General features: G+C 36.6%; 2 protein-coding genes and 1 long non-coding RNA gene across 6 annotated transcripts in view; 2 read left to right on the forward strand and 1 right to left on the reverse strand.

Moving 5' to 3' along the window:
• The window catches only part of LOC145091908 (serine/arginine-rich splicing factor RSZ22A-like), a 2,107-nt gene extending 2,028 nt beyond the window's left edge, over positions 1 to 79 (forward strand). For both annotated transcript variants that reach the window (XM_079029734.1, XM_079029735.1), the window contains exon 6: positions 1 to 79. This exon is cut by the window's left edge and continues 198 nt beyond it. The gene's annotated coding sequence lies outside the window, so the exon portion shown is untranslated.
• An 11,519-nt stretch (positions 80 to 11,598) lies between these two features.
• LOC145091909 (endoglucanase 12-like) lies at positions 11,599 to 14,918 on the reverse strand. Its single transcript, XM_079029736.1, has 5 exons — positions 14,770 to 14,918; positions 14,133 to 14,594; positions 12,502 to 13,407; positions 12,223 to 12,395; positions 11,599 to 12,140 (listed from the first exon to the last, which is right to left on the reverse strand). Exons 2-5 carry the CDS (start codon positions 14,539 to 14,541, stop codon positions 11,739 to 11,741), a joined length of 1,890 nt encoding a protein of 629 aa, XP_078885862.1. The 5' UTR covers positions 14,542 to 14,594; positions 14,770 to 14,918; the 3' UTR covers positions 11,599 to 11,738.
• A 10,292-nt stretch (positions 14,919 to 25,210) lies between these two features.
• Positions 25,211 to 27,134, forward strand: LOC145091910 (uncharacterized). 3 transcript variants are annotated; one of them, XR_013702370.1, is made up of 4 exons: positions 25,211 to 25,743; positions 25,814 to 25,874; positions 25,958 to 26,186; positions 26,744 to 27,134. It is a non-coding gene; the product is annotated as an uncharacterized LOC145091910 (long non-coding RNA). The 3 variants fall into 3 exon arrangements; XR_013702371.1 differs by having other exon boundaries at positions 25,213 to 25,743; positions 25,958 to 26,035; XR_013702369.1 differs by having other exon boundaries at positions 25,213 to 25,743; positions 25,958 to 27,134.
• Positions 27,135 to 72,089: the final 44,955 nt, after the last annotated feature.

Raw genomic sequence — 72,089 nt, forward strand, 5'->3', positions numbered from 1 at the left:
TATTTGCTTCTTAATAGACACAGAATGTGTATGTCAGGGATAGAAAGAACAGTGCTAAAGTAATATGCTTGTTTTTGTGTGTCGAGGTGTTTATGCTTCTACTACTACTTCTACACTCTCCGCTTCTCTGCTCTGGGATCATCATTTGTGGGTCCCAGCTCACCAAATTAGTCCTGTTTTTGTTAACGGCATCATATAAAGGTACTTTGATCTGTTCTTGAAATATATTCATGACAAAAAGACAACAAATCTAGTCATCTTTCTTTAACCTTTTTTTTTTCTTCCAAAAAGTACCCAAATTTTAAGAAAACTACCCATTTCGCAGAATGGGCCATCTCTATATATGACGTTTTTTTTGCCTAATTGTAATTTTGGGTTTTGCAGTCTCTTGCCTTTATAATCTTTCTTCCTGCAACTGCTATATAGTTGTTGACAATGAAATAGTTCTTCAGCAAGGAGACTTCTCCTTGTAAGCCTCACATAGATCCAGTGAAAAGCCGCCACCTATATAGTTAACATGTGCATCATTGGCACATGAGACAGTTGTCAACCACTGATTAGTTTTGCCACGACAACTCTTTATTACAAATACATAAATTAGGTGTTAACGTGGCAAAATAAGGCACAATATTGTGCTGATATGCATTGTGCTTTGAAGCTGACATGCATGGTTCTTCATGATATTATTACCAGACTTAGTAAGAGGAATATCAAATAGCCTATAATTTATCTTCCTCCAAATCTATAATCTTGTGGAACTGGGTATTGTTGTATAGTTTATTAAAATAAATTATTTTGATATAAATATTACAAAAATAGTACATTTATAAAATAATAATTATTATGGCCGTTATATAGATACCATTGGTCGTGAGATTTATGTAAATTAATTTATCTAATATAATATAAGAGGCATGATTGAAACATGAGATGTGGGGAGAAAGTGGAGGGTAGGTACAAGAATATTAATTCTAGTAACATTATTGCAAATGAGTGGATTGTTGTATTAAATACCAATTCTAGAAAAAATTGTGCTGTAGTTGGTGAGTATTTTTTTTCTTTAAACAGCACCATACCCCAATGTTTGGGCAATTTCATTTTGAAATGTATAAATATTAAAAAGAAAGGTCATCTTGATTGTGGTTAAGTGGTTGCTCTTTTAATTTTTACAATTAATAAAGATGTTTAAAGTTCATGGAACAAAGTCGTTAATAAATAGTTTGTTTAACATATAAAATTTATAATTAATGGGCGTACAATATTTAAACTTTAGACATCCGTTATAGAATAATATACATCATTCTAATTACAACGTGTCATCTAAGATTGTAACAAAAAAGCCATGCATCCAGATACATGTTCAAACTTTAAGAACTGAATATGTATAAAAATGCTTTAATGATCAAAGTAAAATCTTATAGAACATTGATCGTTTTTTTTTAATACAAGAGAAGCTTAACCAAATGCATAATTTTGTGATTAGAGCTTTTCGTCGGTCATTTTTGCATAATTGGGTCGTGGTCATTGATGATTCCAAATTCAGTGGTCATTGATGGTTCCAAACTTGGTGACTACCGTATAGAGCCACTAATTAATAAAATGATTAATGATAAAATTAGTCATGAAAGTGTCGTTGTCTCTATTGGGCCAGTCATTATGAAATTGGGCCAATGTAAACCCTAACGTCCTAAAATTGTCACAATTCAACAACTAGAGTAGGTTCCATTCAATTTCCCGGTTGCAAGTTGCCATGTGGTCCAGATGTGGAAAATGAATCTCACTTTTTTCTGAATGGCTGAATAGAGTAGATTAATGATGTCGTTTTTGGGTTCTGTAATGTTCATGTGAAGCCTCAATTTGTTAGTGTGTTCAAGTAAATGTGTGCAATTGAATAATTTTTGGTGAAAACCTAGTTATTTGGTTCTTGAAAGCTTCTAATCATCTTAATTTAACAAAAATGAAGTTTTAAAGTAACATCAAAGGTGACTATGTAATGTATATCATCTACCATGGCGTTTTCATTCCTAATCATCTACAAGATTTAGAAGGTACGAGGGATAGAGTATATCATTTTAACTTTCAAGAGCTTGCCATCGAAGATTTGAAGGATGGTCTAAAAAAGTGATTAAGGATAAGTGTGATCCTATGTATTATTGTGTGCATGTGGAAACTTTATCAAAGGGGTTAAGATAATTGGAAGCCCAGGCCGATCTAGAGCAAAGGTAAAGTGGGCATTGGAACATGGCCATATTTTTAAGGGGCCCATTTTTTTAATAGCGTGTTAGTTTTAGCACATTCCAAATATAAAGCAGTCCAAAATCAGTCACGTACGGGAGAAGACACAAGGCAACATCAAATTGTAGTAGAAGCCAGAAGCGATCACGTTAAGAAAAAACAATCAGTGAGACAACAACAACTCGAAGACAACAACTTAGTAAGGTTCGATTACTCATTTACAGATTTACTCGACTGAATGCAGTGCACTCCTGCTAATCAGGTAATAGATTATGAGGAATTGAGGATTATCAGTTTATAATTGCTAACTGAATACTTGAATGAATAGAATAACAGATTATCAATTTAGTTTATCAGATTCATGGAAACCAGTTTAATAGTTTATCACAATATTAGATTAGTATTATAGTTATTAGTTAATGACTGAAATCTTAATGTTATTATGAAATCTGATTCAACCAGATTATAGAATGTTGAATGAATGATTCCGAAATAAATTATTAGAAATTGAAATTAAATTATGAGATTATGTTTATTGTGTAATTGTTTATCAGAACTCACAAATTAGAGTATTTAAAGAATCAATACCACCTTATCAAGTTATCGTTAATGTTGAAATTCTAAAATCTGATTGAATGTTGCATCATATTATAATAGATTATCAGAAACTAAAATCAGATTACTAGATGATGTTAATTGTATAATTGTTTATCAAAATTTAGGTTATCTAATTATCATATTTTCAGATTATCTTTATTGTAATTACTTGAATGTTGAAACTGGAACTAATGAACTTGTAGTGATGAAGTCTAAACAACTATCCGATAGTAAAAAATGTAAAAGGAGAAAACCAGATGAAGAAAAGAGAAAGGCTGACGTCAGTGCTCTAGATAAGTTTATCCATAGACAACTTGTTGAAGAGCATGTTGAAGATCACATTGAAGAGCAAGAGCATGTAGAAGTAGAAGAGATAGAAGAGCAAGAGCCCATTAAAGAACTTGTTGATATATGTGATCCAAGAAGGTGGGAAAAAATTAATTACGAGGAGATTAACTTTTGGTCGAGAAAGGTCCTAAAAGAGATAATAGTATTATGTATGGTCCCTACGATAAATTTGGTAGACGATTTTTTTTGCAGCTTTATATATAAGAACTTTATCAAATTTGGAGAAGTGTGATAGAATGGCTAGTATATTTGAAAGTGCTAGACATAGTATTTTGTTTCTGTTATAAAGTGTTTAGAAAGAGATTTCAAAAGGTAAATTAGATGGTGAAGGTTATGCAAATCGGCACCATGTTACCACTAGGGTTAAAGAACATGAAATTTCCTTGGATCATCTTACAAATAGGAATAAGCGGTTTTGCGATGATATCTATCGAGAACGAGTTCTTAGAGAGTATAAACTACGAAGAGTTGATCAACCAATTTGATATCAAGAATGCTAGGAGAGCTTCACGAGTCGTCGGTTAGCTGTTACGATATGTAATTAATCATTAAAATACTATAACTTTGCTATGTTTAGTGCTATAAAGTTTATCATCGTTTTAAGAAAAAGTTTATGTAATTTAATTCGTTACATGTTAAGGCTTAAGGGCCTTTTTTTCCGGCTCAGCCTGGACATTTGAATCTTTAGGGCTGGGCCTGGTAAATGTACTCCATTTTAGTAAAAAACATTCCTTTCGAGCATGTTCTAAAAGATGAGGTAAATCCAACTTTCAGCAACACAATGAATGATAAAGTTTTTAAGTAAACTTTGTCTAGGTGGTGAAGCTAAAGAAGATGTAACTGAATCTGATGTAGTTAGTGATCATGAAAATTCTAAAAAAACCAAAATTTCTTATTCATGATCTTAACCAACATTTGAAGCTAATGAAACCAGTCTTGTGAATGAGATTTGAATCTATATGTCAGTTGAAAGAATACTTACAAAACTATACCCCGAGTAATGGTTATAGACTTTGGTGGCAAAAAATTGAAAATTGTAGATTTTAGATGTGGTAAAAAGGAAGATAAATTTCATTGTCCATTTAAGTTGTGGAGTTCTTTGACTAGTGAAAATGAAAATGCATTTCAAATAAAATCCCTTCTCATCGTCCATTGTTGCTCTAGAAGTTTCGAAATAGTTACCATAATCACATATAAGTGGACTGGGAAATATTTTATAGGGAATTTCTAGCCAACCAAGACTTGCCACTAAGGCAACTTAAAGTCGTTATCACCAAGAAATTCCATATAAAACTTAGTTTATCTCAATGTCGTAGGGAAAATCAACACGCGGTGAAAGAGGCTAAAGGTTCATTGAAGAAACACTATGTTATGTTGTGGAGTTATGGGGAAGAAATAAGGACGTCTGAAGTACTTCTCACAGACCATGAACCACAACTCACCACATTGGCGTCAGGATGGTGTGCACAAGAGAAAGAAGACAAAAGAAGAGTGCTTGCAGAGAAAAAGAACGTCGTGGTCAAATGTGGTGGTGACCACAACTCTCTACGACAACGACAAAGAACAGAGGTACAAGATGATGTTCATGGTCGTTGTCTTTGCTAGCTTGTGCAACGGAACCCTCCATTGAGGATATACCGGAAGGCCTAAAGAGGTCAATCCATGGTTCCACTGTTAAATTTGATTTCATAGTCATTAATGTCGTAGTGGCAAACTAGTCACCACGCCTAAACTATTTTTCTTCTCAGTAAAAGTCTGTCTCTAAATAAAGATTCTTTTGTAAATGATTGAATGTAAATTTTAAAGTCTGTCTTTAAATAAAGATTCTTTTGTAAATGATTGAATGTAAATTTTTATTCTATCATATTGGTTATTATTTCTTTAATTGTGTCAAACAATTTAATTATGTGGTTTGACTACTATATACAAAGTGCAAGAAAAATAAAAACTAGTGCCCGTAATTCAAAAAATTACAAAAATACCTTAGTCACAAAGTTACATAAATGGTCCCTAAGAAATTGTTATAGAAATAGTCCCTATAATTAATGGTTATAGAAATGATCCCCATAACAAATAGTTATAGCAATAGTTCATATGAAATAACGATATTACAAAATGGTTCCTATATAATAAGGAGATTAATGAAATAGGCCCTATGTGATATCGAAATTGCTAAAATGGTCCATTTTTATTTTGTAAAACTGGAAAAAATAAAAAAGAAGTCCTCCATATTACAGAAATAGTCCCTTTATAAGAGCGACATTACATAAATAGTCCTACTCCTTAAATCCCAATTATGTCAACAACAAATCTAACATACTTCTTAAGAAAAATCAGTGGGAGTAATTTTTTTTTAATTTTTTTTTTGAATCGACAAATCTAACATACTTTTAAACTACTCTTTAAATCCCATCTATGTCCACGACAAAACTTGAACCCTCAACCTCAAGGAGGGAGCACAACACCAGATACTGCTAGAAACCATTTGATCGGTGGGAATACGTAGAGAAGAATAAGTTGAGATCAAATAGTCAAAGAGTGGAAGCAACAAAAAAAGAAGAAGAAATTTATTTAGCTTTTGTAGGTTTTATTTAATGTTATTGTTCCATCTATCCGATTCATTTTGAGGAAACTCTATTGAAGACGACAGATAATAGTGGTGAACTTTGAGCGGCGGCTGAAAGAGAGCCGATGATGTTTTTTGGGGAACGATTAAATGGGTGATGTAAGGTAGGGTGTTCACGGTCCGGTTTTTTCGGTTTTTAGGTCAAACCGAAGCCAAACCGTTATTAATGGTTTTTGTCAAGCAAAAATCAAAGCCGAACCGTTGAAATTTTAAAATCGAACCAAACCAAACCGTTACTAACGGTTGGCTCCGGTTTGGTTTCACGGTTTGGGCTTTTTAGGTCCATTTTAGTCGAGTCTATTAAACTAATTTAGTAAAAAAAACTGCACTATTAACCTATTAAAATTGCCGAAAGGGAAAGAAATTCGAGTTTCTGTCTTTCTGAGTTTGAGACGGTGCGTCTTTCGGGATTAAGGTAAGAGAAACACCTCTTGGACTTGGGATTGGGCTTCACAAAATAAATTAGGATTGGGCTAATTAAATGTCGTGGACTTGTGGGTTTTAAATTTTATTATTTATATATAAAAATTAATATATAATACAACAAAATACAATTACATATAAAAAAATTAATTAATATATAGATAAGGTCTGGTCCGGTTTTTATACGGTTTGAAATTGTAAAAACCATAAGCCAAACCGTTCTTTATGGTTTGAAAAGTTCGAAACCGCAAACCAAACCTTTAAGAAAAATACAAATCGTAAAACCAAACCGATGACCGGTTTCACGGTTTCAAATCGAACGACGATCACCCCTAATGTAGGGTTTTGTATATAAAATGAAGACAAGGATAATGAAAGGGACGAGTATGGTGGATCAAAGAGATACACTAAGTAAACATATTTATTTTGGTTTTTAATTGCAGATATTTAATTAAATGAACTTATTAATTGAAAGTGCAAATACCCGAAAATACCTTTACTGATTTAATAAATTATTTAATTTTATTAATTTGTGATTGGTGCATTCAGGAACACAATAATTGTTATATATATATATATATATATATATATATATATATATATATATATATATATATATATATTGTCATTTTTATGCATAGTCAATGACGAATTTCCAAAGATTTCCTAATGACGAATTTAATTAGTTTCCATAAAAATGAATTATAAGTATGAATATCATTTAATACAGATAAATTTTACTAAATTTTTATTGATGCATTCTAACATACAATATATCATTACTATATATAAAAACCTTTTTTTTTATCTCAGGCCTCCTAAATTAGATTTACAGGGTTTCTTTGGCGCCACGTAGCACATCTCCTGAACGACGCAACTTACAACATATCTCTTCTTTCCCTCTCCTGCAACGTTTCATATTCTACAGGTAAAGATGCACTCGCTTAACGATTCTCATTTTACTCTAACCGCAACTCTGGATTTTTTTAGAAAAACAGGGTGATTTTCATGACCTCGGGAACCGATGTGCTTCCCCTCGTCACTTATGCGTCTTTATGTCGCCCTCTTCCCGTCCATGCTTATTTTGAATTAGGAAATCTTTGGAGATTGGCTGGATAGTGCGACTTCAAGAGAAAGTATGTTGGCGTTTTAGAAACTCCCATACCTTCCGGCAATCCCCAAACAATCATCGCTCTTTTCTGATTTCTATTTATTTTAATCGGTTTTAAGTTTATCTTCATCCTCTCTCTTTCTACAATATCATCTTATCTTTTTTTACACAATTGATCTGATCGATGTCAGATATGAAGGCGATGTGGAGATTTTAGGGTTGATAAATATGTAGTTTCGTTCCCTCTTTCATTAATGTTTTGTTGATGACGTCTCTGATTTTGAAAATTTGGTAAATTCCTCTTTTTTAGTCCAATGATTTCTTGTTTTCAGTCATTATTTTTTTATATCATGTATGGCTTACCACAGTTATTGCCTTTGATTACTAGCATGAGAAATGCCTTTAAAAAGACTTACGAGTTAAAAGAAGGCAGGGAAAACAAATTATCATAAAAAATGAAAACCAAAGATCTGGATTTTTTGGGAGAGCACAAATGTTTGATTTTGTTACTTAATACGATGTGTTGGTACCAACTTATTATTTTGAATTTGCTTTCTAAACTTGAGGAGTTTTTGTTGTTAACGAATGGTCGTTAATATCATGTTCCTTTTCAAAGTTTTTTTTTTCCTTAGGGCTTTGATTGAAATTTATATGCTGAGTACGAATTATGTGTGGCTATGGAGTAAAGTTTCTTTAATGGCAATTCCCAGTTAGTTTGATCAAACTTCAACTTTAATCAGCTAGCTTTGCTTTCTCAGTCAGCGCCTTTCCTTCTATAACTATTGGTTGGTATATTTCTATCCCTCTCCATTTACGTGTGCTGGTTTGTATCTTTCTATCCCTCTCCATTTACGTGTGTGTATTTTCTCATGTTCAATTTCATTAGGGAGTTGTTTGAAGGTGCCTTTGTAAAACGGTATCCAAAAATTAAAAATATTTATCATTTGTTTACTATAATTATGTAATTTGCTGAAAAATATTTAGATACATGTTTCGGTTTCTCATTTTCTCCCCCTCTACAATTGAATCACATTACATTGATTGGTCTTATACGATGGCGATAAGTAAATGATATTTTACAACTTGATAATTGATGTTTGATGTGCCTAATAGGAGTTTGATGCAATGCCTATTATGATCCTTTTTTGTTATAGTCATCTCTTTGCGGAGTTTCTTGCCACTGATTTGGCCACAAACTATCATACATACTTATAAAACTAACATTTTTTCTTGAATCACATGCATTTGAAATCCTCTTTTTTAACTTCCTCAAACCACATTCATTTGAAACTCCATTTTTTAACTAATGTCACTTAAAAGTTTTCTTAATTATGATTTAACACTCAAAAGTTTTATAACTTATATTATGTTTAATTAGCATTTGGTGAAAAGTTTACTATAAAATGTCAATCTTTTGGGAAGACATGCATACAAATCATATACAAATTTCAGAAAGAAAACAAACTTAAAGGTTTTTGTGTTGGGTTGAGGTCTTATGACCACTTTTGGAGATATGCTATTATATTAGAGTTTTTAATTTGTAAGTTTGTTATACTAATTCCTTTTTATATTTTGTTCATTTTTGGATTATTGTAATACAGTCGTTGTATATTGTGATTTAATCGTTAATATATTGATCATATGTTATATAGGATGATGCCGAAAATATTTAATTAAATATTTTAAATATGTTTTTTTTTGTTTTGTAATTGTACCGTTTCAAAAAGATAATTAATTAAAACTCATATATATGTTATACTTTCCATCTTTCTCTCTCTCTCTCTCTCTCTCTATATATATATATATATATATATATATATATATATATATATATATATATATATATATATATATATATACACACACTTCAATCAATATTCATTTAAAATCTAATATTTCAAATGCTTTTTAATAATGACTGTAAAATTTTCAACATGTGTTACTTAATTGATTGATTAATAGAAATATTAATGTTTTGAAACTCCTAACACTTAAACTTATATGATTTAATTTGTTAGTTAACTAAAATATTTTTCCTACATAAAGATAACATTTTTATGTTTGGTTACTCATATTTGTTTATGTAATTAGAAACAAGGTGTACATAGAATGATTACTTCAATTTCACATAGGAATCGATACCACTAGAGATGTATGTTGTCTTTAACCGGTGGTAGGAGATCCACATATCCTTTTTAATTAATTATATTAATGCTTAGTAATATCTATTTTATATTCCTATTCATCTTAATTTTTAGGTACAAATTAAGGAAGAGAATTCTCGGCGCACCAACATAAAGTCAAACGTACGCCTTGCAAAATATGTAATTAAAATTAAATATTATATTTACTAATCGATTTATTTTAAAACTCTTGATGACATTTATGTATAATGATATATTTTGTATGACTTCATTCTTAATTTCAATGTTTAATATTCGAAAGTTCATATATGAAACATTGGATGTTTTGGTGTAGTATAAATAGTGTAATACAAAGTTTATTAGTTCAATATTGTTTATTAATAGTTCATTCAAAACAACTTATTTCTTATTTTATCCGAAAAATATTATCGGACATAAGAAAAGTAGATTATATTAATGTTATACAAAAAGTTATAATATATATTAGATATTATAAGAGTAAAATAAAGTTTATAAGGTATGGACTATATTAGATAGATCAAAATATAAAATGATTGATTCTTATCTTATTTGATAATTCGGTTAATGCCCAAAACATGACTAAAAACGTAAATTTCAACATATTTCTATTTTTTTCCCATAATTATTTTTACCACTTAAATACATTTTTGCGCAACGCGCGTGGTTACGCCTAATTAGATATATATGGTTGATAAATCACTGGTAGTTGCAATCAAAGTTGGATGTGTATCTCATTATGAAGGTAATTTATATCATAAAATGATGGTCTTTGATTTTCCATTTGTCACCATGCATACTAATTATAAATATATTTATTTATAAGGTGCTTTCTTTAGGTGCATCTTTATGGATAATAAAAAAGCATCACAAAAATAAACTTTGATATTCTAGATTCTAAAAAGTTAAAATCATGGTATTCTTCTAAAGGAAAAGAAAAGTCCATGGTAGCTGTTGGCTCCGGTTTGCGCCCCTCAATGAAAACTGGTGATTGGTTAATGTATCTTGACCAGGTTACATTGACCAAATAACCAACAACCCATCTTTGGTAGAGGAAAAGATAAGACATGTAACCATTTGTTAATATAAAAATTAATAGAATTTACACTTAATGTTCATAAATCTTACCCATTTGTTAGAAAATGAGTTTTATTTTTATTTTTCAGTCCTTGTTTATAGCTTCTATGACTTTGATTTAACCTGACCAAGCTATGTGGTATCGAGCCTGCAAGATTTGTAACAAGCGATTGAAGCAATCAAATCTTTTGGTGTGAGGAATCCCATAAGAATGAAAACGATTACATTTGAGATTTTGAGGTTTATTTGGTGGCAATGTTTTCCAACATGAAAGATTTATGTTTGATTATGGATTTTGTTATGGCATAGATGGACCCTAAATTCTTGAGGATCCATAGGTATGCAATTGGAAATGCTTAGATATCCTGTTGGACTTGGTTCATCCCGAGAAAATTGAGAATTTAAATACAACAAATTGCTTTCATGTATTACTAAATCGACATCTAATGTTGAGCAACGAACAGAATGTTGAGCAAAGAATAGAAGGACAAGGGTGCCATTGAGCTATGTTTAATCCCTCTTCTATATTGTCCATTTGTTAACATGCTACATTTAATTTGTATATGTATTGAAATATACCATTTCCAAGGTAGTTACCCTTCTCATACACTTGGTCCAAACATAATACACAAGAATTTATTGAAAATTCCATGCTTCTGACAGATTAGTCCATCCTTGCCAAAATTGTGAAATATCTATTTCTAAATTATTGTTAAGTTTTATCCAAATTTATTAGTTATTGGTCCTATATCATGTAAAAATGGGCTAACGGGTCGTGCTAGCACGGGCTCAAAATTTTACTAGTATATATATATATATATATATATATATATATATATATATATATATATATATATATATATATATATATATATATATATATATATATATATAAAAGACGAAGTTGCACTCATAGACCCCGAGTAATAGCGAAATTATATAAATAATCTGTATAATATAACATTACGAAAGTATAAGACTAATAAACGTATCGTAACACACGGGCAATCACGTTAAAGTTACGCAATTGAGATGGTTATTAGATTTTAATATGTAAAATGTAGTTGTGGAAAGAAAAATAAGTATTATACTGTAAATTATGAACTAACATATCAAATTAACTAAATTTAATTCAATTATTGAGTAATTACAAAGTCTCTCATGGTTTCCATGGCGGCGGTGGTGGTGGGGCGGTAGGGTAAAGCGGTGGAATTGCGGTAAATATGGAGTTCTTATCAATTCCATTGCCTCCGGTTGCCGTGAGGGAAACCAGTGCAGCAACCAGGCCTGCATTTCCGGCTAAAGTGGGTTCCGTGTAGCTGTAATTCCGACGCACATCTCTGTACTTGTCAAACCGGTCCGGACCTCCAACCATGGCGCCGGTGATGATGTTTGGATTAGCTTTACCAGAAGACAGCCATTGAAACCCACCTTTACATGAATATCTGACGTTGTTATCTGGTATCGATGCACCTCGATGATGAACGTGTGTTGGATATTTCTTCCCATAACCCACCACGTAGCTCATATTCATCGGGTTTTTCCCCAAAATGTAGTCCATCTGCAACCATAATTAATAACTAATAAGTTTGACATATAAGACGAAAAGAAAACATTGAAACGATGAAGTTTGAGTTTTGAACCTGAGAAGTGGCAAATTCACGAAGTTTATCCAAGGGGATAAACGCTGACCCACATTTCCAACCCGGGAGATCCGAAGCATCCAAATAATCTGCATAAACTGAAGCCAAAAAGACTGCATTCACGACATATTGTAGATTCTGTGCTTGTCCACGGCTGAGTTGAATCAATCCCCCTGCACACTCATGGATATTAATTTCATCTTTCTTCAATCTTCTTTGGCATTTAAGATCAAACACAGAGTTAATTAATCCTATAAAACAATAATCTATTGATCATACCTTTAGTCCAATTGAAATATTGATACTGATGAAGGTACGAACACATAGTAAGCGATGTGGCGTTATGATAGCTACTTAACATTGACTCATAAGGGTACCCAGGATTCAAGAACAATCGAATCCTTGTTAGCAATAGCATCGCCGCCGGCGACTTGTTATCCCAACTAAGAACCCGTTGACTTGGTATATCCATTAACGATTTTGCATGTCTCGGGATTCCTTGATTTGTAGCTAACGATAAGTAACTGATATTACCAGTGGCGTAATACATCCAAGCACCACCCCACATGTATTCATCGTAGTACCCTGTTGAGTTGTAGTAGGGTTCTATAAAAAGGTTGCCTCTACAGTATCTGCTACGCTTGCCGGAATCTCTCGCAAAGGTCCATACTGTAGCAGCACCTTGCACAAGCTTCTTGGAGTAGGCGACGTCGTTTCTGAAGACGATGGAAGCGGATGCTAATGCAGCTGCCATTTCTCCGGCGAGATCTGCTCCGGCGGTGATCAGTTGGGTTGGCCGCTTGTAATCCATGTCTTCGGGTCTTTGCCAACAAGTGTGATCATCTGGTGTCGCTGAACCGTTTTGAGATCCTCCGACCTGACCATACATGTGATCGATTTTGGAAGACGATGAGTTGAATGTACGCAGCAAGTAATCGGTTCCCCATTTGATGAGGTCTCGAGCATGATCGTATTCCTTGACGAATTTGTACTTGTGTTCGTATTCGATTACACTCCAGCTTAACATTGTCATGGCGAATGACATCGGGAAATTGAACTTGGTGTTGTCTCCGGCGTCGTAGTAGCCTCCTACCAAACCTCCCTTCACATCCGTTGCATCGCTTCCGTCCTTAAGGCCGGAATTCCCTCTCCACTTGATCCCGTTGTTCTTTGGCAACTTCCCCGCTACAACATATTTTAATAGTATTTTCTTATTAGTTGTCGGGTTGACTTCGAATATTTAAGTTTTTCTGGATCTTAAATTTATAAATTTATAATTGTGATCCATCTTCAATGAAAAAAATAAAACTCATAGTTAACAATGAAATTTTTCTGTATTCTTATCCAAACATTCTTCAGAAAATAGCTGATTTTCATATTTACTTTTATATTTATATAAAAATTAGTAATATAAAAGGCTTTAAAGAATTTCAAAACAATAAGTGAATTAGTTTTGTTAATAGTAAAAAAAATTAAAATATTTTTTTATGATGGCTTATTTTTTGGAAGTATTTTATTCCAATTTGTTTGATTTATTTTAGTAAACATATCATTTTAAGTTTGATGAATAAAAGTTATTTATTATTTAATAAATATTTAATATGTTTTAGACGAGCAATATTAATTAAATATAGTCATATGTGACTTTCTGTTAATTATAGATACACATACTTGATTTAAGTTATTTTTGAATAATATTTCCTGTATTTAATTAACAAAACATATCAAAATATCGCCACAATTTATCCATGACGGATTCAAAATACATTTTTTTTTTAAAATAAAAATATATTATTAATTGTAAAATAATATCTTATATTTTAATTTTATTAAGGTATTGCTGTTGCATACGATTCAAACAGATTGAATAGTCAAAGCGTTGAAAAATGGTTAGGGTTAAAAAATCGTACATTTCTGCGCGTTGAAGAAGAGGAGAGCCTTATTCAAAGCCTCTGCGTACTGATCCGGGGGTGGAGGCCGTGATTTATGCTTCGGTAGCGACTTTGTTATTATAATGGGAAGTCCGATCACCAGAAAAGCAACGAAGACGGCGATGAGGGTCCATTTCAAGGCTTTCCGTTTGACGACGATGCAGCCTAGATCCACATACCTGGTCTTGTTCTTCTTCCTGGAAGCATCATTTGGATCCAGAAGCCAACTCTGTTGAGTCTCATCTAGAGTTCCACTGTATTGACTTTGAGTATTATACAACGATGCTTTGTCCATGTCTTCCATGTTCTTGTTTCTTCTGTTTTGATCTTCATGATCATTTTCATTTGCTATTTCTAGTGACCCTCCCCAGTGATTTGCTGCGTACATTCTCTCTCCCTGTAAAATCTTGTGTTTCTAGAGAGAGAGAGGGGGAATTTCACCTGTTTGCGTTTGAACCACATGAAAAATCTATCAAGATCTATATGTAAGGCTATACAAGAAAACATTATAACATGCAACGAAATGCATGATGCACAAAATTGATCAAATTAATGTCTTTATTTTAAAAACATATACAAATGAAGAATGCATATCGAAAGGTGCTATGTGTGTTACCTTTGACTAAATGAAGACGGAAAGCTTCAAAGCTTGATTTCCATGGAGTTCTTGCATAAATACATACTTCTTTGTATTTGATATTGTAGTGGGGGTCGATCGGGTTATATCAATATAGTGTTTGAGAGGCCTTAGCTTGTTGACTTTTAGAAGGTTGACATGCATTCAACTTTCATTATTTTATTTATTTTATACTATTTTTTGATGACGAGACTAAAGCTGGAAGAAGCATGTTAGAGACATGTATTTAAATATGAATTACTTACATGAAAATGAAAGTTTAGCAACTAGGGTTAGGTAAAGCTTCACATATTTTCATTTTTAATTTATAAGGTTCGAGAGATGATATCAGTTATAATAATATGTGTATTTAGCGGTTTATTTATCTAAATAACGTGAAAAATTAATATACAAAAGAAAGATTTATATTACCAAATAAAAGTTCAATATCAAAAAGTCAAATAATATTAACCTGTTCAGTAGTATAATTACAGTCATATATTACAACTAATTAAGGTAAAGATTTGCATTACCATTCACACAATTTTGTAATTTGATTTCGGATTTTGAAACCTATAAACATTTGTAAACTTTATTCTGTCAAGTTTCATATAAAAAAAATATAAGAACAAAAGAATTGCAATTAATGGTTATTAAAATCATGATTCTGGTATCTTAGGATCGTACGAACCTACGACACCTACGTAAATCGATCATAATCTTAATTGGATCGTTTTTTTGATAGGATTGCAGTACGATCGTAGGATCATTAATATATATATTTTTTTTTATAAAAAAATCAAATATTTTTTTGGACTAACTATGTTAAATACCCTTCTGAATTGTTTATTGTTAAATAATGTTTTAAAAATATATTTTTTATGTTTTAAAGTATTTATTGCACACAATGTTGTAATTTGATTTCGGATTTTGAAACCTATAAACATTTGTCAAACTTTATTCTCTCAAGTTTCATATAAAAAAAAATATAAGAACAAAAGAATTGCAATTAATGGTTATTAAAATCATGATTCTGATATCTTAGGATCGTACGAACCTACGACACCTACATAAATCGATCATAATCTTAATTGGATCGTTTTTTGGTAGGATTGCAGTACGATCGTAGGATCATTAATATATATTTTTTTTTATAAAAAATCAAATATTTTTTTGGACTAACTATGTTAAACACCATTCTGAACTGTTTATTGTTAAATAATGTTTTTAAAATATATTTTTTATGTTTTAAAGTATTTATTGTTAACTGAATGGTTAATTAATTTATATGTATTTTGTATATTTTAAAATACTTTTGGTGGAATCTTAAGATCCGATTTGATCTTATAATCACGATCTTGAAAATAAAAAAACGATCATAAAATCCTGATCTTAAGAGTCTTATGCAATTTATATGAAAACTTAACAATCTTATGAAATTTATATCTAGTTAATAATTAATCATTTAAATTGTATACGAACCTGGAAAAAAGCAATCAATTTTTCCATTAAAATATAAATGATTAATTTTAAAGGATCAATGATTATAATGCGATTGTAAGCTTTATCAAGTAAACTAAACATATATTATGTGAGATACTGAGATATAGTATAATTTATACCAATTTTCCAATAAAAAATAACAAAGAATTACAGAATAAAAAACTGATTGGTGTTTTTCATGTAAGCTTATTGAATATAAGGGGGCGTTTAAATAATTTTTACTAACTTTAATGAGAAAGAATGCCGTTGATGCAGCCTTCATAGTTCCTTCCACTTTCACATGGTATTTGGCTATGTGCTGTTTAGATATTACAATGTCAATATTAGTGCTGCTAGCTGTCTCGTGTGTGTCTTATTATTACTGTATTATATATATATATATATATATATATATATATATATATATATATATATATATATATATATATATATATATATATATATATATATATATATAGAGTTAGGTTCAAATGTTTTCACTATCTATTGTGTGCCTGTATAACTGATTCTGGACCATTCATTTTAGTTATTTTAAGAAACTAATTAATGTTTATTAAATGCTGAAGATGTAATTAATACCTATTATATCTTCAACATGTAATATCCATTAATTACTTTCTTAAAATAACTAAAATGATTGCTCTAAAATCAGTCATACATGCACACAATAGATAGTGAAAACAAAATAACCTAACCCTATATATATATATATATATATATATATATATATATATATATATATATATATATATATAATATATATATATATATATACATATATATGCAAATGTTTCTCACATCTATTGTGTGTTATAATGCACCAATAGGAATTTAGTATTAATTATATGTATATTAAATACTATCCATACTTATAACTCATTTTTATGGAAACTAATTAAATTCATCATTAATGTTAACAATAATATTCTTTCAGAATGAATTCATATCTAGAAGAATTAAAGTGTATTCCAGCAGAATGAGAGTGTATTGTAGTAGAATACACTATCGTTTTTCATATTCAATGCAAATTTATTGTATTTTAAGTGAGAGAGTCCTGAAACAAAATACGAACTAATATATAAAAACCTAGATGCGAATTCATTCTGACAAAAATGTTATTGCTGACATTAATGACAGATTTAATTAGTTTCCATAAAAAGAGAATTATAATTATGGATATCATTTAATATACATATAATTATGGAAATAATCTAATATCTATATTTATTTAATTAAATAATTATCTAATTTACTCAAATCCTATTGGTGCATTTTTGCACACAATAAATGTAAGAAACAAAATAACCTAGCCCTATATATATATATATATATATATATATATATATATATATATATATATATATAGACATAGGTTCAAATATTTTCACTATCTATTGTGTGCATGTATGATTAATTCTGGACTAATCATTTTAGTTATTTTAAGAAAGTAATTAATGCATATTAAATGCTGAAGATGTAATTAATATCCATTATATCTTCAACATGTAATATGTATTAATTACTTTCTTAAAATAACTAAAATAATTGGTTCAGAATCAATCATACATGCACACAATAGATAGTGAAAACAAAATAATCTAACCCTATATATATATATATATATATATATATATATATATATATATATATATATATATATATATATATATATATATATAACGACCGAAAAATACAACCAATTTTAAATTTTTCAAAAACATCTCGATTCCATTAAATCTTTACAAAAAGGTTTTCAATTCAAAACATTTAACGTATTTCCAAAATCACATTACTACAAAATCATGAGGAGCGGTACGATCACGCCTTTGCCTTGCCACGGTCTCCTGAAGAACCTGAAAAACATAAAACCACAACTGTAAATACCCTTAATTACCACGGTCTCCTGAAGATCCCGCTGCTCCAAGCTCCGACACGAACTCCTCCACTGAACACCAACACACCCAACTCATTAAATACCCTTAATTACCAAAATACCCCTGGAAGACAACTGGTCAACCTTTGGACAAGGTCAACGTCAACCCCTGACTGACTCTACTCGCCGAGTCAACCCAATGACTCGCCGAGTCCCCATACTCAGAACTTCCCTCAATCCGCGACCTAACTCGCCGAGTCACCTCGAGACTCGTCGAGTCCAACAACTCTGAGTCCACTCGCCCACAAATCACCGAGCCATCCCTTGACTCGCTGATTCTCGACTCAACCAGAAAATATTGGGACTCTTCGACAAGACTCGTCGAGTCCAAGAACAGACTTGCCGAGTCTAAGGCTATCTTCAACCTACTCGCCGAGTTGTTCATACAACTCGCCGAGTTCCAGGCCATCTTCAAGCAACTCGTTGAGTCCACCCATGTGACTCGCCGAGTACCACCGGTCTGAATCCATACAGAAGCATTTCAGGCCATGCAATTGATCCAAAACATAGATCTAGCCTCCTTCAACCCATCCATCACGTAAAGTGGCAAACTTTACGTGAATCCAAAGAGATCTATGCATTTTGCACATTAGGGATAAGGTTTGGGACATGATAGCTTCACCCAACACTCAACACAGGGACTTTATGCACATTAGGACCATCACCACTCCAGATCTGAGGTAGCAACCTCAGATCTAACTTCCAAACTCCAAAACATACCAAGATAAGCTCCCCACAACCCCAAAATGATGAATCCATAAGAGTAACAGCCCAAGGACGAGATATTACCTCAAAAGAACGCCCCAAATGCAATGGAACTCGAATCCAAGAAAAGCCCCTTGCTCCAAGCCTCTTCCTCTTCAAGATTCCTCAATAAATGCTTCTCCAAGCTCCCAAATGCAACCTGATCCACTCACATACGAAGGTTAGGGTTTCTGGACTTGAGGATGAGTAAAGAGGCTGGGGGAATGGATGTTATGTTCTTTATATATGGCTCAACCCCGAGAATTAGGGTTTTCTCCACTCAGCGCCTACTCGTCGAGTCCATCTTACTGACTCGCCGAGTCGGCTACTTAACACGCGACCAAGTCGCGAGTCTACTCTCCGAGTCCACCCATGGACTCGCCGAGTTACTCTTTCCTAATTTACTCTTTTAGCCCTTCAACTCTACTCTTGATATTTCGGGATGTTACAATTCTCCCCCACTTAAATTAGGCTTCGTCCTTGAAGCCTACGGCAACACAACTCTTAGAAATACTCTTGTCATGCACCACTTGGCATTAATCCAACCAGGTTTCTCAAAACACAACCATAGAACCAGAAACTCGTTTTCTCCTTCCTCACGGTGTCCTGACCACCGTCTCAAGCCGGGCATCGGCTGTACCCTCTGATAACCACACTCAACAACCGAGAATTACCCATGATGCATCACTGCTCCAAATCTCAACAATCACTCGACTCAAATGGGCTAGAAAAACCATGAACCATCGGATCCCCGATCCGAATCCCACTCTATCCATTCCATGTTGACGGAAAGACCCATTCTTCAATCTCAAAGCAACTCCCACGAGTTCTCCTCTTGCAATCACATACACATGCTGAACTAGCTCTAGCACCCTCAGGTTGGGAAAACCCGATACACTGATGATGCCCTCAAACATCCCCCAGGATGAACCACTAATACATACCCACTACCCTGATCAGAATTACACTGAGAGCCCAAGACTCTCTCCCTGCATCTCTTCCGAGCCTCTTGGCTCTACACCTGCAGAATTCCTTCCGCAACCTCAGCAGACATCCCAAACCGGATACCACTGCCGCAAACACGCTGCTCAATAACCATACTCGAATTACTCTAATCATAACTCTACTGTGCCGCTTTCACTTCCGTGAACTTGCACTCCCTCTCGGAGTTACACACCTCTCTCTCTTCCTTTACCAAGGAATCCACTTGGCCACATTGTCACTCCGACAAGTGTCACGGTGCTCGCCCAACGCTACACCACCCTTTTATAGCGTATCCGCTATCCATCCAACACACATACTCTGACTCTCATCGCAGGGACTCTCGAGCCCAGGCACTATCTCAACTAATCAAGATCACTACCCGGGGCCAGACCTTCTAATGCAATCACACTACAACATACACAATCCATATCCTCGAACCGATCCAACAATACCTGCAGAGTCTTCAGCATGACTGGACCGCCTCACCAGGCCTTCAGCCAATCTGGACCACTCTCAGAACCTTCAGCCAATCTGGACCGCTCTCAGTGCCTTCAGTTTGGCTGGACCGTTCTCCGAGCCTTCGGCCTGACTGGTACGCCTACCGGCCTTCAGTCTATCCGGATCGCTCAACTAGCATTCATCATTCCGAGCTATCACTCCCGGAAATCCTCTTATGCGTACCGTTCTAGCCCTTTAAGGGTTCCGAACTCTGTCTCAATCGCACATGCTCGATCCCGGCCTGCTCCCAGGCCCTCCACAATCACATGCCCTATGTCTGTATCCCGCCCCGCATGCCCGACACTTGATCCTATCAGCCTATACTCTGGGCTGACAGAACACTGCTGAATCCCAACAGCCAAGCACCCTCAAATACTCGTTGATCTCCCGGAGAATTCTCCAATTCTCCCCCACTTGTAGCACCGATTAACAACCACCGGTCGCCATCACGGACCTCCCAGAACAACTCTGCACAAAGAAACACTTACACGCGGATTGCTTCCCACAAGCATAAACAACCTTAACGAGATCTCACATCAACACCAATTAACCCGCTCGAAAGAAACTCAATCTGCATCTAACCACTCCTCAGAAAGCAGATGCTACCCGGCCTTCAAACCAATGCCAGGTTCCCACTAATAACTCTCATGGATGATAACCAACGAAATTCCCAAAACAATAACCCATAACCAAACCACAACCCTCAAAACGACGAATACCGCATTGAAAACCACACAAAGATACCAGCACATAAACAATACACCACAATAATCACAAGATAACAAGATATCAAGAAAGAAACATACCCGCAGCTGCATCCGGCACTGCTCTGACCTCCTCTGCCGCAAGCTGATAAGGACGACCCTGAGCCCTTGGGGGCTCCGCTCCATCCTGACCCCCACCTGTGATCCTCAAAGTGGCCGGTGCTGGAGCTTGCACCGGTCCTGCAGCAAGTTGTGGACAGTTGACCCTCAAATGTCCAATCTGATGACAACGATAACAAATCCTCAAGTCCCAAACCGGCGCTGACTGTCGACAATCCCTCGCATAGTGCCCCTCCTTTCCGCACTTGCGGCATGCACCACCGGACCTACAAACTCCGGTGTGACCCCTCCCACACTTCCCACAAGTGTGGCTGCTCAGATCCCTCACTCCAACATCAACGCTCTTGGACCATTTCGGCGCCGGCTGCGACTGCACCGGAGCCTGTCTCAGCTCACGCAACTGCAACTCAATCTCTAACTCACGCCGCCTAGCGGCCTCCTGCAACTCCAACAAGGTCTCGCACCTCTGCACAGACACAAACTGTCTGATGTCCCTCTTGAGCATGCTCAGATATCGAGACATCTGAGCCTGCTCTGAAGCGAACTCTGGGCAAAACATCGCCCTCTCAGTGAACATCCTGGTGATCTCAGTCACCGACTCCGAACCCTGCTTCAGCTCAAGGAACTCTTGAGCTAATCTCTCTCTCTCAACTTGCGGAACATAACGAGTGCTGAACATTTCTCTGAACTGATCCCATGAAACCGCAGCCCTCTGCGCATCCGAATATGACCCCGTGGTCAATCTCCACCAATCCTTCGCCCCAAGCCTCAACAGGTTCAGAGCACACCTCACCCTCTGATCAACATGCATGAACACGTGAAGAAACACCCCTCCACGTCTGATAACCATCTCATAGCGACGATCGGGTCCTGAAGTCCATCGAAGGTGGGAGGCTTCGTATTATCGAAGTCCTGATACTGAAAGCCCCGACCAGCTCCTCCCCCTGTCGCCGCTACAGCCGTTGTAGCCGCCGCGGCAGCCGTCTCTGCGAGAGCCGCATAGCGCTCATCAAAATACTCAACCATGGCGGTCTTGATCGACCCAAACAGCTCCGGCAACTCAACCCGAAACAACTCAGCAATCTCATCATGCAGGATCTCACGAATCCTCGCATCCAACTCGCACGTGCTCATCTGACCGATAACCTCGGGCAGTACCGATCCGCCCGGAACTCCCTCTCCTGCTCCCGATCCTGATGCGGTTCCACTCTCATCATGCCTCGGAATCTCCATACTGAAAAACACCACACAAAATCTCAGACTCTTCCCACTATCCTGGGATCCAACTCTCTCAACCCAACCCTAGAGATCATGGTTTCCCTGATACGCGTATGGGTCTTGTGCTTTCAGTAGTACAGGCCCATACTACCTTCCACACCTACCCATATTTGTATGAAGTACTACCACAACACCCTATAGAAACATGCATAACAACGCTCAACCCTCGCCACTAGAGGAACACTGAAATCTCCCATAAGGAACCCTACGCTACAGGCATCACAAATCAGGCAACATTATCATGAAATCCTGAAGATCCCTAGCCTATCACTAGAATGTTGTTCTATCAAAGCTCAAAAACAAATAACATGCATGGTATTTTGGGGTTACTTACTGGCTCCGGCTGATCGTACCTCCGCGTCCTCCCTTACTCATTCTGAAAACCATTTTAAACACTCTTTTGAAAACTCTCCTCGATTTGAGACTGGAGTCACACGAATGTTCCTCCAATTCACTCAAACCAAGGCTCTGATACCAACTTGTAACGACCGAAAAATACAACCAATTTTAAAATTTTCAAAAACAGCTCGATTCCATTAAATCTTTACAAAAAGGTTTTCAATACAAACATTTAACGTATTCCCAGAATCACATTACTACAAAATCATGGGGAGCGGTACGATCACGCCTTTGCCTTGCCACGGTCTCCTGAAGAACCTGAAAAACATAAAACCACAACTGTAAGCCCGAAAGCTTAGTGAGATATCCCCAAAATACCAACCACATACACCATACACACATAACATGCCACAACATATCTGATCACAGAACAGCCATGCACTTCGGGTCTACTGTGTGATTGGTCCGCCCGCACCGGGCCTTCAATCCACCTGGTCCGCCCTCTTGGGGCCTACAGCCTATCCGGACCGCTCGCTGGGCCTTCGGAACAACAGGTCCGCCCTGGGTATCTTGGCCTACAGCACAAAGCAGGACCCGCCTCAACCCAACTCCAGTCCAAACAACCATGTGCACATATACATACAAACATATAGCAATTCACAGTCAACAAGCAGATCAAACAGATCACATAACATATCATCATCCTAACCAGGATACCGACCTAACAGGTCACTAGCATAGCATCTCCCTATCTCTCAGGATACCGATCCCAATCAGGTCTCTAACATATACCATCCTAGCTCTCAGTTAGCAAACATATCACAGCAACAACATAATAACAACTACCCGGATCTCAATCCGATAAGGTCCGGCCTTGGTGCCTTAGACCCTGTTGATATAGTGAGGATAACTCACCTCGAAACTGCCGGCTGAAAGGATAAGATCCTGCTGCTCCAAGCTCTGACACGAACTCCTCCACTGAACACTAACACACCCAACTCAGTAAATACCCTTAATTACCAAAATACCCCTGGAAGACAACTGGTCAACCTTTGGACAAGGTCAACGTCAACCCCTGACTGACTCTACTCGCCGAGTCAACCCGATGACTCGCCGAGTCCCCATACTCAGAACTTCCCTCAATCCGCGACCTAACTCGCCGAGTCACCTCGAGACTCGTCGAGTCCAACAACTCTGAGTCCACTCGCCCACAACTCACCGAGCCATCCCTTGACTCGATGATTCTCGACTCAACCAGAAAATATTGGGACTCTTCGACAAGACTCGCCGAGTCCAAGAACAGACTCGCCGAGTCTAAGGCTATCTTCAAGCTACTCGCCGAGTTGTTCATACAACTCGCTGAGTTCTAGGCTATCTTCAAGCAACTCATCGAGTCCACCCATGTGACTCGCCGAGTACCATCGGTCTGAATCCATACAGAAGCATTCCAGGCCATGTAATTGATCCAAAACATAGATCTAGCCTCCTTCAACCCATCCATCACGTAAAGTGGCAAACTTTACATGAATCCAAAGAGATCTATGCATTTTGCACATTAGGGCTAAGGTTTGGGACATGATAGCTTCACCCAACACTCAACACAGGGACTTTATGCACATTAGGACCATCACCACTCCAGATCAGAGGTAGCAACCTCAGATCTAACTTCCAAACTCCAAAACATACCAAGATAAGCTCCTTACAAACCCCAAAATGATGAATCCATAAGAGTAACAGCCCAATGACGAGATATTACCTCAAAAGAACGCCCCAACTGCAATGGAACTCGAATCCAAGCAAAGCCCCTTGCTCCAAGCCTCTTCCTCTTCAAGATTCCTCAATAAATGCTTCTCCAAGCTCCCAAATGCAACTTGATCCACTCACATACGAAGGTTAGGGTTTCTGGACTTGAGGATGAGTAAAGAGGCTGGGGGAATGGATGTTATGTTCTTTATATAGGGCTCAACCCTGAGAATTAAGGTTTTCTCCATTCAGCGCCTACTCGCCGAGTCCATCTTACTGACTCGCCGAGTCGGCTACTTAACACGCGACCAAGTCGTGACTCTACTCGCCGAGTCCACCCATGGACTCGCCGAGTCACTCTTTCCCAATTTACTCTTTTAGCCCTTCAACTCTACTTTTGATATTTCGGGATGTTACAATTTATATATATATATATATATATATATATATATATATATATATATATATATATATATTCTCAATTCCGTTTCTTTTCTGTATTTTTGCTTAGATTCTCTTATGGGTAGTAAATGCTATTTTCTATCAAGTTTGTGTACACGTCTCCGTCCACTGCTTCTACTTCCAGTAAAAAACATAGACACATTAGCCACATATCCACCTCTCCATCTTTCTACACATCAAAAAGCTTCCATCGGCTCCAAAACCATTAGCCACATATCCACTTAGAAACATACACACAAGAAGCTTCCATCGGCTCCAAAACCACGTCTCTCTCTAAAAGCATCGACATACAAGATCTTTATCTTCCCCATCTGTCTCTCTCATCCGGTATCCTTTCACCGTCTTAACATAGAAATTTAGACTCCACGTCCACCGCTTACCTATCGTCGTCGATGGGGTTGCTTCTACAGACTTTAAGAATGAAGATGTAGGCGCCGATACACACATTAATTCAATCGTCTGTTTCTCATACCCATTTCACCTCATCGGCGTCTCCTTCTCCACCGCGAAACCGTCGACCGCTAATTTCTGCCCTCTTGCAATCGACCACTGACTGGGAGAGGGAATCTTATTTTATTCTATCTTCTCTGTGTTTGCTCTTGCCGACGACTACTTCTTCGACGACGATGATGTCGACAACATCGGCGATTTCGGTGCTCCTCCTTGGTTGTTTCTCTTTCTTTTTCACTTCTAACCAAGAAATCAAGTTTAACTGAGTTTTCCTAATTTTTTTTAGGATTGTTTCAATCGATTTAGAAGAGGTCACAACAGCTGGAGATCAAATACGGGCTACAGATGTATGTTTTCATTTTTTTTTCTAATTTTAAATATAACTAGGATTTTAATTTTTTGTTTTTTCTTCTCCTACTTCTCATAGCAGGTAATTACTGGTTGGATTCGAGCATTCAGTTTTAGGGTTTATTAAGGGTGGATTCATTCTCAGGATGTTTTAATGTTGGTATGTTTTCTGATTACCTTACGTTACCGTAAATTGATATAGATTTTAAACAAGTTTACTTAACTTTGTTCTAAGCTTTAATATTGGGTGTATACTTGTGGTTTTGAAAGAATCGATAACCTCAGTTGCGGAGGTTTGGTCATGAGGAACGGTAAGTAATTATGTCCTGTTTTGAAAGCATGTGTAATTTTTTGGCAGTTATACTTTTTTGGTAAAATTTGAATTGATTTTGTCTTAGGATAACGAAGATATAGAATTCTTGTATGATCTATTTCAAAAGTATGACAATATTTACACATAAAGTCTCATACGTTGCTTATCTGGTCTTGATTAGTTCTGGTTTTTTTGGGTGTTATTATTTGGGGTAAGATAGATATGGGAAGGTAGGTAATAAAATTATTGTCAGAAATTTCATTTATTAGTGAATCATGCCCTTGCTGTTAGTTTTTAAAAACAAAATCTTATATCATAACGCTTCTCTTTCATAAATGGGTCGTCATGTCGTGGTTTTTTCTTCTTCATGTGTTAATAATTGTTGCTTCAAGCCAACTGTCACTTTAACCCAGTTTGCAAGTTTGTTCCAAATTACAAAATAAAGAAATATTAATAAATGGTTGATATTTTATAGTAAGTTCAATATGATAGGATTGTGCCTAATATTTTCCCTTTGGAAATTCTCATCTAACATAGTATTTGCATGGAAATTAGGTTTCAAGGTCCCCTTGAATCAAAACGCACATCACAAAATGAAGGAACTAATATAACAATAGCTTACAGAGCATTGGCATCTTACATATCAGTTCTAAGAACCTTCCCGGATTCTGCATAAGGGCATCTTTAATGTGGGTAATATACCATATCCATTTTTTTAAACAAAGTTGAATCTAGCATACGACCTTCTTAAAAAACAAGTGAGGGTGAATAGTAAAAAGATTAAAATAGTACAACTGAATGAAGGTAAATGACTATTTTATCCTTTTCCTGGAACTATGGTTGAATACAAATGACAATAGCTACAAATAACATACGTAGTTATAAATATGTTTCTTTCTGTTTGCATCTATAGATTGATAAAAAGTGGAAAGGTATTCAATAAATGGAATGGCGGAGGGAGGGTGGGGGTATAAGGTAGCGGCGCCGGAGGGTGGCGGCTGCACATTTTTAGGGTTAGGGTTACATAGGGTGCGTCCATCCGACGGGTATGGAGGGTATCAGGTTTTAAATCCCGTCTCCATGCAAACTTTTAACGAAAATGGCAGAACAGGTCCCTCCCATTCACAATCTCTTCAAACATAGTCCATAATTTACCATTTATACCATGCCTTCTGAAATTCCATTCTAATCAAGTTCGAAATTTACCTAACAACCCTCAGTTTTCAAAATCCTTTCATGATAAGTCTAATACTAACCAAACACCCCCTGTCTTCTAAAAATCTTTACAAAATAAATCCAGAGACTAAACTTTAACCCCCGAATAATCCAAATTATAACATTTGGCTCCCTAAAACCAACACCCCACTAAATATTGTGGATTTTTGGTCTACTATCCATTCATAAATTTTATCTATATATATTTTTAATAAACGGGATGTTACAACTCTCCGCACTTGTATTAGATTTTGTCCTCGAAATCATTCCTTACCATCCCTTACACGCCCGGCAACTTGAGCGACATGGCCATAATATCGAGCATACCCAGCCTTCCCAAGGCAAATCAAGCCAACCCTCATCGGGTTCTAAAACCCGAAGATGCACAAATTCCTGGCATTATGGTCACATTTACTCCATTTGAAATCTGCATTGTAGGGGTGGTCTGACTCCCTGACAGACCACCCATATAGAATCATTACAGATGAATCCCGATCTGAGTGACTTAGCATTAGCCAACAATCTGTTACTCAAACCATACTTAAAATCCTAAAATACCATTACTACTTGAGACACTGAAACTGTCTGAAGCATTGAACTGTTTGAAACAGTATGCTGCCACATGGCTGCTTCCCAAAATCCACCGGAACCTCCCTGGTTACAGCTTATCTGAAATGCTGAAGTCTTGCTCGGTTGCTGAGCCAAGAGCAATCTCACAGTCGCCCCACGTGACTTCCGAACAAAGTCCTTGTCTATCAATAGTTGTCACTAGTTCTCTTGACATTGTGGCTCTAACGACTTTCTGATCTAACTTCCATACGTCGAGTCTTGATGTCACCAATTCCAAGGCTAAAAGTGATTGTTACATAACTTAAAGGTCACCTTGCACCACAAACGACCTTATACGGTCCATTGCTTCCCTGATCCCATAATAATAGTGGCATTCCTACGGTCGTATCGCTGGCTCAACCAAGTCTAATTCTTCTGGGGAAATCCGTAAACCAATCTGTGGATTTTCCATGCCCTCACTGTTGCACCCAAACTATAGGGTACTACTGTTCCTTCCGCGTTCTAACAACAAGCTCATGATATCTACCAACCTAATCAATGCTACAGCTACACCCCGCAGACTTACAACACTCGAGCACTATCTGCCAACCTTGTGAATGCTACGGCTTCACCCGAAAACTTACAACACTTCTAGCACTATCTACCAACCTTATGAATGCTACGGCTACACCTACAGACTTACAACACTTCTAGCACTATCTACCAACCTTGTGAATGCTCCGGCTACTCCTGCAGACTTACAAAACTTTCTTACACTATCTGGCTGCTAGTGATTGCTACGATTATCCCGCAGTCTTACAACACTTTCCACACTATCTCAATCGCTGATTACCAATCCGAACATATCCTACGTCGAGTACACACACATGATCTAACATCCAAAATTTGAACCCATGTCCTGACTGGAATCCCCAACCTGACTCCCTGAAGCCGGCTATCAAACAGTCTGAGAACGCGATCTCATCATGGGCAAGTTTTCCGAACTTCCAAATCACACTACCCTTATTCCATATAGCCGCGTGGGCCGTCTTTCTTCCTGAAAAGGATGCAAAACTTATCCTAGTTTCAAAACTGCTCCTGCTTCTAGATCCCTGGACGATTCTCCCCCACTTATATTTGACTAAGTCTTCACAATACATAAGAATTGAATAATTCCCAATCCTTCTCATTTTCCAACGATCAATCCGATGACAACCATCTCTTACCAACTAGTGCTCCATTACTAGCCACTCCCATAAGATCACACAACTTCTAAGAACTAGATGAACACTTCTCGAATCCGCAATTAGGGAAATGACCTTCCGCTGCCCAATAATAATTCTCGGCATGCAAATGACATATGACATCACTTGAAGATATGACCCTAACACAAAGATGGAAACAACCCAAGTGTACCCTTACCCAAGCCCTTAGAGCGAAAAACTCCATCGTGCAGTTTCCTGCTAGTGCTGCACTGAATCTGGCCCTGCTGACTTCTTAAAAGCTGATCCAAAATCTTGGGTCTCCTCTCGAGACCTTTTAATATAAGCAACTGATTTGGTTCCCTCTTCCCAATGTGCTCCAAGTCAATATCCCGTTCTTAGGCTCTAGAAGTCATATCATTCAGGATCTTACACCCCAAGATATTCATGATATCCCCGCTATCATTCTGCAGTATGTCATGATACCTTACCTTCTTCATTTTCTCATTTGCTACATAATGAGATACCAAATAAGCTTTTCCCGAGACTTGGCAGTGATCTCTGCTACAGTCTCAGTCATCTAGTGGAGATCTAACAACTCTTGCGCCAATTGTTACGCCTGACTTGCCGGGGAAACTTCTCCTGAAATCTATTCGAAAAGTCATCCCATGACATAGCATCAACCACTTCATCACTCAACTCACTACCAACCTCTTCCCATCAATCACGTACTTTGTCCTTCAGGAGACACGAAGGAAGTCGGACCTGGTCCCCTTTCGAGACAACGACTGGTACAAAAAACGTTGGCGACATCTGCCAACCATCTGCTACTAGCAATGGGGTCCTTAACCCCCATGATATTCTGGAGCTTCACAAGCTTTGAATTCCCGAAAAGTCAACGTAACGGTCCTTATCAAGGCTGCTACCTCAATGCGGAATACACCCAACCTCTTATCACAAATCTCCACAATGCCCTCCTTGACCGTATTGAAGATCACAGGAGTCTGGTTAATGATACTGCTTATAATCTCAGATGGAATGAACTCCCTCATCTGACCATCAAGCTACTCGGCTCTAGAGTCCGAGCCTGATCCCTCTTCGACACTAGGACTATCATTTGGTCTACCACGTAGCGTCACTATACTTTGAAATATCCATCACATTCACCATAATACTCATCATAACTCGAGGTATCTCACACACTACAAGTTCCCTGGCTTCACCTCAGCCTTCCTTGATTCGAATACGGATCCTCTGCTTTCAGTAGTATGGGCCCATACATCTTTCCACTTTTATCCGTATTTTCCTCAAGAACTGCCTTGACTCCACCAAGTCCTTTTTACTGCTACTGTTGTTCTCACGCTAATCTCATCCTAGGCTTGCCCTAGAGTAATCACCATCCCACTCTCCGCCATCATTTACATAAGAAGTCCCTGCTATCTCCCCCTAACTAGTTCACGAATACCATCACATATCGCTAGGACTAGATAATTCTTCGAATGAGAGATCCTACCCTACAACAGTTGAACTCAAATAAGAGCTGCGAAATAGAGCTAGACCTAACATTCTGAAATTATTTAGTCCTTGCAATATGTAACTTAACATATTCGTTTACTAGTTAGTAAAAGATAACTAGAACTCCTAAAAGCAAAAAGCAAGCAACATTCGAGCATTGAGTACACATAATCAAGCATACCCTAATCATGCCATCATAACACCGACTAATTTATACTAGCATGTAGGTCATAAAGTTGATATACATATAATTGGCACATAAGACATCCTTCATAGATCCTTAGCCCTAATCTAGCATGCAGTTCTCATAAACATATCATAACATAAACTTGTATATGTAATTTGGGAGTACTTACTTGAGCTCGGTTGATTGCATGCACCACACCATTTTCTCTTTTTCAAAGTTCTTTTCTCTTTTCAAAATTCATTTCTTTTTCTCAAAGTGTTTTACAAAAATGATTTTTTTTGAAAATTTTCATACCAAGTCTTTAGTTTGACTTCAGACACACCCGAGAGTTTGCCCAAATCCCTCAAACCAAGGCTTTGATATCAACTTGTAACATCCCAAAATACAATCTAAAATATTTCGTTTTAATTCATAAATAAAAAAACCATGAGTATCATACATCATATAAAAATCATAAACTATGTATCTCATAAAGGTTATAATCAACTATCAATATATCAAAATCATGTCAAAACATCAGAGTAAATCAACCCAGGATAATAGTTGCGGTGTGTGCCATGTAGTCATCTCGAGCTCTTCCCTTTGCTAGTGGAAGTACCTGAAACCAAAAAAGAAAATTGTAAGCACGAAGCTTAGTGAGTCTCCCTAAACTACCACATACCATACACATAATCACATAATAGCATACCTTGGGCCTTGCCCACTACATCGGGCCCCGCCCGATATCGGACGAATCCGGCATCGGGCCTCGCCTGCCATCGCACCGAAGTCCAGCATCGGGCCCCGCCCAACATCAGACTGAAGTCCGGTATACATATAACATATCAACTAGCATATAACATAACACATAACATAACCATATATACATTCCGCGGGATTGCCCCGACATCGGACCGAAGTCCAGAACACATAACACATAACATATATGCTAAAAATTCCAAAGTCCAGAACACATAACACATAACATATAAGCTAAACATTCCTCAGGCTTGCCCCGACATCATACCGAAGTTGGAACACATAAACAAACACATGCAAGAATCACGAAGACATCAAACATACAAACATTCCTCGAGTTTGCCCCGGCATCGGACCGAAGTCCGAAAACATATAATCTACATCGGGCTAACCCCGACATTGGACCTAAGTTGGGAATATGCTAACATACATAAACAGGCCGACATTGGTGATGACAGATTCCTAAACTGTCAACATCAAAATAACACCCAATTAATAATTAGGTTCCAAATGCATAACCCTAAAATCCCCACTTTGGGTAAAAGGACTGTTTTACCCCTAACCTAGCTTGGTCCAAGATTAAGGCCCAAACTCATACTCTATAGGCCCAACTATGGCCCAAATTTCCAAATTGGGCCCAAACCTCTATATGGTTTTACCTTAAGGCCCAACCATTTATTCTAGTCCAATGATTGGCATTCCGATGGTCCAATATCTCATATTCTTCAAAACCTAATTATGGACCACTTATGACCCAATTTTCCAAATTGGTACCAAGCCTTCCCAATGGGCCTTATCCTAAATCCCAATTCAAATATTCTAGTCTATATGCTTGTTCTTGGATGGTCCATCAATAGCCTAATCACCAAAGCCCTATAGGAAGGCCCAACTCAAGGCCCATGCTAAATTAAGGTTTTCTAAACCCTAATTAGGTTTTCCAACCCAATCATATTCTAATTAATCCATTTGTTAAGTTTTTAGATTTATTAATTATTAATTAAGTTGGGGACCACCCACTACTACCTCGGGTAGTGGTGGTTAATGGTGGCTCGAGGCAGCGGCGGTGGCCACCTCGCGGTGGTGGTTATGATTCTAAACTAACACCTGATCAAACATCCAAAATAGTAATCTAATCATATAAATGTACAGTGCCACCCAACACAACGGTTGGTGGCGGCAGTCACCACTTCACGATGATGGTGGTGGGTTTTCTTTGGGTTTTCCGCCCTAATAATACATTATACATCATAATATCCCAAATAACACACACATACACTCATTCACAACCACCCTTGTGGTGGCCAGCGGTGGTCCATTCTCTGACTGTCTCGCTCTCTTCCCGACGTAGAAGAGATTGGCTCCAGCGGTTTCCGACCACAATGGTGACTATGCGGTGGCGGAGGGAGGTTAGGGGTATAAGGTAGCGACACCGGAGGGTGGCGGCTGCACACTTTTAGGGTTAGGGTTACATGGGATACGTCCATCTGACAGTTATGGAGGGTATCAGGTTTTGAATACCGTCTCCATGCAAACTTATAACGAAAATGGTAGAACCGGTCCCTCCCATTCACAATCTCTTCAAACATAGTCCATAAATTACCATTTATACTATGCCTTCTAAAATTCCATTCAAATCAAATCCGAAATTTACCTAACAACCCTCAGTTTTCAAAATCCTTTCATGATAAGTCCAATACTTACCAAACACCCTCTGTCTTCTAAAAGACTTTACAAAATAAATCCCGAGATTACACTTTAACCCCCGAATAATCCAAATTATAACATTTGGCTCCCCAAAACCAACACCCCACTAAATATTGTGGATTTTATAGCTACTATCCATTCATCAATTTTATCTATTTATTTATTTAATAAACGGGATGTTACAATTATCCTGTCTCCAACTTGGAACTCCAGGGGTTTACGCCTTATGTTGGCGTAGCTCTTTTGACGACCACATGTTGCCTTCATGTGTTCTCTTATTTGCACTATCTTTTCAGTCATCTTGTGAATAATCTTTGGGCCTGTTCGTAGTGTATCCCCTATGAATTTCTTGGTTAGTTGGGTATCGCCAACTTCTGTCCAACAAATGGGAGATCGACATTTTCGGCCGTATAGTGCTTCGAACGGTGCTGCTTGATGCTCGTGTGATAGCTATTATTGTATGAGAACTCAACCAGAGGAATTTGAGTATCCCATGCAATTCTGAAACCTATCACACACATGCTTTGAACATGTCTTCCAACGTTTGGATGGTCCTTTCACTTTGGCCATCGGTCTGCGGATGATAAGTTGTACTCATATCCAGATGCGTACCAAGGGAATTTTGCAATCTTTACCAAAAGCGAGAGGTAAACCTGCTATCTCTGTCAAAGATAATGGATAAGGGTACCCCCATGCAATCTGGCGATATCTCTAAGGTACGTTCTGGTCAGCTTCTCCATCTTATCAGTTTCTTTTATCGGTATGAAGTGGGCAGACTTGGTTAACCAATCGACAACTACCCATATAGTGTCAAAACCAACAGTAGTCTTTGGTTATTTAGTAACAAAGTCCATTACGATATGCTCCCACTTCCATTTGGGAATCTCTGGCTGCTGTAACAATCCCGAGGGTTGTTTATGTTCTGCCTTGACCTTGGAACATGTTACGCATGCATTTACCTACATAGGTGGCAATCTCAACCTTCATTTTTGTCCACCATTAAAGGGCCTTTAGGTCCATGTACATCTCGTCTACTCCAGGATGAATGGAATATCTAGTTGTATGGAAGTGAATAACCGTTATCGTCGTTGAAAAAACACTATCCTAAACAAAGATGTATAATTTGGAACTTTATTTCTAGTACAACAAATAATCAAGGCGATTTAAAGTTATGTTTTCCAAAATTGAAAGTCGAAGGGGTTATCGTTTTATAGAGAAAGAAACAGGAAGAAAAGGAACAAACAGTTTCGCCAAAAATATGCAGATTTGAACCCCATACAAGCGTCGGAGTTGTTCTTAGTGGAGAATGGGAGCCGGTGGTGGGATGGAGGATAGACATGAGGAGGGTAAGCGGATACGGCACAGTCGAACATGAGTCGTTATAAACCAATGTTAATTCATGGCGTCGTTTAGGAGGTAGATGACGTGGCGTACAGCGGACATGGTTTAGTTTGTGTACGAGCTCTTAGAATAATAGGACTTATATATATATATATATATATATATATATATATATATATATATATATATATACACACATACACACTAGCCGTCTACCCGCACAAAGCGACGGACGGCGAATAATTTGATCTCTTTAGAGTTAAAACCATTTTGCGTTCACTTCGAGAAATGAATATTAAATGACATCTATTTTTCAAGAGCATTACCATACCATATTAATGGGTGTTTGGCTAAGCTTTTTTTAAAACAACTTATTAGGTTCGACATCACTATAAGTTAAAAAAGTGTTTGGATTAAAATAACTTATTCCGGTGTGGAACCTCTAATACATCATTTTTTCATAAGTTACCCTACACTTACTTATTAACTTATAAGCTAATAAACTAATAAGCAATAAGTTTTTTTTGCCAAACACCCCCTAAATGGTTATTACTTCCATTTATACATACCCAAACCACTTGTATTGTTTATCGTCCTCTTTTTTTTTTTTTTTTTTTCGTTTTCCTTAATTCCTTTATTAATTTAATGTCCTACTAAGTAAAATGATAAAATATATAAATAATAGTTTATAAAAATAAACCTTTAGAATATCAGGTGTTGTGATTCAAAAGTCGATAAATAGGCTTTTGAGAATGCCAAAATACTCAGGTGTCAACTTGTTCATTGTGATTTTAAACCAAGTTTGGTCATTAAAACATTTTCAATGATGGTATATAATTCAAGGATTCATATTGATTTAGGTTTTCGAAACCTTAAAATATTGAACAAAATCTATATAGAACCCTTATAATAAGGACAATAATCACCGTAATCAGCAAGTCCATGTGATGAAACTTGATATTATAAGGACCAATGATGAAAAAGGTTTCGTTTTTAGACTAAACAAGATGAAAAATATACAAACTACCTTAATCATGTCAAATCTTGTATTTAACCGTTATTTATAGCAAAAGTAAGATGCCAAAATATACAAACTAATGATAATACAATGCTCTAACTGGCCCTCTTGGTTGAGTTCTTTGAACCTGCAAAGCCAACACATTAAAGAAACATAGTAAAAACCTTTTTAGGAACAAACATGATATAATAAAGCCTTCACCCAATATATTTATAAGATAAAAATACAAAAAGTTAAAAATGATGAAATCAATTACAAGTAAGGATTAAAATAATAACCTGTTAAGAAAGAGTCATCTGTAGGAGAGATATTTGAATCAACATATATTTTCTGATGGTTTCAAATTTTGAATTATCCGAAATTCAGGGAAGGAGATAGAATTTGTTGAGAAATATAATGATTCAAAACACAGGTTAAAATTTAATATTATTTTCTTGATGACTACTTATAATATTAGCTTAATGATTTGAACGTCTTAAAAAAAATACTATTATTATATTCAATCTGTTTTTAGAAATAGTGGGATTTCTTTAATAAGATAGTATATATATATATATATATATATATATATATATATATATATATATATATATATATATATACTAGTAATGTTAACAGGCCGTGCTAAGCACGACCCATGGAGGGTAATTTGGGTATTTCAAAGAATGAACCGAGGTCAATATCCATTTGTTTTCCTTATTTTTTTCAACTATATGTACTTAGGTGATGTTATAATCATCTAAAGACAATGTGGTTATCCATAGAGAAAAAGCCATGCAACTCTAATATAGATTGATTTGTCAATAGAAAGCATTTTTTTGTTTTGACATGTCTTATTCAAATAGCAGTATAGAGAAGTTTGTCCTTGTAGACATGTCTTAATAAAATACAAAGATTGCATAAAATAAGAAAAACTATTGATATCACATACAACAATTGAAACTTTGACTATCTTCATGTTGCTTAAAATTTAGTCGTGTTGGGTTATGTGCTACATCTTGAAGATCAAGAACATCAGAAAGAACACTAGTGGTTGTTGTATCATTTCTGACTAATAATAACAATTAGAAATACACCTTCTCTATATACTCATGAAATTGTAAAATGTCAAATTCTCATCAAAGCCAGAAACTGTTTCACATTAGATCTAGACATCAACCACATAAAATGATCAAAAGACAATCTTTTAGCCCTTTTTTGATAAAAATGACAACAATCAGATATCCGGTCGTAAACAATCAAAAATAAAAATGAAGATACCAAAGCTCATTTTTAAAAGAAACATAAATAAGAAAACAGTTTTGCAAACTCTAAAAAAAACTTACGAAATATGTTAATAGTTTACCTATAACTGAAAAACTTGCAAGATATTGCTCGTCTAGTTTGTTGTAAATAGGAACGAAAATCTGAATTCCATTTGTGGTCTCTGCACAAAAATCAAAAAATTAAAACAAAGCTCAAAAGTCAAAACCTGTGGTTTGTGAGTACGGACCAGAGAAATAACCCAGGATAGAAACTCGGAGTCTGAACGAAAAGAATTGACCTCTAATTGTACCTACAAACTCAAAACCATGCTTGATGAGCCAATATATTTTATACCTAAAACACAAAGAGCATATAAATACATCAACTGCCATTAACAAAACAATATACCTAAAAAGACTTTTCACGTTAGTTGCTTTGCTTCCCCCTTTTCCTCATCGTTCAAGTAGTTAAAATCCTAGAGAGTATTTAATATTGCTTTCTTTAATTCTTTCCTTCATCCTCTTGTAATATAACCATGATTTTATCTCCACTAGCAAAAGGAAACACAAAATTTAATTTCAAATTCAATAACCATAAAACTTGACTAATAAGCTAAACCGAAAAACACAAAATCGTAATTTCACATCAGTTGCTTTCCCTTTCCCCACAACCAAAACATAATTTGCAACACATTTTTAGTTTGAAGATGATATCAAACTCATTCACAAAATAGCCTTCGAAAACATTTGATATTTTCTAATCCAACAAAAAAATATCACTAAACATACATAATGTTGTTGTAAATTTACACATTCCAGAGTCATATTTAATGGAACTGAATCCAAATTACTTTCTGATGACGTTCTAGCTTTATTTAACATCTTCCTGTATCATTTCAATGCTGCCTCAAATAAAGCTCCACAGAATTATAGCCCAAATAGGTTATGTTGCAACATCATAATACAGAGATTCAAGGCAAATTTTCCAACCATAATACTCTTATCATGTCAAATCCTGTTAGCTACTGTTAGCTACTACAGTAACTTCATTCCACAAACTAATCGAGACAAAATTTTATTCACAAAGTTCAACATGGAAGGAATGAATTTGAGACACTTCAGTTCAGCGAAAAAAATAAAATAAAATAAGCAACAAATTATACTAAACACAACAATTAAAAATTTAAAACTAAAACCACAAATTATAAGACGCAATAATGGCATTACATGTAAGACATGATTTTCCAAGATGCTTTTATATATTGAATATGTTATATCATGAAATCACTGGAAAAAATTAAAAATTTTAATTATTCTAGAAATCTAAAGAAATTTATGAAATCATAAACACAAAATACAAAAACAGAATCCAAGAGACTCGTAGTCCAAAAGTGGAGTTAATATAAGAACAATAAGAGGGAGTGCATGAAAAAAGGATAACAGGGTATGAAGAGAAATACATACGTATAAAGAAAGTAGATGACTTGAACAAATAGGTAGGGCTGAGTAGGCGTTCGATTTCCGTAATTAAGAAGCAAAAAATCAAAGACAACAGATGAATTCCTAAACATTGCAACCTTAAGTCAACATGAGAGTGATCGATAACATATCTGAAAGACAAATTTTAATCATATCCTAAATTTCAAGTTCCAATGATAGAATTTAATCGACAAATACAGAAAATCAAGTCGTCCAAAGAACAAACATGAATGATGATGATGATGGGATTTCCAATCAAAAACCCTAACTACAAAAAGAAACAAAATCGACATTAAAGGAGCGGTGCATCTAAAGAAAAGGAGAGATAGAGAGGATTAGCGATGAACCAAGGGAGACATGAAGGAAAATCAATTCAATTGGCTGGAAATATATGGCGACAAGATTTCAGGCATTCTAGAATTTTTATGTTGATGCGGTTAAAGGTTTTTTTTACGATAGACGAAGAACGGGAACATGAAGAAGAAAATCCAATGTACGATTGACGGATGAAAAAACGATTTTAGGGCTGTTTTGGAACAAACGCCTCCAACGGGTGTGATGATCCAATTCCAATCTTTAGACGGTGTATCGTGGTCAAGTGGATCCTTTTTAACCCATAAAACTATTAATGGACCACCAATAACCCGAAATGTGGAGACTCATGAAGGCGCCTCACGCGCCTCACACGTTATATGGAAAATAAGGTTTTCATATATATATATATATATATATATATATATATATATATATATATATACACACACACACACTAGTTTATAACCCGTGGGAACCATAGTTATAAAATTAATTAAATTTTTATAGTTTAAACTAAAAATTATTAATCAGTTATTTTAAATAAATTATTAATTTAAGAGATATTTTTATTAGTTATATGAAATTATAATCGTTGGTTCAAATAAAAATATAAAATTAATTTTAAATATATATTAGATATTTTTATTTGTGAATTAATGAAAATAATAATATAAAATTTAAAATTTAAAATAGAGAATACATACATTGACAAATAGCATCACATTAATGAGAAGGTCTAATAAATTTAAAATTATGAACTAATAGATTGACAAGTAGTAACACATTAATTAAGAAGTTTAATATGATGACACATGACAAAAGAGCTACTATTTTATTAGTATAGGGATAAGGATATATATATATATATATATATATATATATATATATATATATATATATATATATATATATATATATATATATATATATGAGAAAATAAAAAAATATTTATGTGTTAATTTGTAGAGTAAAATATATATAAAACGGTTGATATATATAATTAAGAGTGTATGGTTTAAATTTGAAAAGTAACTAATTTTTTTTTAATACACAAACTGTGACAATGACCATTTTTGTGACCGTTTGGAAATGAAGCAATCCTATTAGGCGTAAACAAGCATGGAGGTTCACTCCACATCACATCTATTCGCCCTTATGACGGTGTTCATTGACGGGCATGTCCGCCACCTCAACATTTCAAGCGCGAGGAGGGTCCTATACCAAAAGACCTTATAGTTTTTATTTTTATTAATTGTAGATGACTTAAATACTAGTTATTTGTATTTTATTTATAAAACACTTATGTTCTTAAAATAGTACCACAAATATGTAACAATCTATTTATTTATTTTTCCATAAAATATCATTGAAATAATGGTATTTTATGAACACAAATTGATTGTTGTCTATCTTTTGATTGCATTGAATAGAAACAATGTTTTTTTTTTTTTTCATTTACCAATTTACGAAATTAACTTTGTTTAAAAAAATAAATGATTTAAAGGCGACTATCCACCGAATTACTCCAATATTTAACCTGCCGATTTACTTTTCGGAGATTGATATGTTTTTTAAACATACAAAGATACATATTTGTTTCTTTAGTACTCTATAAGACATTTGTGATCGTCTCAATCCCCGATCAAACTTATAATTTAATAATAAATTTATAAAGTCGTGGAAACTAAATATATTTACTACTAAATATAATGTTGTGGTGGTCTTTAAAATTTTCTTTTTAATATTTCACTTGTATTCGACTTTACTTTGTAAAATTCTTATTCCATTTAACTCTGTAAAATTTATGGAATTTTCACATCTTCATCATCATTTTTTTAAATACAATTATAAATTAAAAATAAATCGTTCGTTACTTGTTTGATTTACCCCCACCAACAATCTCAATTCGATCAATTGCATGAAACATATGATTCATTCAAGTGCTAGACTTATTTATGTGTGGTAAATGTAGGAGACTTCTACCAAATGTGATTACATTTATTTTTGGTTTGAAATTTTATTGAAAAAAAAATTAATTTCATTGAACTACTCAATCATAAATTCATAATCATCATCACCTACACTTTATGCAACTTCTATTCGATCATTATCATCGTCTATTTAATTCATAAAAAGTTATTAATAACAAACAATTTTTAATATCTATTTACATTTGCTCCACGAACTCTTCCCAAGACATCTTGCTAGCTTCCCCCTTGGGCATTGAACCGACCAATAACTTCCACCAGCTCAGTACTCCAGATTTTAACAGAGGGATTGCAAGAGCGGTCTTCTGTCTGTTGCTACACTCGCAACTTTCAAACATTGTCTCCATCTCGGAGATCCAGTCCATGACTTGCACCGGTGTCGGGCTCCCAGAAAGACATGGTGGTTTGGATGCCATGAAATCCTTGTACTTGCATCCACGTCCATCATTTTCTTCGTCCTGATTGTTTCGGCGAACTATTGGTGGGTTGGCTTGACCAATGGTCCCACTATAGTTCCCTTCCTCTGACTGCCCCTCATTCAGCTCAGGCTGTTCAACTGGTATTGAGGGTTCACTCCTGTTGTTTAACAACAATTGTCTCATTTCCTCCTTTTGTTCAACCATCATGGCTTGAATCATGGTTCGCACTCCAGCCATTGTGATTGGTTCAGGTGTTGCTGCTACCACAGCCACTCGCTCAACCACAGGTGGTTGATTCCTGTTTTCGTTCACGTTTCCAGCTCCACTCCTGGTTCTTGTCATTTTGATCTATACACCGAATAAGGTGAAATTAGATCCTTATTCACGATAGATATTCAAATCATCCTTATCACTCCGAAACGTTTACATGCTAGTTCTAATATCGTAGTCGTACGCTTAGAATCCTACACATATAAGGTTTCCAGATCCGGTCGGCAACAGACCATAGATCCGAACAAATAATATCATATATGGCAACATATAACATTTAGCACATAAAAGCATCTCAGGCAACTTTCCTAAGATAAGCTAGTGCTCGTGTCTAAAATTTAACAGACACACATCTCACAATCTCCACTTAGCATCCTAAGTTTAAGTCTAGAAATTCTACAAATTCCTAGTTCGCTTAAACTAATGCTCTGATACCAACTGTGACATCCCCAATTTCACGGCCAGAAAAGACCGATTTGTTTATGCTTTGTTTTATAAATCAGAGTGATCTTTTAAAGAAAAGGGTTGCGGAATTTGTTCCCAAAATAAAATATGATAACCATTTATCAAAACATTTCTCGAAAGAATGTATTTTCGTTAAATAATAAAACCTCGGGATGTCATGTTCGATACAGACCAAAAGCGTAAACAATATAAAATAAACCTTACGGCAGTTATTTATAACTACTGATCTATAATCCAAAGTCTCTCGTCAAGTCCACCAACTTATACTCTTGTGCCATCACCTGTAATGCAAAGAAAACTGAGTGGGTCAGGCTTGGGAGCCTGGTGAGCGTATAGGGTTTTCAACCCACAATAATACATTTATTATATTCCATTATCAAACAATCAACTCAATTACCCATTCCCATTATCTTCATTTAATCTTCCCAAAAGATATTATCCTAAGGGTCATCTCCTATATCATGTTTACCTCTCAACTCCTTACATCTTATTTCATTATATGTTTGTTCCTAAGAACTTTTCCTAAGGATCATCGCCTGTATCATATAGACAATACTAATTCGGGGATCACTCCCTCAATATATGTCTAGTAAAGGTTAGGGTATCATCGCATGATTACACAGCCACAACATCGCCTTGACTCGTAAATCATAATAAGGGTTAGACTATCATCGCATGAATACGCAGCCACAACATCGCCTGGACTCGTAATTCATAATAAGGGATAGACTATCATCGCACGAATACGTAGCCACAACATCGCCTGGACTCGTAAATTCATTACCTATCTATCATCACCTAATTATCATCACCATTATATCCTCACCTTTCTCTTATCACATTCTTTCAACACACATCAACTATTTCATCTACCCATGTTCTACCCAACATATTTGTAGATATAAATTACATATATAATGTAAATCATTTAACACCCATATAAAAACATCAATTCCAAGCCCATCTCATATAGACAATTAATATATAATACATAGCACGTATTTCATAGCAAATACTTCATAATTATGCGTTAGAAGAAAGTAACTACACACTCACTTGATTAGACGATGCCCGGACACCACTACGGCTTGCAGAAGTAGTAATCCTCAGCAGATCTAGAAGATCTCTACAAAAATTGAACTTCCCGCGGGCAGAGCTTCGGCTCGGGAATCGCACTTCTCGGGATCTTCGGGATCTCGGGACTTGCTTCGGGGCTCGAGAATATTACCGGGGCTTCGGGGTATTTCTGGCACGCAAATCGATGCAAAACGGGAGAGAGAAGAGAGAAAAATAGCAAATGAGCCGGCTGCCCTCGCATCCTATTTATAGGAGGCTGGAGCCTCGGAGTACGCGGGGCGTACATGCGTACGCGGGGCGTACGCGTCCGAAACGTCACTGCATGCGTCATCCGAAGAACTCGAGTGCGAAGGTCGTCATGCTTCACTGTACGCGGGGCGTACACTCGTACGTGGGGCGTACTTCGGATGAGTCCGATGACTCGCCTTCGGATAATACCGGGATTTAATAATTAAATTTAATTATTAATTTATCAATAAACTTCGAAAATTCATATCTTCTTCATACGAACTCCGTTTTCGACGTTCTTTATATCCACGCGTAGGTGAGACTATGCTCTACGACTTTCGTTTAGACTCCGTCGGCTAATTTTGACTTTTATTTTTATTATTTATTTTTAATAGGTCAGGACAGAAAATTTCGTTATAAATTCATAACTTCTTCGTTTGACGTCCGTTCTTGCCTAACTTTTCGTCATTTCGCTACTAACAACGAGATATTCGATTCTCATTTAGATCGCTAAGGCTAAATATCACTCTAACGTAAAATTCACTTTTTACGTCATTCAACGTTGTGTCGGTTCTGTCGCGAAATTTCAACAAGTTATAACTTCTTCGTTATAACTCGGATTTTGGCGTTCTTTATATGCACGGAAACCTTGTAACATATAGTACAACTTAGTTAGGATTATTCATCCTAAATAATCTTCTATCAAAAAGTCATTTTTGACGCTTATTGTCTCTAAATTGACTAGCCCGGATCTACGGGCGTTACACCGACACAGTCTCAGCCGACGCCGAAGCGGTCTAAGACCGCTGATTCTAGGACTGGGGGTCAGCAGAGCCGCACATGTGGGAAGTGCGGTATGAGTCATTTTGGAGTATGTCGAGCGGGTAGCGGATGCCACAGGTGTGGCAAAGAGGGGCATTATGCGAAGGATTGTTGCCAGGGCGCCCTGGTTTCGGGTATGAGGTTATGCCACCACTATGATCAGGTTGGCCATGTGAAGGCCAGCTGCCCATTGCTAGCCGCCAAGCCGGCACAGGTTCCAACACCAGCTACTTTTAGGATCACTGATTGGAGGCCTGTTAAGGCCGAGCCTCCGAAGGCTCAGAGGCATGCTTTCCAGCTTACGGTAGAGGAGGCTAAAGTAGCATCGGATGTGGTTGTTGGTATGTTTCTCTCCTTTACCTCGTTTATTATATATGTGTTATGCTTATATGTGGTACCTGTGCTTAGGTACGTTTTTAGTAAACTCCTTTCCTGCTTTGGTTTTTTTTGACTCGGGGGCGAGTCGGTATTTTGTTTCTCAAACATTTAGTAGGGGTTTGGTGTACTAGTTGACGAGCTAGAGTGTCCGTTGCGAGTTTCTATCACCAACGAACATGGAGTTTCTGCTTCTTCGATCTGTCGAGGATGGCAGTTGGAGATCTTCGGAGTGGTCTTTCCGATAGATTTGATTCCGATTCCCATGGGGGAAGTATGTGTGATTGTGGGTATGGATTAGCTTAGTCGCTTTGGTGCCATGATAGATTGCGAGGGCCAGCGAGTGGTAATTCAAACCCCAAGTAGGGGAGAACTGATTGTATATGGCTAGGGAACCAGAGCGGGGTCAGGGTTTTGTTCAGCCGCCAAAGCTCGGCAGTATATTCAGCACGGGTGTGTGAGATACCTAACGTACGTGGTAGACACGCGGGTTGGAGACTAGACTTCAGTTTCAGAGGTTCCAGTGGTTAGGGAGTTTGCCGACGTGTTTCCAGAGGACTTGCCAGGGATACCTCCAGCGAGGCAGGTCGAGTTCCGGATCGACTTGGTGTCGGGTGTGGATCCTATTGCCAAGGCGTCGTACCATCTGACGCCATCTGAGATGCAGGAGCTGTTGGGCAAGCAGTTCATTCGACCTAGAAGTTCTCCATGGGGAGCACCGATCCTCTTCGTTAGGAAGAAAGATGGACCGCACCGGATGTGCATTGACTATAGGGAGTTAAACAAGTTGACGGTAAAGAACCGTTATCCAGTCCCGAGGATAGACGATCTCTTCTACTAGTTACAAGGTGCATCTTGGTTCTCCAAGATTGACTTGAGATCGGGGTATCATCAGGTCCGGGTTAGAGAGGAGGACGTGGAGAAGACCGCATTTCGGACTCGTTATGGTCACTATGAGTTCGTGATGATGCCGTTTGGGCTCACCAACGTGCCGACAGTATTCATGGACCTGATGGATCGGGTCTGCAGACCGATGCTTGATCGCTCGGTCATTGTGGTCATAGATGATATCTTGGTGTATTCCAAGACCCGAGAGCAGCACGAGGAGCACCTCAGGGAGCTGTTGGAAGTTCTGAGACGAGAACGATTGTATGTCAAGTTCTCGAAGTGTGAGTTTTGGTTACGAGAGGTCCAGTTCCTTGGACATCTCATTAACAAGGGGGGGATTTTGGTCGACCCAACCAAAATCGAGGTAGTTATGCAGTGGGAGGTGCCGAGGTCTCCTTCGGATATCAGGAGTTTTCTGGGGTTAGCAGATTATTACTGGAGATTTATTCGAGACTTCTCCAAGATTGCAGTACCCTTCACTTGTCTAACGAGCAAGGGGGTGGATTTTTGGTGGGGCCCTGAGCAACAAAGGGCATTTGAGACCCTTCGACGATGTTTGTGTGAGGCTCCAGTTTTGACACTCCCCGAGGGAGTAGAGGATTTTGTGGTATTCTGTGATGCATCCATCATAGGTTTAGGGGCGGTCCTCATGCAGAGAGGACGAGTGATAGCCTATGCATCGCAACAATTGAACCCGTATGAGACGAGATACCCTACACATGATCTGGAGCTGGTAGCGGTGGTATTCGCTCTCAAGATTTGGAGGCATTGCCTATATGGGGTCCGTTGTACCATATACACGGATCACAAGAGTTTGAGACACATCATGGATTAGCCGTAAGCGCAGGTGGTTAGATTTAGTCAAGGACTACGACTGTGAGATCCTTTACCACCCTGGTAAAGCGAATATGGTTGCGGATGCGTTGAGCCACAAGTCAACTGGGTCTTCCACCCCAGCAAAGTGTATGAGGATAACGGTGGATTCCCTGCTGGAGAGTTTGATTAGAGATGCCTAGGTCGAGGGCATACGACCAGAGAATTGGAAAATAGAAAGGATCAAGGGAGAAAGCACTCAGTTTGTTCATGATAGCCAAGGGTTATTGACCCGATGTGGTTGAGTTTGGGTTCCGATGACTGGTGGAGTCAAGCAGACAGTGATGGAGGAGGCTCATAAGTCTCATTTTTCCATACACCCGGGGGCCACCAAGATATATCGAGATCTGAGTTTGAGTTACTGGTGGCCATGTATGAAACGAGAAATCTCTTGGTATGTCGAGAGGTGCTTGACCTGTAGGATGGTCAAGGCCGAGCATCAGAGGCCACATGGTAAGCTGCAACCTCTGGAGATCCCCATGTGGAAATGTGAACAAATCACGATGGATTTCATCACAAAGCTGCCAAGGACGGCGAAAGGGTTCGACGCTATATGGGTCATTGTGGATCAATTGACCAAGAGTGCTCATTTCTTAGCGATACGGGAGAGCTCTTCGGCCGAGAGGTTGGCCGACATATATGTCCGCGAGATCGTTGCTCGCCATGGGATTCCGGTCTCCATTGTCTCAGACCGAGATGTTAGATTTACCTCCCGTTTCTGGCAGAATTTCCACGAGGAACTGGGCACATGCTTTCACTTTAGCACATCGTTTCATCCGCAGACAGACGGTCAGAGCGAGCGGATCATTCAGACCCTCGAGGAAATGTTGAGGGCGTGTGTCATTGATTTAAGTGGGAGTTGGGATTCCCACCTACCTCTTGCAGAGTTTTCTTACAACAACAGCTACCACTTCAGCATTGGCGCCCCGCCTTTTGAGTTATTGTTTGGGCGCAGATGTCGCACCCCGGTTTGTTGGGGTGAGGTTGGACACCGAGTGTTGGGACGGATGGAGGCAGTCCTATAGACTACCGAGAAAATTCAACAGATTAGGCAGCGACTGCAAACCGCCCAGAGTCGGCAGAAGAGTTACGTCGATAGACGCTGATCTGAGTTAGAGTTTCAGGTGGGTGATATGGTGCTCCTGAAGGTCTCGCTCTAGAAATGTGTGATTCGCTTCAGGAAGCGGGGAAAATTGGGTCCTCGATACATTGGACCGTTCATGGTCATTGCCAGGGTCGGCAAGGTGGCGTACAGGCTGGAGCTCCCAGAGGAGCTTAGTCGGATCCACAACACTTTCCACATTTCGCAACTACGGAAGTGCATTGTGGATCAGGAGGCAGTGGTGCCATTGGATGACATTCAGGTAGATGAGCGCCTGAATTACGTGGAGAGGCTTGTGGCCATACTTGAAAGGAAGACGAAAATTTTGCGGAATAAGGAGATACCTTTGGTGAAGGTACAGTGGAAGCATCGGAAGGGATCTGAGTCGACGTGGGAGCCAGAGGCAGAGATGCGGGAGCATTACCTGACATTGTTCATCGCACCAGACTTCGAGGGCGAAGTCTAATTCAAGTGGGGAGAGTTGTAACGCCCTGATTCTCAGGTATTGATTTATGTTGAATCTTTTTGGTCTTTGGGTCTACTCGACGAGTTGGTCGCCCTACTCGTCGAGTAGTAGCGGGTTGGTCCATGCGTTTTAATGATCTACTCGCCGAGTCCAAGAAGGGACTCAACGAGTAGGAGCTGGCATATGAAACCCTAAATTTTGGGGCATTGCACCCTATTTAAAGGATCATTGGCCTCCCCCAACCTCCCTTTTACAGCCTCTTGTTTCTCTTTAACCCTAAATCGAGTGTGTGTGTTCTTTTGAGAGTTTAAGCTTGAAGGAAGGATTTTGGTGAAGGAATCACTTGGGAAAACAAGCTAGTTGAAGCAAGAGTTCGTGGGATACAGGTTCTACATCAGCAAGCACTCTCTTGAAGGTACTAGATCGTTTTCCTTGGCTCATTTTCTCCTAAACCCTCTTGTGCATGATTTTTTAAGAAATGTTTCTCGTGCTTAAGCCAAGATCTGAATTTGTAACTTCATATCTGGACTCCCCTTGGCTTTTAGATTCATAAAGTCATCAGCTTTGCCTAGAATGAGCTTTCCCTCAAGGATGTGACCTCATCGCAAGCTTAGTTTTGTCATTTTAGGGTCTTAAAGCCTTGTATGCACGTAAAGTTTGCAACTTTACGTGATAAGCATGCCTAAGGAAGTTGGATCTGCAATTTGGAGCCTTTGCATGGCTTAAAAGTGCCTGTATGGCTAAAGGACTGAAAGGACTCGACAAGTCGCGTGGTTGACTCGGCGAGTCATATGAAGATAGGCCTGGACCCGACGAGTTGGATGAACAACTCGGCGAGTCCGATGAAGATTGCCGAAGACTCGACGAGTTGTATGAACAACTCGACGAGTCGGTTAAGGTTTCCCCAATTGATGGATGCATGTGAACTTGTCGAGTTGCAAGATGGAAAACTCGACGAGTGGTCTTATAGCTTCGATCGTGAACCTTAGGAACTCGACAAGTCACTTTGGCGACTCGGCGAGTGGACGAGTATCTTAAGGAACTCGGTGAGTAGTTGAGGATACTCGACGAGTTAGGGTCAACATGGACTGTTGACCTTGAATTTTGACTTTGACTTTGACCAGGGGTTGACTAGTTGACTTATGGGGTACATTGAAAGGTTAGAAACTTACGGGTATGGTTATATTATGGTAATAGGTGGTGGAGTTTGTGGCAGTGATCTGAGAGTTGGAGTTTATCTACCGAGTCGACATTTGCAAGGTGAGTTATCCTCACTATACTAAGGGGTCTAAGGCACCAAGGCCAGCCCATTGGATATGTTATCCTAGCAGTGTTAGATGTTGAGTATGAGTTAGCGTTGCATGCTAGTGGTTATGCCAGTTAGGTAGGCCTGTGGGACTACTTGTGTTGTTATATGTTATCCGCATGCTCAGTAGTTATGTCATTATATGTTGATATGTTATGTGGGATGGGTTGAGTTGAGACTGCTTCGTGCGGTAATCCAACAAACCCGGGAGCATTCCAGTTACGGGATAAGGAAGACTCATACTGTGGGCTCGATGGCCAACCATATGTGAGCTGTGGGTCGGAAGCAATCCAGACTCACACTGTGGGCCCAAGGGGTAATCCAGTCTGCAAAGCTGTGGACCCATTACATGCTGCTCAGTTTGTTATGATATTGCTGACATGGTTACGTGGATTGTATGTGTATTGGTATTTTGGGGGAACTCACTAAGCTTTCGGGCTTACAGTTTACGTTTATTATTTCAGGTACATCAGGGGATCGTGGCAAGGCAAATGCGTGATCATACCGCTCCTCGTTTTGATGATTTTGTTTCTGGGATACTCTGATATAAAATATTTTGAAAACATGTTTTGTAATAACTATTGAATTTTGAATGCATTTTAAAAGTTTAAAATTGATTTGATTTTTATGGGTGTTACAATTATATAAAATAACTAAATATAATAATTGCTAAATAATAATAAATAAAATTTTTTAGCAACTAACATGTTCATTTTGTTAAAATTTCCAAAACGATGGTTATTTTTTCGGTTAACTTTAATAGATTTGATAAGTTTAGTGATTAACTTTATAAATTAATAATATTTGGTTATAGACAATGTAACATAAAAAAAATATTTATATGAAATTTACCAAAATAAAGTATATGTGAATTGTTTATAATATCTTTCATAATATTATTAAAATAATAAACATGTTGCAAAAAATAAAACAATTTTATGTTGAATAATATAACTTAAGGTGAGAAGATGTTTGAAGATGAGGGTACAATATTACGCCACACAACACACACGTAACAGTTTTTCAGTCAGCAGTCTTTTAAAAAAACAAAAAGTTAAGAAAGGACAAGTGTTGCGCATGTTCTGTGCGACACAACCATAAGTGGCCAGAAGTAGTTTTTTTAGAAAAAAAAAAACAAATAGCCACTAAGTATATTAGTAGGAGTTTGGTTCGTGTCATTTCATAGGAATTTTCCGGATTTGGAATTCAATTCCTACAAATTCCTCGGTCGTTTGTAAAAGATAAAGGATGAGTTAGATTTCTTCAAAATCCATAAAACAACCCATCTTATGCAATTAAACTTTTTTCGACATATCTGATAGTTTTCAATGATTAAGTTGTGTTATAACTGTTAGGGTGTCAAACTTAACAAATAAAAGGTGTATAATAGATTCCAACATAATCGTTATATTACACTAAAAAGTAGTACATGACAAGTAGGGTCGAACCACAGAGACACAAGGACAATGTATATACCTCTTTGCACAAGGTACATGTTAGTCACTAAAGGGGAGGGGGTTTGTTTGCAAGATGTTAAGTAAACAATTGAAGGAATAATAAACTGAAATAGAATTCAAAAATGTAAAGATTCCAATACTATGTTTGTCTATCTTGGTATTGCAATTCAATTGTGAAATGAAATTAACTTCAATTCCATCTAAATTGGTAGTTGAAAGTATTAACAAGCTCTAACACTTCCCATTCACAAAGTTGTTAAGTTCAAAACAAGCCTTTGAAAATAACATAACCTTCTAATTTATGTCTAAATAAGCTCTAGATAAAAATTAAAAGATTACATTGAGTTTTGTGTGAATGTTCTCAACAACATTCAATACTCCTCATATGTAAATCAGTTAACTTGAATGATCTAAGCCTAATTCAAGTACCCAACAAGAGTTAAAATTAAAATCAAACTTTTAATTGCTATGAAACCGAATTCGCTAGATAGAATTGAAATAAAACATCAAATCACATGTTTGAAGTACAAACCAAAGTCGAAAGATCAAATGAGGATAACTAGGGTTCTAGCTACACATAACTAGAATAATTTACTAGTTTAGAAAATATGAAATAATCCAGAAACCAAAATTACAAATCTAATAACACATGTTTCCAAATGTTTACAATCGAAACCTTGCAATAATGCTTGAAATCATCATTCTCCTGATGCGCTGAAATGAAGCGTGTGTGGAAAAATGCCCAAAATCTCGAGATAAAGTGAACAGAAAAACAACCAAAAATTAGTTATTGGTCCAAACACGACCCATGTCCATATAGAGTAAATTGACCTGACCCGTGTTATGTAGTAAGTAGTATGTCCATTTCAAATCTTCCTCCAAAGTATAATTCTAAAAACTATTGATTAAGCCCAAGACAACCCATGTTAATATAGGCCAAAACAACATGACCCGTGTTCATAAAAAGTCAATAGGTCTTCTTCTGATCAACACTCCCAGTGCCCAGCTCTATGTGTAATTCCAACACTCCCCATATTCCATTCTGTCTTTTAGCACCAACATGATTTTTTTTCAACCTTTCTGATTTGCGTCCAGTTATCTCGATATATTCACCTAACATTCATGGCACTCCCAAAATGTGCTTCCATTTCCAATTCACCTGAAAATACCGTAAAAATATGCAAATAAGGTTGTTCCCGCAATTTACATGAATTTTTTTAAATGCAAATAAAATGAGATTAACTAGATTAAATGGATGCATAAACCGGGCAAAAAGACATGCAAAAAGATGCACAAAATGCACCTAAGAATAGCTTTAAAAACTTTTTAATTCATCATTCTACTAACGTTAACCTAATTAAATGACATCTTTAATTATTAACATCTTCCAATATATATATATATATATATATATATATATATATATATATATATATATATACACACGAATATTCTAAGGTTTATAAAAATTAAATATGTGTAATATTATAATATTTTAAAACAATAATTTTAACATATTTTACATTAAAATATTCTAAAACATATAATGTTAGAATATATTGCATATTTTATTTTTATGAAAAATAGTGTATTGGAATATTTCATAAATTTTTTTTATCCCAGGTTGCACACAATTATGTTCGTCTCAAATGAGCTCTTATCTCTCAGTTAGTTAGTTATTTTTTAAACATACATTATATAAAAAATGTCACAAACCAACAAAAATATAAATACAACTATGTTATGTCTTTATTTTATATACATAAAATACGAAAAAATTATCAGGTCATAGTTACAAATAAAAACGGGTTGAAAATGTTATATAATTGATATACAATTTATATTTCATCTAAATAAATTGTAATTAAATATTTAATAGAAATAAATAGTTAATAATTAAATAAATAAAATTTAAAACTAAATTGTAATTAAGGGGATAAAAGGAAATATGATTAAAGAATAAGAGACTTATTGATCTAAGAGCTCTATAAATAATTATCAAATTTGCAGCACCCATCTCCGAAATTGCTATATGATTTGTGAGATTGTTAAAACGACGTGATTTTAAAGCAAAAAATATAAAATTTTCTCAACATGACTTGCGAAAATACAAAAAAATAAAGATTTTTTCTTTATGTTAGAAATTTTCAAAGATCATTTACACAACAAATAACTTTAGATTGCGTTTTCGACTTATTACGATGCAAAAACAACATTAATAATATTAATAAAATCTGAGAGAATTTCACAAGTCTATAAGTATAATGCGAAATTACTAGTCACGATCTAAAATTATAAGTTCTTTTTATAAAAAAAAAAATTCTTTTAACTTTTCGTGTTAAAAATCTCTAGAAACCATTTACACATTAATGAGAGCTTTAGATGTGAAAACCTTTTAAACAAGAGATCTCGGGTTTAAAACCAGGCATAATCAAATTGATTAACGTGGTGAATTGAACATCCAACTACTAACCAAACGTTCAAAAAAAATATGATGTAAAACTTTTAGTTTTTTTTTTCTGAGAAATATTTTATCAAACAAATAATGGTGTAAAATTTTATAGGGTGGACAATTTTGTAGGCCATTTAGTAGCCCATTGAACAATTTCTCAGCCTATTTACCATTTTAGTCGCCCATTAGCCATCTCCCACATTTCACATGCAAAATTCAGTACTGTTATTAATGGAATTTTTTTCTAGATTTTGCCTAAATGTTGGAAAACCGGTAATGGTAGTAGGTAAATTTATTTTTTTCGTTAGCTATTTTTTGTTAACCCCCCAAGACATATATGTATTTTGTCGGGACAAAACGACAAAGCGCAAAGGAATTGGACCTAAACAAATCAACATAAAATCATTTGAAAATGGGCTGTTGTTATAGATATCAGTCCACAAGTTTACAAGTGTTATACTTCAGTTTTTAATTCTATATTGCAGATTATATAAGAAAATATGAAAGAGATGCATTTTGGTATACCGTAGAAAAACTCTTTGCAATTTTTTTGGTTATACCGTAAAATGGGATTTTTTTCATCAATACTCAAACTTTGTTTTTTAATTTGTTAATTCTGGCATGGTAGCTGGTTTTGGGCGCATAACACGTTAAACCCTTTATCTTTGGCAACATTGACAATGACACCCTATCATCAGTGTTTTAAAAATCGGTTCGATCCGGCCGGTTGAACCGGTCGAACTGGGAACCGGAGGTGAGGGCGGTTCGATTTTGACCGGTTTTATAATGATTACCTGACCGGATTGAACCGACCGGTTTTGGTAAAAAACCGGTTCAACCGACTGAATTGAACCGAAATGGACCGGGTTGAACCGAACATTTTTGGATTTTTGTGTTTATTTTGGGCTTCTTTGTTTGATTTTGACTTTTATAATGATTGTTTTTATATGTTGCATTCTATTTACGTTTGTAATACTAAAAAATGACAAGTTTTGTAATCAATGTATGCAGCATAATTAAAAACATATAAAAATATAGAACCGGTTTGACCATCCGGTTAAACCGGTTGAACCGGAAAACGTCACCCGACCAGTTCAATTAAAAAACCGGTTTTTAAAACATTGCCTATCATATCATACTTTTGGTGATTCGTATAAAATTTTTTATAAAGAGAACAACCACACCATATGAGTGGCCTACACCGATCCTGTTATAAGGTCCATTATATGAGTGGCCAATTGCAAAATGCAACTAATATTTTAGGTGTGTTAGAGTTTGAACTATAGATTTTCTATGTGGAAATCCTAACCTCAATCACTTGATTATCATTGTGGAAGATAAGGGTGTATTTTGAAAAAAAAAAAAAAAATACAAGGTTTGCTGTTTTTCTACAAAAATTCCAACTTTGCCAATCCGTCATGTTAAATGGGTTATTAAAGATCATTATTTTTTGAACAAAGGTAACAAGTTGGTTTTTTATCATAATTTTTCGGTTTAGAATTGTTATTTGAACGTTTTGAATAGTATGTTACAAATTTTGATATAAACACAAATATTTTTTAATACTTTCATAAAGCTATTACTTGTGGTACATTATAAAGTATAACTATTTTATAGCAACCAGTAGGGTGCTTAAAAATATAACATAGTTTCCTATCATTTCTTATTTCATGGTCGTGGGCTAAAACTCGATTGTGTAAAGGTTTTGGGTCTTAAGGATGTAATGTTTAAAACTTTTTGGAAGGAGGCAATGACGGGTGTGAGATCTAAACCTTTGAATTGTGTTTTGTGTCGAAAGATAGAAAAAGAAAAATCATAGGTCGGGTCCTTGCTTGAAATATGGATTTTTGTTCGAGAAGTTTTTAGTCAAAGATATTTAGATAATATTGTGAGGATCTTCAATACCTTTCCGTGGATATAAATATCGTCAAAAATAGAGTTGGAACGAAGAAGTTATAACCGTTAGAAGTTAGGAAAATTTTGGGTTAACGTGAGTACATTGGACGTACGTGGCGAAATAGGCATGACTGATCGCGGAGGTTCAACCTGGTACGTTGTACGTACCAGGAGTACGTTGGACGTACGCAAGCCTGATGCAAACCCTAATATTTGGGTCTTGGACCCTATTTAAAGACCTTAACTCATTTCAAACCCTTATTACTTTCAACCTCCATCATCTCTAAACCTAATTTCGAAACCCTTGCCCCGTTTGTGAGATCCTTGAGTTTTTGATTGCTTTGGAGTGTTCTTGGTGTATCTTAGAGAAGAACCTCGATAGTATTGAATGCTCCTTCCATCCAAGCATGAGAGTTGCATTTTATGTTGGTTGCTTTGGAGCTTGTAGATCTAGACCTTGTTCACCTTGATCTTTCTTCTGGAGGTATAAAGCTTCAATCTTGATGATGCATTTGTTAGATCTATCTAGTTTTGGATGTTATGAACTTTTGGTCACTTTAGTGCATAAAGTTTAGATCTTGAAAGTTTGTAACCTTGTTATGGATAAAGTTCAGAACTTTGCCCATCTAAACATCATATCGATTCAGATAAGAAGGTTGAAGACTTAGACTTAATGGATTAAGATGAGAGAGATACACTTTTGGTCTATTTGAGACTTAAAGACTAGATGTTGGTTGTTTGGACCATCCTAATGGATAAAGTTGGAAACTTTATCTACTATGGAGCTACTATAAACCATAACAATGTGATATTGGTCCTTCTATCCCTCCCATGCAAGAGTTATGAGGTCTTAATAGATTAAAAAGTTAGGGTCTTAGTTTTTTGGACCTTTTCTAGCCATAAGAAGTCATAGAGGTGGAAACTTTACGACTTAAGTTGATGTTTTGATTCTACAACTGAGCTCTGGACAAAAGGCCTTAAAGGATAAAGTGCTTAATGAAGGAGTGGGATCAGGCCATGTACGTTGGGCGTACGTGGAGTATGTTGGGCGTACTCACCAATCTTTGACTATGACTTTAGTTGAATTTCATTGACTGTTGACTTTTGACCAAGTATGACTTTGGGTCAAACTTGAGGATTTTGAGCTGGTGATTAAGATTTTATATGGTTCTAATAAATAGTGGATTCACGGGTGCAAGCAACGCAAAAAGGGATCGTATCGCAATGTTTCAGAGTTCTTCGAGTCAGGTGAGTTTCTTCATTGTACTCATAGGTCGAAGGTCCCAAGTTTAGCCCACTGGATTATGTGTATGTGCTTGTTGTCTTTGTGACACTTACTGTTATGCATGTATGTGATTATTGTCTTAGAGACTTCTTGCTTATATGATTGTATGCTTAGTTGTAGGGGTGAAATAGACCCGATACCGGTTAAAATATACCAAAGGGGGTGAAATAGACCCATACTGGTTAAAAGAGACCAAAGGGGGGTGAAATAGACCTAGTTATGTTTTGACTGTTATGTATGTATAGTATGGGGTATTTTGGGGGAAACTTACTAAGTTATGTGCTTACAGTTTTATGTTTATGGTTTCAGGTACTTCTGGCTTGAAGGGGAAGGGTCCGACATAATCGCATCGCATCCACCAATATTCCACATTTTATGACATGATTTGTACTCTGATGTCTATTTTATATATTATCAAATCTTGATGGATTTTAGGATGTTACAAGTTGGTATCAAAGCCTTGGTTTGAGGGATTCTGGAACACTCTTTGGTGTGTCTGAACTCAAACTGAGGATTTCTAAAATCTTTTAAAAGAAAATGATTTTCTAAAAAGGTTTTCTAAGAAGAAGGGGTGCGATGTTTTCAATCAGCCGAGCTCAAGTAATATTTCCCAAAATACCAACACATGTTGTATGCTTTATGTTTTGGTATAAGTATGTTAGAATTGCATGCTAGATTAGTGCTAAGGATCTGCTCAAGATTTGTATGATAGAATGCTAGGAGAGATGCCTTTATATACCTGTTGATTGAGCTTTCAGAACTACAAGATAGTATAGATTTTAGATTGTTTGATAAAATGGCCTAATTTAAGTGAGACACTAGTTTAGATTACTTGATGCTTGAATTTTGCTTGCTTTGTGCTTTTTGGGACCATCAATAATATCGGCTAACTATTAAGGGAATACGTTAGGTTACATGTTATGGGGATTAGATAATTTTAGAAGTTTAGGTTTAACTCTATTGTGCGGCTCTTGTTTGAGTGCAACTGTTATAGTGTGAAGCCTTGTAGTCGAAGAATTATCTAGTGCATGTGGCATGTAATTATATCTGTGAGGTAGTTAGAAGGTATTAGAGGGAGTCTCTTCTACAGCTAATGGCAGGTTAAGGTGGGAATCCTAGGAGAGTCTAGGAAGCGCCTTAGAGGAATTGGTGCACTGTTTAGTGGTGTATATTCATTTGAGAGCGTGTATATATGATTGGATCAGGCGGTAGTTGACATGAGTAGTTACTTAGAGGATCCAGAACGAGTCTTGAGGAAAGTACGAATATGTGTGGGAGGTAGTATTAGGCCCGTACTACTAAAAGCACAGGATCCGTACTCGAATCGAGGAAAAATTTTATGGATTCTAAGGAGCTGATCGATGGTAGATTGTATGGTTCGGCGCCACGATTCATCGCAATTTTTTTATGTCTTATTCGGTTTATCGATTATGGTTATTCAGGATTAGGAAGGGCATGGTGATTGCTTGGGCCTTAGTGGCCATGTTAGTTTGGTTTTGAATGATGAAAAACAAGATGCTTTAGTTGATTTTAAGGTCTCGAGGGACTTATTCGGGGTAATTCCAGTTGAGTCGCAGGACTGAAGAAGCAAGCAATTATGATGATCGGCTCGAGGATTGCAGCCGGATTCTGAGTAATTGGTACATGGATTGGGATGTCACTATCCCTGGCGGGGATTATGTTCTTCCAACTTTTCGTGGTTGAAGGAAAGAGGGAGAGCAGACATGGGATTTTCGCAATTGGGATGTAGACCCAACATAGGGTTAGATAATATCGTTTTCTGGTGGAAAGTTGGCAATATAGGAATGCACAATAAAATTCTTGTGGTATGGTTGCCTTAAAATGAGATCAAGGGTTTGCTTTCTTTGAATTTAGTTAGGTTAGGTTGTAGTTGATTCTTTCAGGTGATCATGGAGGTGAATTGGGAACGAAAACTTTTGTTGTCTATGATGTATCCTGACTAAGAGAATGATACTTCTTATATTTATGAGTAATGCTCAAGATGAACTGTTTGTCGGGGATTTATAAGCAAGGTGAGTGGCATTCCATTTGTTTTTAGATAAAGAATTGGAGCTATGAATAGACCGTCATAATTTTGATCGTGCATCTGCAAGGGATTCTTGATGTTAGAGGCGGTTATGATTGGGAGGTTTCATAGCTCTCCATCTGAGACTTAGAATATCTTTGAGTTGCTTAGTCTTCATATAGAAGATCAACTTGGGTTGTGAGTTAGGGATGGGTATTCTGTTTGGGAGATCATCAATTGGTTAGAGTACATGGTTTCAGAAGGTTGGGTCATAGGGATCCATGGTTTGAGTATACAAGACTTTGTCTTAGGATTTGGTCAATTTAGGGATGCAAAGCAAGTTGCTATCAGATGTACATGCTCAGGGATGCATGATTTGTCTTCACGGAAGGAAGTTGTTGGACAATGAGCTCGTTGTAGCCAGTGGTTCCTTTTGGGATGCCAATGAATAGATCAAAAGGCATTTGGGATGCTCAGGTTGATTATCGGTTGTTGAGGGATTCGTCAGCTCATTGTATAGTTTCTACCTATAGTCTAGATTGGGTAGTTATTGATCGGTAAACCAACTTCAGAGTATGGTGTGTTTACTTCTTCATGGGTTTTGGTTCACTAGTTTATTAGATCATTGGATCCGTTGTTAATGCATTCTCAATCATTGGTCATTTCGTTCATCATCAATGGTTGAGGTTCTTCGAAGGTTTCGAGTTGTATCAGTTGAAGTTCAATGGACGCATCAACCTATTGTCAAATTCTATACGTTGTATAATTGGTTTCTAGGTATGGGTACCCTCAATTGTTGGTTATGGAAGTATTGTTCCTACCAAGCAATGGCGAGGCTACATACATCAAAGGTGGGTCACTCGACCCACCTATTTTTTTATTTTTATAAATGATTATATAAGATTTTAAATTGTGAACTACCTTAAATATTTTTTTGAACCACCTTAATGCTTTTGGCAAAAAACAAATATGCATAAATCAAAATTTTCAAAGCCTATCTTTGATTTTTTTTATCGGTTTCATTTAAATAGTGAACCATGTGGTTTTACGTTCTAGATTCGCCAGTACCAAGCTCAGGTTCATCATTTGTCCTTGGTTATTGGGAGTTCAAGTGTCGAGGTGGTATCGTTAGTTTATCGAGTTAGATATGTATTAGTGTGATCTATTCAGTTTCAAATGAGGTATGGGATCTTTTATCGGTCGTTCATGAGAATTGTACACTAACGATTGAGGTTCGTCATTTCGTTAGATCTGCTGGTACCTCACCCTTTGGGTAAGGTTGTAAGTGATGGGTTTTAAGCATACAAACAATCCTATATGTGCATGCAACCCTAAATATTTAGATCTAGGCTTTCTCTATTAGAAATACAAGCATTGAACACAAAAAAATAGAAACCCTAGCATGTATCTACTATTTTCTAAATCAACAAAATTTAGATTTGAAGACATACCTTTATTGTTATATTGTAATAACAATGAATTCCTTGAAGATCTTGACTTTAAGAACAAGTGTCACAAGTGTAACACCTCTAATGGCTCACAAACACATCAAATAAGAGGATGAGAGGAGATAGGAGGGAGGAACCTCAAAGTTTCGGCTCTTCTAGGGTTTCACAAGGATGACCGAAACTTCAAGGGGGTGACACTCATTTTATAGTTAAGGTTGCTTAGACCTAAAGTTTAACATCATTATTGTCCGCTTTGGGCCACTCGGCACGATGACTTCCCAGGGAGTCACCCATCGCGATACTACTCCCGCCCGAGCACGCTTAACTACAGAGTTCTTATGGGATCTGCTGCCCTCATGGCTTTAAAATGCGTTGTGAGAAGGAAGGTATCCACACCCCTTATAAGGAAATGTTTCATTCTCCTTCTAAGCCGATGTGGGATCATGTGCAACCCACCTTCACCCCCTATTATAAGGTTTAACATCCTCGTCAAACACATCAACCCATGCCCAAGCTCTGATACCATTTGTAACATCCCCGTCTGGCACGTATCACAATATTGTCTGCTTTGGGCCACTCGGCATGAGGACTTCCCAGGGGTTCACCCAACTAGAGCTATCATTTTTAACATCCCCCTCTTGCACATATCACAATATTGTCCACTTTGGTCCACTTGGCACGAGGACTTCCCAAGGGGTCACCCATCCCAGTACTACTCCCACCTGAGCATGCTTAACTGCAAAGTTCTTATGGGATCTGCTTCCCTCATGGCTTCAAAACGTGTTGTGACAAGGAAGGTATCCACACCCCTTATAGGTTGATCCCACATCGGCTTGGAAGGAGAACGAAACATTTCCTTATAAGGGGTGTGGATACCTTCCTTGTCACAACGCGTTTTCAAACCGTGATGGTAGCAGATCCCATAAGAACTCTACATTTAAGCATGATCGGGCAGGAGTAGTACCAGGATGGGTGACCCCCTGGGAAGTCCTCGTGTCGAGTGGCCCAAAGCGGACAATATTATGATATGTACCAGAGGGGGATGCTAAAAATAGTATCAGATTCGGGGCATAGGTCGATGTGTTCGATGGCGATGTCGAACCTTATAATGGGGGTAATGGGGGGTGAAGGTGGGTTGCACGTGATCCCACATCGGTTTGGAAGGAGAACGAAACATTTCCTTATAAAGGGTGTGAATACCTTCCTTGTCACAACACGTTTTAAAGCCATGAGGGCAGCAGATCCTATAAGAACTCTGCAGTTAAGCGTGCTCGGGTGGGAGTAGTACCGGAATGGGTGACCCCCTGGGAATTCCTCGTGCTGAGTGGCCCAAAGCGGACAATATTGTGATACGTTCCAGAGTGGGATGTTAAAAATGGTATCAGCTCACCCATCCCTGGATTGTTCCTGCTCGTGCACGCCTAACTGCAGAGTTTTTATGGGATCTGCTGCCCTCACGGCTTTAAAACGCGTTGTTGTTGGGAAGGTATCTACACCCCTTATAAGGATTTCTTAGTTCTTCTTCCCAGCCGATGCGAGATCAGGTGCAGCTAACCTTCCCGCCTTTACCCCCGATTATAGGTTTCGATGTCCCTATCGAACACATCGAATCGTGCCCTACCTCAGATGCCATTTGTAACTTCCCCCTCTGGCATCACAATATTGTTTCAGCGTGCCTGTGCTAGAGCAATCCTGGGATGAGTGGGTTGCACCTGATCCCGCATCGGCTGGGAAGGAGAACTAAGCATTCCTTATAAGGGGTGTGGATACCTTCCCTAACACAACGCGTTTTAAAGCCGTAAGAGTAGCAAATCCCATAAGAACTCTACAGTTAAATGTACCCAGGCGAGAGCAATCCTGGGATGGGTGACCCCTTGGGAAGTTTTCACGTCGGGAGGGGGATGTTATAGCAAACTAGGGTTTGTAGGTGGAAACCCTAATTTCCAGCTTAAGGCCTAAGCAGCCCATGGACTCACCTTCTCAAGGCCTTGGACGAAAATCCTTAGGGCCTCTGTAGAATTTTCGGCCAACCCTCTTTAGGGTGATCTAAGAGCCTAAACCACAACTATTAATTAATTGCAAATAAGCCCCTGTACTTTTAATTAATTCCATTAATCCCAAAATTAATTCCAAATTAATTTTTGATTAAATATTAATTAAACAAGATGATTTCTAATTAATATATTATTTTCAAAATACATTAATAAATCATTTATTCCAATTTATTATTCCAAATAATGAATTCAACCCCTCTCTCCAAAAGTCATCCTGTGTAGTTGCTAGTATGAAGGCAAACCAAAAGGAATGTGTTACTATCAATTCAAGTACATACCAATTATAGTTATTGATTAGACACCTAATCCAACAGTCTTCCACTTTAATAAATCTAATAACTATAATTGCAAGTATAACTTCAAAAATTGACTGGCAAATTGTAGCTCTCAAAGCTGCTGTTGAACTTTGACCTAGTCAGTAACATGTCCTAGGATAAGTGATCATATAATCATGTGTTCTGGAATATATCATGTGGACAAATTGTTGGATTAGTTTCTAAGTTCATAACTATTTTGGTATGTACTTGACCTGATTATGAGCATGGTCTTTTTGGGTTGCCTTCACCATAGCAATATGTAGGATGAATTAAGGAGATAAAGGTTTAATTATGATTTATTAATATATTATGAGAATAATATATTAAAGGAGAAATCATATTGTTTAATTAATATTAGTCAAGATAATTGATAATTAATTATGTGGCTAAAAGAGATTAATTAAATATAGGGGACTAGACTGCAATTATTGGATAATTGAGTTATTGGGCTAACGAAAAGGAACAAGGGGTGAACGAAATTATGATGGGAGCCCATCATATTTTCGTCCATGGCCTTATCCAGAAGGTTCCATGGGCTGCTTAGAGTTTAAGCTGTCCATTAGGGTTTTGACTGAAATCCCAACAGCCCACACAAGTATATAAAGGACCCCTTAGGCCCCAAAAAACGGGGGTAACTGATTCCTTAGGGTTTCTAGATGTTTTTCGGTGCCTCCTCTCTTCTCCTTCTTCATCTAGTTGCTTAGTGGTGTTTGTGACTCCATTAGAGGTGCAGCACTTGAGGCACTAAGCTTTCTAAAGCTAACGATTGATTGTTATTGCTATATAACAATCTAAGGTCATATCTAAACCCTATTTTATGTTAATATGATTAATTGTATGCTAGATCTAGGGTTTATAGCTTTGGATATTCAATTGCATGTTCATTAGACAAACTAGATCCAAAAGCTATTAGGGTTTGCATGTACACCATAGGATTGATGTATTGCTTGAAACCCAACAGTGGTATCAGAGCCTAGGGCTGTTTGTTAGTGAATTTGATGCTTATTTGATTGAAATTTGACTGAAAATCGGATTTTTTGGGGTTTTTCAACAGGACTCGCCAAGCCAACTGGGTGACTCGCCGAGTCCAAAGTGAACTCAACGAGTCAGCGGGTTTGAAAGCTATTTTTCACGATTTTCTTCCTGTTTTGGCTGTAGATAATTACCTAAAACGTTTTATATTAATAAAATCCGATTTTTTTTATCAATATTTGGAGTTTATCCTTGCCAAAATTGAAGATAATTGTCAAATTTAGATAATCTTTTGTTTTATTGGATAAATATTGATTATTTGTACTTTAGATTTGAATTATCTTGTGAAAAAGTTTCAGTTTCCCCCTTTAGATTTTATAGTTTAAATTTGAACATAAAAGTTTTGTTTTTGAAATTTAAATAGTTAAACCTCAATGTTTTGACAAGCTTCAAAACTTGCCCTCAAGTTTTGGAATTTAAAATTTTGATTAAAAAGTTTAATTTTGAAATGTTTAAATTCTAAACCCCAATGTTTTGAAATGTTTCAAAACTTTCCCTCAAGTTTTAGAATTTAAAAGTTAATTAAAAGTTTAATTTTGAAATGTTAAATTCTAAAACCCTAGTAATTTGAAAAGTTCAAATTACACCCTTATGGTTTTATTAATTAATTAAAGTGTATAATTAAAAGAGATTTAATAAACCCATTAAGTTTTGGCTTACATTATTTAAATTAAAAGTATAATTTACTAAATTAAACCATCTAGTATTTTAAAAGTGTAAAATACACCCTATACTATACATATAACATTAAAAGTCTAATATTATATATATATATATATATATATATATATATATATATATATATGAGTAAAAGTCAGTCTTACCATTTGTAGGCCTCATTCACGAAGCTGGTCTATAAGGGGTGTTTAAGGAAATTACCTATAAAATGGCGATTGAATGGGTATCCACTCTTACCCACCGCACTCTTGACTAGTGGAGGGTCGTTAGCCGAACGGGTAGGATAGGACAAAAACCTTCCATTATAAGTATAATGAAGTACAAAGTAACTAAATGCTTATTCAAATTCCCAAATCATAGTCACTTTAGGCAAAATGTGAAATTGTATGCTAACCCATGGAATTAAACTTCATGCCCTTGTCAAACGTTAGTGGAGCGTGAGTGGTTAACCGACACACTAATTTGGGGATGATATTGGTGGCGAAGGGTGGCTCAATGCTTATCGTAGATCACTGGACCGTGTGTGGCTAACTAGCACATTGATTAGGTGATAGTAGCATTGGGTGCACCACGTGATCCGTATGGTTATTCATACCTTATTTATGATCCTCGGCATCCCAGTCACAAATTGTAGGGCATAATCGAGATTAAACATGCCATTGAAAAGTTCAATGAATCTCAAAAGATATAGGAGTTTCAATTCATTTAAAACTTAAACTTCCTTTTCATTTTTCATGGTGGAAATTGGTAAATCGTCATTTACCTACCTTCAAATATTCTGCGGCTAGATTACGGCATCCCTCCTCTAGGTTGTAGAGTATTGTGTTGGATGCTAGCTTGATGTTTCATTTGGGTGTTACATCAAGAATTCTAATCAACTTAACTTGAATTTTCTCCCATTTTGTAGATGTCTAGTTATGACAATCATGGTCTTCCCAAATCCCGTGGAACAAGCTTTCCAAACGAAGATGATATTCCACGATATGATCGAGGAACAAGAAATCATGCTTCGCTTCCTCCACCTCCTCCAATTGTTCTCCCTAACCCGCAAGTTCGAAAGCTTAAAAATTTCAAGCTCACTCAAGCTCTTTTGGCAAGTAAACACGAAGATGGGAAACCTGTGTGTGCACACGTCTTAGAGATGAAGCCACACATTGATAGGTTAAACATGTTGGGTGTCGAGATTTCAAGTGAGTTGGCTATTGATTGGGTTCTTCAGTCACTTCCTGAATCATATAGTGAGTTTGTTAGAGAGTACTATATGATGGATCACAACGTGACCCTCATTGATCTCACCTATTTGCTTATAGTTGCTGAATTAACAATGATTTGGCGTGCTGGTCAAGCAAATTTGTCTGGTGAATCAAACCCCCAAACTTCAATGACACTGGCAACATTGGAAGTCCAGAAAGAACTAAGTTTGTGATTGTCCGATGTGTTGTGCCAAAGGAGTCCATTTGCTTTTATTGCCAAGAGAATGGGCATTGGAGACGAAGCTACCCAAACTACCTGAGAGATCTAAGAGATGGGAGAGTCAAGACGTATGGCTCTACTTCAGGTAAAATCCATTAACTAACTCCTTTAAGTTCCTATTCTAGATTCTTAATACATGATGTGATAAGATTACATTTTGATGTTTTGTAGGATCGAAGAAAAGAGAGGAAGCTTAAGGGAAGAAGTGAGCTGAATCTAATTGTGAAGAAATGGATTTCAGTCGCATTGCTTGAAGATTGGATTCTTGAGCTACTACTTGGAGTTAGAATAGACTGCTAAGAAATATGTAATAACATAGTTTTTCAATTGAATTGCATTGTAAGGACAAATTTTTCCGCAATAAAATGAATTTTGATTTTATCTTATTTATTTACCCTTGCAATGGCATGTATGAAAAATTGATGTTTTTGAAGGTTTCTATTATTAGCAATAATGGATTTGATTCTTAATTATGTTATTTTTGGAAATGTCGAGAATTTGCCAAATAGGGAGAGTTTCTCATCGCTCAAGTTTTAATTAGACAGAAAATTGGAGTCGTACAACTTGGTTGTGTGATGAATGAGAAACTTCATATTTGAAAATTAGACTAATTCATTGACAAAGTGTCAAGTGAAGGACTAGGAGATCAAGTACACTAGGTTGTGCATTGACTTAGTCCACCACAAGAGTGATAAAGATATTCGTCATGATTTACTAAAGTTTCGTAAATATGATTATACTTATAAGAATAAGTGTAATTCTGAGTTAATTGAAAGAGTTTCAATGAATAGCAGAACGAATAAAGAAGAATCAAGTAGGCAGAAAGATAAAAGTTTCTCTATTCTAAGAAGAAGGGAGAGTACCTTTTATTGTGTTTTATGATAAGTCTTAATGATTAAGAACCATAACTCAATTGATCCTCTAAGTGAGTCTTAGTGCATTTGTATGTCTAAGAAGAGGAATCGAGAATTGTGGAAATGGTTATATCAATAAGTCGATCATACTTCATTCCAATATCAAGTCTTAGAGTTATACTCCAAGATTGTGAATTGAGTGACAAAGTCTTAAGAAGGTTTATAACACTCAACAAATGTGGAATTTGGAAAAGTTTTCTTATTCTTGCACATTTGAATTTGGTAAGTTGTGCTGTCTTGGATAAGACAAAGACCAACTAGGACCTATTATGTGAAGTGTTTTGTCTTGATAATAACTACACTAACTCTTGAATATTTGTTTGTCAAGAAATGTTTCTTGACAAGAGAATCATATATGTCAAGAGGTCAGTGGGAGTTTTAATAATCTTGAAAAAGGTTTCAAGAACAAATCAAGAATAAACCTTATCGATCATCACTAGCACACGACTTGAGGTTTACAACCTATCGTGTTGACATTTATTTTGTTTCTGTGCCATTCCAATTGAGTTAATTATGCATTTGAGTTCTATAGGTTCTCATTTGAATGCATAAGGACAAAGTACCTTGATCGATGGAAAGTACATTGATATGTAAGGATAAGTTGCTAAACCACTTGGAAGACATGGTGGGCACTCGTGTCACCATAAGGCAAGAAATCAAGATTAAGAAAGTTCAGTCAATATGAGTTTGGATTTGTCGCAAACTTTGGTTTTGGCAAATTCACATGGATAGGAACTCATACACCATAAAGTATTAGTGCCATAAGATTCCCTCCTTCATGAAAATGATTGTGAGGAAATGTTTTCACTAAGAGAGATTTTAAGATGATAGCAATTGTGAAAATTGTGCTCTCAAATTCGATTATGGTTACGGCATCCCTATCGATAGTTCGAATTATGAGATTTGACAATTAGTTTGAACATTTGGAACTTAGTAACATGAGTTATGAATTGTTTAGACAGACATATGAGCTATCTAAGGCAAATGTGTATAAATTTGAGAAGCTTAGATAAAGGATTATCGAAGGATCTGGTATTAGAAATATGAATTTTGTGGAATTCAATTAGCATTATTTTCTAAAAGTTAAGCTGTTTTCTGAATACATGTCAAAGCTAGTGGGAGCATAATTGTTATGCTTGTATGATAATAATCATCATAGTGGGAGCATAAGTGTTATGCTTGTATGATTATTATGGAAAGTATTGCAAGTTAGCAATATTAATTATAGAAAAACAAAGATTCAATTTGTAAAGTTGCATGGATTGAAAAGATGTTTTGCTATAATTAAGGGAGAGAATATTATACTTCCTTTCAAAATCTAAAGTTTAGATTGAGAAATTTTAATATTTTTAGTCAAAGGATACATAGTGTGTTCTAAATTTCGATTATGATTACGGCATCCCTTTTCATTTGTGAGAATGTGACACATAAAATATTATGGTAAAAGATTGGTAAAGTATCATATCTTTATGTAAGACATTATGCATCGTGTCCCATACGCTTCGGGTATAGGATCGATTGCAAATGCTATAATATTTCACCATTATAAAATTTTCCAAATGTCTAGCGCATTAAGAGGGAAAAAGGACTAGAATCGGTTTTGACTAAAATAATTAAACAACTATCAAAGGACAATCCAAAGCTCGCTGAGGATTGGTCGCTTGTGAGTAGTTGGAATTATGGTATTGGATAGACCATATCGACATTACTATGAATAGACAAGATTCTATTAAGAATGAGTTGTCATATGGCAAATGTGGAAATGTTTCTATATTGGGAGTTGGATATTGAGAGTCTATGTCTAGATTAGAAACTTTTATGCAAGAAGGATGTTCAAAGGAATGTACTTTGAATGTGAGACTTCATGTCTATGGAATTGTCTTGTAACAATTTCCGATAGAGTACTTTGTAATTTCATTGGCCAAGTCTTGGTGACTTTTGTGCTATGACTTTGCAAAAGGATCATTGCATAAAATGTTAGAATCTAGCACATTCTAGTAGTGGCAAGAACCTTGTGTTCTAACACTAATGATAAGGATTGGGAATTATGAAATGAGCATCATTGGAAAAGTTTTCAATTGATCTATTTCACAAAGTAAGGACCATAGGAAACATAGTGTGCATGATTTGTGCATGAGACATCTATTGTTGTAATTTGAGTAATAAGTTGATTTTCTGAAACAGTAAACGATGAATAATGATTAATCAATATGGTGGTTAAATAGAAGTGTTTTATTTACTCTCACAAGTTTTGGGGCCATATAGGATTAAGTATCATTGTTGTATTTCAGTTTGCATGTTTTGACTTCCAGAATAACTGGGTTATTCGAACCTCCACAGTCGGTCATACGTTGGAAGTAAGTATGAAGGAAGATTGTCATGAAAAGTCTGTAGATTTTCTGAAGAGTTTAGACATAGCACAAGTTTGCTGCAGAGTTCATGAGTGCTTTAATAAGATTAGAGTATTGGATTAAACCCATGCTCACTTGGATCACTTCATGGATTTATCATGGGTGATTAGTGAGATGATAATATTGTATATTCTTGAAACCAAGACATGTGAGTTGTTATTTGTTGGTCGGTTGGACATTGATAATAAGTAAACGCACCAGTAACTTAGTGTTATAAAACTTATTGTTGTGTGTGATTCGATCAGTGAATGCAAGCGAGCATTTGAGTCAAAGTTTATCCATTCCTTTTACCCAAAGTGGGATAAAAGCGATATCTGTGGGCCCCTCAATGATTTAGTGATGACACCTAAGCGCTTGGCCAAGCGGGGACTAAGTTGATGTGTTCAATTGTAGTCTGTTGTCAGTCGTCATAAATCGGAAGTCGGGAAACAGTGCAGAGAGAATGATTGAAATTCATGTCTTATGTCTATAAGATATCTTGAGAATGGAGGAATATATAATCCCTTATCTAAAGGACACGCGTATCTGATAAGATCAGAGTTGACAGTGGCTTTTGAAAGCTACAATTGCTGATCAGGTTCTGAAGTCATACGGAAAATAGTTATTAGACTTATCCAAGTGGGAGACTGTTGGATTAGTGTCTAAGCTCATAACTATTTTGGTATGTACTTGACCCAATTATGAGCATGGTCCTTTTTGGGTTGCCTTCACCATAGCAATATGTACGATGAATTAAGGAGAGAAAGGTTTAATTATGATTTATTAATATATTATGAGAATAATATATTAAATGAGAAATCATATTGTTTAATTAATATTAGTCAAGAATTAATTGATAATTAATTTTGTGGCTAAAAGAGATTAATTAAATATAGGGGACTAGACTGCAATTATTGGATAATTGGGTTATTGGGCTAAGGAATGCTAAAGGAACAAGGGGTGAACGAAATTATGATGGGAGCCCATCATATTTTCGTCCATGGCCTTATCCAGAAGGTTCCATGGGTTGCTTAGAGTTTAAGCTGTCCATTAGGGTTTTGACTGAAACCCCAATAGCCCATACAAGTATATAAAGGACCCCTTAGGCCCCAAAAATGGGGGTAACTGATTCCTTAGGGTTTCTAGACGTTTTTGGGTGCCTCCTCTCTTCTCCTTCTTCATCTAGTTGCTTAGTGGTGTTTGTGACTCCATTAGAGGTGCAACACTTGAGGCACTACGCATTCTAAAGCTAAGGATCGATTGTTATTGCTATATAACAATCTAAGGTCAGATCTAAACCCTATTTTATGTTAGTATGATTAATTGTTCGCTAGATCTAGGGTTTATAGCTTTAGATATTCAATTGCATGTTCATTAGACAAACTAGATCTAAAAGCTATTAGGGTTTGCATGTACACCATAGGATTGATGTATTGCTTGAAACCCAACACAAATGACATGGAACATAATCATTCTCATTGTCCAATAGTTTGTTTCCCAATTTCTGATTTGTAATGACAAGGAACTACAATTGAACATATCAATTAAGTCCTGACCGGGCCCGACACACAAGTCAACACCAAATCATCGAGGGGCCTAAGATATCGCTTTTCTCGTTAGGGCAAAAGGAACAGATAAAATTTGACTTATATGCTTGCACTATTTACTCATTAAATCATGCATAACACTATGTTTTATAACACCAAGTTATTGATGCATTTACACATTATCAATGCACAACGAACTCTTAAACAACAACTCATATATCTCCATTTAAAGATTATACGATATTATCATCTTAGAATTACTCGTGATAAATTCCATGAAGTAATTCACTGAGCTTGAGTTTAATCCAATACTTAAATCCCCATTTCCAAAGTACTCATGAATATTGCAGCAACCCATTGCTATGTCTAATCCCTTAGACAATCTACAACCCTATTCATGACAGTCTTAATTCACTACTTACTTCCAAAGTATGTTCGACTGTGGTTATTTGAATAATTTAATTATCAGGGAAGTAAAACATGAAAATTGAAACACAATGATAAACAATTGACAAAAGATAGTAAATGATACTCATAAATAAATCTCCTTTATTTAATCATCAAATTTCAATTACATTTATTTGTTACAAGGTTCTGAAAATCTATCTAATCACTAAAACTAATATCATTCTTCAGGTCAATGCTCCTTGCAAGCTAAACGTGATTAACCCTACTCAGACCCTTTGTGAGGGGATCTGCTGGATTCTCTTCAGATGATACCCTCTTTACGACGAGGTGTCCTTCTTCTAATCGGTGTCTGATAAAGTGATATTTTCCGTCGATATGTCTAGATCTCCCATGATTTCTTTGTTCCTTTGTCAAGGAAACCTCTCCTTCATTATCGCAAAAAGTCTCCATCGGCTCCTTAATGGCTGGCACAACTCCAAGGTCTCCAATGAAGTTCTTCAACCATATAGCCTCCTTTGGTGCTTCACTCGAAAATATATACTCTGATTACATGTTGAATCAGCTACGGTCTCCTGCTTGGAACTTTTCCAAGTAACATCTCCTCTGTTAAGGGTAAACACCCATCCCGATTGAGAACAAAAGTTATCTCCATCGGTCTGAAAGTTGGCGTCAGTATACCCTGTAACTCTCAAGTCATCACTTCCACCAAGCAAAATGACACACTCCTTTGTTCTTCGTAGATATATAAGAATGTTCTTCACCGCTATCCAATGAGCTTTACCCGGATTTCCCTGATATCGACTAACCATGCTCAAAGTAAAAGCCACGTTAGGGAGAGTACATGTCATAGCATACATGATCGATCCAACAACAAAAGCATATGGAACTCAACTCATTTCCTCTATCTCTGCATCGGTACTCAGATTCCGAGTCTTACTCAGCTTGGTATTACTCTGGATAAGCAACTCTCCTTTCTTTGAATTTTCCATGCTAAAATTCTTTAACACATTATCCAAATACGTGCTTTAACTAAGTCCAATTAGTCTTCTACTCCTATTTCTCAAAATCCTTATTTCCAAAATATAAGTAGCCTCTCTCAGACCCTTCATAGCGAAACACTTTCCAAGCCAAGATTTAACCTCTTGCAAAGTTGGAATGTCGTTTCCTATGAGTAGTATGTCATCAACATACAATACCACGAAGGTGACTATACTCCCACTAGCTTTGACTTATACACAAGATTCATTCTCACTTCTAGAGAAGCCAAAATCTTTAACCTTCTCATCAAAGCAAAGATTCCATTTGCGATAAGCTTGTTTCAATCCATAGATTGATTTCTCAAGCTTACACACTCTAGTGGGGTACTCAGCATCCACCAAAACTTATGGCTAACTCATGTAAACATCCTCAGCCAACTTTTCATTAAGGAAAACAGTTTTGACATCCAACTGCCAAATTTCATAATCATGAAGCGCAGTTATGGGTAACATAACCCTAATAGATTTAATCTTAGCCATTGGTGAGAAGGTCTCATCATATTCAACAACTATGGTTTGAGTAAAGCCGTTCGCAACCAGTCATTCCTTGAAAGTGTGTACATTTCCATCCATGTCGGTCTTCTTCTTGAAGATCCATTTGCACCCAATTGTCTTACGACCTGATACATTGTCAACCAAATTCCAAACTTGGTTGTCATCCATGGACTTGATCTCGCTGTCCATTCTTTCTTTCCACTTGG

This window comes from Lactuca serriola, chromosome 3, assembly GCF_051521515.1.
Source record: "Lactuca serriola cultivar US96UC23 chromosome 3, Lser_US96UC23_V15, whole genome shotgun sequence".
Lineage (NCBI taxonomy): Eukaryota > Viridiplantae > Streptophyta > Magnoliopsida > Asterales > Asteraceae > Lactuca > Lactuca serriola.

Excerpts from the sequence above, each read along its gene's own strand:
- LOC145091909 (XM_079029736.1), bottom strand. The coding sequence starts at position 14,541 with ATGTACGCAGCAAATCACTGGGGAGGGTCACTAGAAATAGCAAATGAA. Across the intron at positions 12,396-12,501 it reads ATATTTCAATTGGACTAAAG|GGGGATTGATTCAACTCAGC; the intron begins GTATGATCAATA and ends ATGAGTGTGCAG. Across the intron at positions 12,141-12,222 it reads GTGAATTTGCCACTTCTCAG|ATGGACTACATTTTGGGGAA; the intron begins GTTCAAAACTCA and ends TTATGGTTGCAG.